The sequence below is a fragment of the Lissotriton helveticus genome, chromosome 8 (genome assembly GCF_964261635.1).
Source record: "Lissotriton helveticus chromosome 8, aLisHel1.1, whole genome shotgun sequence".
NCBI lineage: Eukaryota > Metazoa > Chordata > Amphibia > Caudata > Salamandridae > Lissotriton > Lissotriton helveticus.
The window spans coordinates 667990123-668062211 of record NC_136069.1 but is presented as its reverse complement, the minus strand read 5'-3'; positions in this window follow the sequence as shown (position 1 = coordinate 668062211).

Genomic DNA, 72089 nt, shown 5'->3' with positions numbered 1-72089 from the left:
ACATGACTTCGAGTACGATCATATGAGTTTTGAAATTGATAATCAGGAGTATGAAATACATGATGAAATTATTTTAGAAGCTCTATTCAGTTAAGAGATGTTATAATCTTCAGTGTTCAAATCACTTTATTCGATTAAGAAAAATCATAAAAGTATAAATACAAAACATGAGACAATCCAATACATATAGGCGATATAAACTGTAGATCATTAGTACTCAGATATATAAAAAAAAAAAAAATAATAATTTAAAACTAGAAATATATATCAATTAAAAGAAATGCATGGTTTTTAAAAAATCAGGAGGAATACACAGTTCAATCATCAGTGGGGATCTTTGTTTCCTCAGGGGAACAGCAGCAACAAGAAAACTAGCAATGTTAAAAATGTTTCGAGGTGTTGTATAACAATTGAAGGTACATTAGTGCTGGGCAAACCTGAAGAAAGCCCTTGCCCCGCAAAAGCAGAATGAAAGTCTTCTTCCTAATTTCAGTATAAAAATCACAGAACATTATAAAGTGCATAGTGTTTTGATTTGAGAAACTATCACAGTTACACAGGGCAGAGTCTTCCGGTTTACAGCATCCTGAAAAATGTTGCAATGAAAAATGAGTCAGTTTGAAGCATAACTTGGTCAAAAGCCAATGATGGAGGGGCTTTGTCACCATTCTTAGATAGGGTTCTAGTGATGGTGTTAAGATTAATAAGTAGTGAATCCTAACCAGTGGTTTTTTTATTTTGTCAACCTCCTGTTCCAGCCGCAGTAAACTTAAATAGTGTGATTTAATTCATTTTAGGTTAGTTTTCTTAATTCCTTCTGGAACTTGGTAAATATCTGGATGCCCGAGTTTAAAAAAAACTTAGTCGTGACATACGACAGCCACTCAATGTTGCTAAAGTTTGTCCAGGGCAAAGCAATGTGTTAAGATCTGGTGGTTCAATGTGAGTTTAGGGTTAAGCCAAGTTTTTATCCAGCAAACGAAAGGAGCAAAACTCACTAGGTCGGTCACATATCCCATCCCTACTTTCTGGTGGATAGCAAATGTTGGAGTGGATTGGGGGATGGATACAAGGGAGCAAAAAACTCTACTGGTTGTTTGTATCCCCAAATAGCTGCGCCATAAGTGACAATAGACAGGTATTTCGAGCGATAGATGGTGAGAATAGTCTTACAGGGCTTGGCTCTCAATTGTTGTGCAAAGCTTAGTAGTGCTGATAACGATCTCAGCACAGCATATTTTTTGGCTTTAAGCTGGGGGGCCCCAAGAGCATCTGTCTTCAAACAGTATACCCAATTATGTGAAAACTTTTACTGTAGTGAGCTCCGCCCCGTTACAGTAAAAAGTTTTAATTGTATTCTTATGTTGTCGCATGGTCAAGGGATGGGATTTTGAGATATTTACCAACAAATCCAGGGAATTTATAAAGGTCCCAAATGTTTCCAAGAGTCTCTGAAAACCTAAAGATGTTTGAGTAAGTAACACAGCGTCATCTGCGTATAGGAGGACAGGAATGGTTCTATTTCCTACACGCGTTATAAGAATACATATATCACAAAAACTAATTTCACCTGACTGAGAACATCTTTCTTTTCTATTAACAGATCTTATATGTTACAGGTGGAAAATGTCACTTGCACAGTAAGTATTTCTTTTGGCATGTAGTGCTGTAGATCTAGATGTTTTTTATAGTGTTGTGTTTGGCTGAGGTAGTAGCTATAATAAAAAGGCTCTATAAAGGGCATTTACTTTGAATCAAAATATGAAATTCAGGAATAATTGATACCTCCAGTCAAAAAAGGCAGCATGTATGTGTGTATATTTGTGGATGATGTGTTGATTGAGTGGACGATGAAAAAGGTGAAAATTAAGAAAGGCAGCAGACGTTGAAACTATGCACTGGCTTGTAAAAGAAGTGGGTGTTTTGTTTTTCAGGCTATTATAGACTGTGAGTCGGATTCCGTAGTGGGAGCCTGAGAAACTGTCACTAGATCTAAGGAGGGAAGCAATTGCATAAATTACATACACTGTGTGGTTGAAAAGGCGCAATAAAGGACGTAAGTGTGCAAATTATGCACTGCTATTCACGGGAAGTCTTGCCAGATTTTCTTACTCCTAGGTATGCCATTGACAAGAATAACTAAATTTTCATCCTATACATTTTCTACACTAATTGTCTGTGTTTTAAGTAAATCAAGATTGTATTGAATGGTTTCTGTAGTGCTAGTGCTATTGATATGTAGTTGTGAACTGTACTGAGTGGAGAATTGATTGAAAGCACTTCTCACGACACATAGTGAAGAGTTGAAAGTTGAATTCAAAATGTGAAACCAGCTGTCTGTAATGTAGATCGAAGGTACTAATCGATTTTTTGTACAGTTAACAGAATCTGAGAACAGAGTACAGTTGTCATTGACTTAAATAAAGCAAAGCTGAAAACAATGGTGTCCTTAATGTAGAAGGAAAACTGAATTGGAGTTGTGAACCCAGCTGTCCTCAGTGTATATTGAAGGCAGTTGTGCACACAAAGATTGAATAATGCTATTCAGTCACAGATAACAGAACCTGAGGACACACTATAATTGTCTCTGCCTTACGGAAAGCAAGGCTGAATACAATGCTGTCCTTAATGTAGAAGGAAAGCTGAATTGAAGTTGTGAATCCGGCTGTCCGCAGTGTAAATTTAATGGTGGACTGTATCATCTGTAATCACGATTGAAATTAAAGATAGAACATGTATGGATTGCATTGTCAAAATATGTATGTTTCAGGGACATAATAGTTCAAATTGTGACCTGTGTTGTCTGTAGTGTAGAGTGTCATTCAGTGTTCCTTTGAACTTGCAAGACGAATTTTGTTATTGTACTAAACCTATTACAGATATACAACAAGTTCATGAAATTCAAGAATAAGGGATAACCCTGCCCAAGTAAGGCAGCAAGTGTGCAAATTTTTAACTGCGTTTCGCCGCGGTAGTTCTTACAAAAAAAAGCTTGATAAATGTGTAGTGACTGATGTTGAGGACAGCGAGGCTCCTGTTTCTTGTTTTTGATGAGGTTGATAGACTATTTGAGTTAACAGAAAAGTTCATCGCAATAAATGCATAGAAATTTAAGTTTACCAAAATCAAGATCAATATGTGAGTATGGACTGCTTGCCGAAGATGCTGTTGCAGCAGTTGATGTGCTTGATGCAGCAGCAAGTGGATTGTCCTGCAATCTATGTGTTGCAGCTCAAGCGAAGTTGTTGGGGTGCTAGTTTTTACATGTCGCACCATAGTTGGTGTGCCAAAGGAGTATTTTTTTGAATGGATCATCCCTTGAAAGAGTTGTTTGTTAAATTTTACAGATTAGTTTTGGAGTATTAACCTTCTTCTGGGGTAGTAGAAATGAGAAAAAGGTTCGATAAAGGGTGTTGATGTTCATTCAGAATTTGAAATTGAGGAATAATTGATAAAAAATAATAAAAATAATTGCATAAAAAAATTAATAGATTCTCGACTTACAGTATAAATACTACTACAATTGCAAGAATTCACTGGAGTTTTAGGACGTCTCCCTAAAAAATCCTCAGCTATCACGCATTTCTAGGAACAATTTTGTCTTTCCCAATAGCACAACCATTTCCAACTTCATAGGCATGACTACTAGTGTCATCTGCATGCAACAAATCATTACTCTGAAGATAACTCTTATCATTAATAAAAGGCTCAGAACTTGAACTATGGGTCCATTCATCCAAAAAAAACTCAGAAAAATTACTTCTGTTAGTTTCTCTTTTCCACTTCCTTTTGACCTTCATTAAAGGGATTAGTTTATCTAATGATCAAATTGTGTTGATTACTAAAGCAAATTTAAAAAAAAATAATTTGAAAGCCTTCTCAAGTAGATTTTCTAGTTTTCTTTTTCATATAATATGCGTTTTAAAAAAAAACGTGAACAAATAGTAGAATTGTGTATGCATTAAATAAATGAAGGCTGAATTTTCTAGTGTTCAAAGTTTAACCCCTTCCATGCTCATGACGAGCTCAGCTCGTCATGCAGTACAGTGCTCCTGTGCTCATGACGAGCTGAGCTCATCATGACCACACCCATTTTTATTGCTGTCCAGCACAGCAGAGGAATATGTGCAGCAGCCATGTGGTTAAGAAAATCTGAGGACATTGTGCAATTGTGACTGTTTTAAGTAAATCAAGATTGTATTGAATGTTTTCTGTAGTGCTGGCTCTCTTGGTATCTAGTTGTGAAGTCTACTGAGCGCAGAATTGATTGAATTGAAGGCACTTCTCAGCACACATAGAGAGGAGAAATGTACATGGAAAACTGAATTGAAGTTGTGAAGCCTGCTGTCTGTAATGTAGATCGAAGGTAGTAATCAACACAAACATTGATGTATGCTATTTTGTACAGTTAACAGAATCTGATGACATAGTACAATTGTCTCTGCCTTAAGGAAAGCAAAGCTGAAACCAATGCTGTCCTTAATGTAGAAGGAAACCTGAATTTATGTTGAGAACCCAGCTGTCCGCACTGTAGATTGAGGGCAGTTGTTCACACAAAGTTTGAAGAATGCTATTTAGTTACAGATAACAGAATCTGAGGAAACAGTATAATTGTCTCTGTCTTAAGGAAAAAAGGCTGAATACAATGCTGTTCTTAATGTAGAAGGAAAGCTGAATTGAAGTTGTGAATCCGGCTGTCCGCAGTGTAGATTGAAGGCTCTAGTAAGCACAGTTATAGATGAATGCTATGTTACAAATGTGCAAATTTTCCACTACCTTTGGACGGCGGAGTTTTTACAACAAAAAAGTTTGATAAATGTCTAATAACTAATGTTAAGGACATTGACGCTTCTGTTTTTTTGTTTTGATGAGGTTGATAGACTGTTTCACGTAACACAAAAGTTATTCGCAATAAATGCATAGAAATTTAAGTTTACCAAATTGAAGATCAATATGTGAGTATGGACTGTTTGCTGAAGATGCTGTTGCAGTAGTTAATGTGCTTGATGCAGCAGGAAGTGGGTTGTTCTGCAATCTCTGTGTTGCAGTGAAGCAAAGTTTTTGGGGTGCAAGTTGTTTAAGTGTTGCACTATATTTGCTGTGCCAAAGGAGGATTGTTTGGATTAATCGCACCTTGAAAGAGTTGTTTGGTAAATTTAACAGGTTACTAATGGTTGGTATGTTTCAGTTAGTATGTGTCTGGACTTTTCTGGAATCTTTAAGGGACACATTGGAGCTTTCATAATGCAGAAACACTTTGTACTTAGTGACGTCCAATTCTATTTTGTGAAGAACGGTTGAATTCTACATCCGCCTTTAGAACTAGTGGGAGGGTAGCATTTTAAAGTGTTTGATAGGTTACACTACATGTGTGCATGCAGCTAAAGAAAACTGGATTGTAAAAGCTTGACATAGGAGTGACTGATGACTTTATATATGTCAGTGACAAAAGAAAAACAAGAACGATTGTTTTACATTACAGATATACAGACCTGAAAGACTATGCATGTGAATCCATGAAATCGTTTTTGAAGGTATGGAGGGAAGCAGTGAAAGGGTGTTTAGAAGCAACACTATCCAGCATAAAAAGTGCATAAGTATGTTTTTAAGGGGAAACATCCTTTACAACAAAACTTTTACCACGCAGTGCTGTTACAACGCAAGTATTACAACGAAAACCTTTACAACGCATTACACTGGGGGGGCGCTCTAGGATAGGGAATAGTTTTAATTTACTATTCAACACCTTACCTAGTGTTCACGGGGACTGGAGTTGGAATAGTAAAATAAACTATTCACTATCCAGCACCCCCAAGTGTAATACGTTGTAAAGGTTTGCGTTGTAATACTTGCATTGTAACAGCATGCGTGGTAAAAGCATGCGTTGTAACCTCATACATACGTTTTTAAGTAACATATGATCACATGGAAGATATCTAATTAGATATTTGACAATCCTGCAGTCTAGTCTTGTGTCCAAATTATCTTAAAAAGTAATGTTGAGACACTTTTTTCACCTGTTACGATTTGCAAAATAGTTTTAGAGTTGGACCAGAGTTCCTCTAACGTTCGTACTTAATTTTCTTTTTTAAATTGAGCAATTTATTTTGTTTAACTGTTGAAATATACATTTAAATCTTCCTCATTGAAGGTCAAGAAGCAACACCGCTCCACTACACAATATTGTTCAATGGTAGTCTAAAAAGTAGTGGTAATTTCACTGTCACCAAGGTAGATATCTGACAATAGAAGGAATGATATTTTTACACCACTATTTCATAGTCCTAATGCAAAAGGTGTGTTTAGACTTAACAAAATGATGTTTTGTTTACATATATAGGCAGTAACAGGTAAGTATGATTTACATTTGCTTTTATGGATTGAAGGTGGAGTCATCTGTTGCATTCAAAACTTTGGGCCTGTTGAAAAGAAAGTGAAAAGTAAGTTGTAATTAATATTGCATGGTTTAAAGGTGAATAGCTTGTTGAAATAAAAACTTTATATGTATTTACATGGTAAACATAGTTCCAGGGTCAGAATATGCGGTTTCATAAGCAGGATATCGGCACACAAAGTAGTTTTGTTCAGTACCAGTAACTACTGTGGAAGTTTGTGCTTTTTAAAACCAAAATTATTTTTGGGTTTTGCCAAAGTTTGTTATTATTATTATGGTGAGAGCCCAGCAGCTTCCACTGCAATAACGTTTTACAAACACAATGCCAAAACAAGTCACGCAATGACAAAACTAAAAAGCTGACCATCAGTTTCAGACCTACTGCCTTTGCCAATGCATGTTTAATTTTGTTTTCCATAATCTATTTGAAACTAGTTACAGAGATTGTCCATAATGACTATTTTTGAGAAATAATAGTATGGATCAACACGTTACTAAATGATTCTGAAAAAAACATGGTAAGTGAAATTTTATAGTAGTTTAGCCAAATGTTTTTTTACCTGCTTTCTCTTTTTTATGAACATTTTAGTTTGAAAGCAAAGAATCATCAATCTTGCTTTTAAGCTTGTGCAATCATTTGCATCCAATCGCAGAGAATTCTGGGAGCAGTATACATAGTGGTAAACTTTGCAAATGTGTGTACACATTTTTTACTAGAAAAACTGTCAGTAGTGTAGTCTCAGCTTACAACATTTATTTTGAACACTCACTCTAATAAAAATGAGTTTGCATCAATGTTGTGGTAGTTGGAAGGTGACACAAAATTTTACCTCAGCAGCAGACAGTTCCCATTCCTGCTCCATAACGTTTTATTGAAAATTGGCAGCTGAAGGATTTGTGCTGCAGGGGCTGGGACTACTTGTTCCAAGGACAAAGTAAATGTGAATTTTTGATAGCCCTGGCCCCAATAAATATATCATGGTGATCATTGAGAGGTGCAAGAGTTCCTGATAAGTATACATGGGTCAGACGTGTTTCAGAGCTGTATGCTTTTGTATACTGCAGCCACTGACAGTAGTGCAGTGAGAGCTTACAACATTTACTTAGAGTGTGCAGCCGAATAATAAAGGCATTCAATTAATGAAGCATAAATACAGGTTTGAAAAGCATTAACATATGGGCAAACATATTACCTTAACTGCAGACAGTGCCCTTCCCTGACCCATTATGTGGTACTGCTAACTGGTATCCAAAGGGTTTGTGCTGCTGGGAGTTGGGCCTACTTGTTCCAAGGATATAATACTTATGAAAACCTGTTGCCCTTGATCCAAAACAATATGTCCTGTGCGTCGGGCTATAGGAAGTCCACATCCCTGACAGTGCATAGCCAGCTTTCGAACATAGTGGAGGCAACTTAGAAAAGATCCTTACTATAAAGTTTTCTGTATAAATTTCTGAAACTTTTTGGTTGTAGACAGCACAATGCTGTTCAACTGACTGTAAATGTAAAAAAGATGTATATAAGCGCATCATAATAGCAATGCTAACCATTGGAAAGTTAATTTGCAAATTATTGTAGATGTTGCAAGTGTTTTGAAATCAAAGCAATGGGACTGTGGCAACTATTCAAAACAACAATAATTGTTTGTATTGGGGTTGAAAAACAATCATAGGTTTCATAGCAACTGTGATAGGACCATAGTAGTGGTGAGACAAAATGATATGCAAATAGCAATATGCTTCCGACGGGCACTATAGATTCGTTTGGTAGACGTTCATAAATGTTATCCTTGAAAACCCTCTTTGCTATTTACGAGTATTTTAAAGAAGTAAATACTTCAATTGTTGTAGGGAAACCCTTTAGAGAGATAAGAATGGTTATGTTTAATAGTTTGCTTTTTCTAATTTCATAAAGAGAAATTATATTGGCAATTTTATATTTGTGCAATATAATAAATAATTAAGAGATAAAGAACATTTTTTGTAGGGAAAAGTTACCTTCAATTTAATAATAACTCTTTATAGGTCTGAAGTTTTCTAACTCCGTGAATCATGACCGATTGTCTTTGTTAAAGGTTTGGAAGTGTATAGAAAATATTAAAGAAATATGATTTTTAGTATGGAGAGTTAACATTTTGCGGTACAGATGTCTACATTAGATACATTACAAAATTATTTAAAAAGATTACCCTTTAAATTATTTGATAAAAAAATTTAGATAGTTTAAACTATTACAACCAGTTATATTTTCCAAGAATAACTTTGAAAACGGACTAACAAATATTGAAAAACTTGCACTTACCAGAAGTATCCAATGACAGGCAGTCTTTGTCGGACTAAGAAGAATGTCCATTTTCTCAAAAGGTACCTGTAGAGTTAAAATGCAATCATTAATAGCTTTACATTACAACCCAATTACATTTGTTTAGACTAATAAGTATTCAAAAAAGTGAATATTAATGAATATATTTTCAAAATAAACAATATTCCATTGAAACAGCTTTAAAAAACGTCTTACATTTGTCATAGTCTTCTAAACGTTACTCGATTCTACTCTTAAACATTAATTCAAATAGAGGTCTGAGAGGGCCATATGAGGCAGCAGTAACTATTACAACCATGTACGCATCATTTTATAGAATACAGGCTTGGGAGTGTCACTTGACGCAGTAATACATATTAAAACTAATGGGAGAATTAGTAGGGGGCAAATACGATGAACCAGAAATAAAGCAAAACAGAGCTGGGAGGGCCACGTGACGGATTAAAAAAAATAATACTCTTATGAACGCACAATTTATATGAATACAGGCTAAAGCACGTGACAGTTTAAAAATACGAAACCGAAATTTATGCACGAAGAATTTTTAAAAATAGAGGTGTGGAGGACCTCGTGACAGAGAAAGAAACATTTAGACTATGTACATACAATTTAATACCATTGAGGGATAGGAGGGCCACGTGATGGAGGAAAGAATACCATCATGAATGTACAATAAAAAGAACAGATTCCAAAGCACGTGACACTGTTCAAAAATATGACACAAATTCATGCAATTTATATAAAAAGAGTCCTGGGAGTGCTCCGTGACACAGAAGGAAATATTAGGATCAACAAAGGAAGATCAATAAGAATACAGGCCTGGGACGGCCTCGTGACGCAGAAAAAAAATACCATCATGCACGCACAATTAATAATATAGGCCTAAGCACGTGGCGTAGTAAAGAAATACGAAAAAGAAATTCATGCATGCTGAATTTATAAAAAAAAGAGCCTGGAGGACTTCGTGACGTAGAAAGAAAAATTCCCATTATGTATGCACAATTTAAAACCATTGAGGGGTGGGAGGGCCACGTTATGCAGAAAAAAATACCATCATGCACATTTAATTTATAACAGAGCCGAAAGCACGTGACACACTTCAAAAATACGGCACAAATTCATGCACGCTCAATTTAAATAAAAAGAGGCTTGGGAGTGTTCCGTGACACCAAAGTAAAAATAGTACTATCATGAACGGAAGATGAATATGAATAGAGGCATGAGAGGGTCTCGTGACGCAGAAATATATAATATCAAGCACGCACAATTGACAATAGAGGCCTAAGCACATGGCGTTGTACACAAATACGACACAGAAATGTATGCATGCACAATTTATAACAATTAGAGGTGTATAGGACCTCGTGACTTATAAAGAAACATTTAGATTATGTAAGCACACTTTACAACCATTGAGGGGTAGGAGGGTCACGTGATGCAGAAAAGAATACCATCATGTACATACAATAAAAAGAACAGATTCCAACGCACGAGACACTTTTCAAAAATACGACACAGAAATTCATGCACGCTCAATTTATAAAAAAAGAGGCCTGGGAGTGTTCTGTGACACAGAAGAAAATATTAGGATCAACAAAGGAAGATCAATAAGAATACAGGCCTGGGGCGGTCTCATGACGTAGAAAAAAAATACCATCATGCACGTACAATTAATAATTGAGGCCTGAGCATGTGGCGTACTACAGAAATACTACACAGAAATTCATGCACGAACAATTTATAAAAATAGAAGTGTGGAGCAAATCGTGACGCGGAAAGAAACTTTTAAAGTATGTGCATACAATTTAAAACCATTGAGTGGTAGGAAAGCCATATGAAGGAGGAAAAAATAGCTTCATGAATATACAATTTACAGTGGAGGCTGATGTTGTGACGTCTTCTCTTTCCTTTGCTTCTGTCGTCTTTTGTCATGTCTTCAAAGGCAGTGGTTTCGCTGAGTCTGGGGTGTTTTGGGTGTGGGCGCTGCCGCCTCCGTGCCTATGGTATTGTGGCTGGACGGCAGTAGCAGTGACACCATGTCGAGTGTCAGGAGTCCTCCTCCGCTTGAGCAATCAGTTTGTTGTAAAATCGATGATGACACTCTGTTTGTCACCGCAGCACAGGCAGGCAAAAGAGAGCGTGCTCACGTCAGTGCCCGCATTATATGGGAACCGCTGGGGCTGACCAAACTAAGCCCAGGGCCGTCATTGGTAGCGTTTTTGCGGTCTGCAAGAATGACGGCCCTGGGGGACATCCCATTGGCTAATGTATTCGTTTCCAGGCTTAGTGATAGCAAGCATGCTAGGTGGTGGCATGTGGAGAGTGTGGGCGGGCGTGCACCGCACATGTGCAAGTATGAGCGTCTGCACTAACAATTAACAACAGAGAGAGATAGGGGCGTGTTAAAATGTATGCAGAGGCAGGCCCAGAATCGGATCTGCAATGAGTGAACACTTCTATTCATTCTCCTTAGCCCGCTCTGAGCTCTGCTTTGTCAGTGAGAGGGTGATTGCACCATACTTTGTACTGCTAATCATACTCAGCACGTACCCGCGCATACGTTACGAATATGCTTTGATGTTACGCGTCGCATTAAAGCTTCCATGTGACGTCATTTACGGCGTTCTGTACGCGAAAGGCGGCAGTGTTTCTACTTGGTTTAAAACATGTATTTATTAATGTAATGTACATACTAAGGGCAGACATTTGGGATAATTATGAATCTTTTCTAATACTTTTAACAATCACATTACTTTTAAATACAATTACACAAATTGCGGTAGAACATCATGCGTACTCGTATCGAAAGTCCTGCGTAAGCGCATCATAAGCGTACGCAAAGGCATGTGACTTTAAAAGTAGAGATTTGATTGGTTCATAACTTTTCCTATTGCGACTGTTGAAAGTTCCGTCCCATTATAATCATTCGACTTTGACTTTCTAAGAAGAAGCATTTCTTCTGGGAATCTTCTCAAATAGAAGGAAGATCACCATATTAAGAGCAATGGACTCATCTTCCAGCAGTTATTTAGAGGGAGATTTCATTCCTGAACAACCTCCAAAGAAGAGGAAAGAATCTTTAATTTGGAAGTTTTTCACTTTTCCAGAAGGACAAAAAAAGGTTAATGCTCCAAAAGTACCCTGTAAAGTTTGCCTAGAGGTGATCCTTGTAAAAAACTACTCCTTTGGCACAGCAAATATGGTGCGACACGTGAAGAACTTGCACCACAACAACTTTGCTCGAGCTGAAAGGCGCAAGTTGCACGAGAACCCACCTGCTACTGCACCAAGCACATCAAATTGCGGCAGCAGCATTTTCAGCAAGCAGTCCACACCCACAAATTAATACTGACTTTGCTAAAGTTAAAATTCCATGCATTTTTTGCGATAAACTTTTGTGTTATGCGGAACAGTCTATGGACCTGATGAAACGCAGGATGCAGGATCATTGGTGTCCTAGACATTAGTTGTTGTTTTTTTTCATTCTTTTCTTCCGCTTGGAATTTGTTGAGAAAACACAAAAAAAAATACAAAACAAAAAAACAAAAAAAAACTGTTCTTTTCACAACTACCTTCACTAGTCAAAGAAAGAAATATATTTCTATGTTAGTGTGTAAAGGTTTGTCAGAATGAATGTGTAGTTGATAAATGAATGAATGAATATATTACTAGTGTATGGAGAATGTGAGAGTGCAGAGCTATAAGGAAGTGCTACAGCATAAATCTATAAGGTGTTTACCTATAGTATACTGTAGTATGTCTGAAGCACTTGAATGTAACATATGTGCATAAATATGTTACAAGTCTATGCTTCAATTTGCGCTGCTGGTGAAACTGCCTCAGTGAATTTGTATGTGTTAGGGCGGATTTACAATCCCCTTGTGCCTGTTTTACACAGCCGTTGCGTCACTTTTGTGACACAGCGGTGGTGCAAAAGATGTGCCATGGTGTGTGCTATTAACAATCTGATGCATCTGGAGGGTGCATTACATTGTAAAGCCCTGCACCAGAAGAGGCTTTCCTGTGCAGAAGTGGGTGCAGCAACGCCTCCTAAAAGTGACTGAGTGAAATGTATAACATTTCATTCAGTCACTTTTGAGCTTATGCTGCGTCAAAACCTTGCACTTGCTTGAAGCAGGTGTAAGGATTGATACAGCATTGTGAGCATAGGGACCCAAGAGAATTGCTGGAGCTGTGTTATACTTGCAACCAAAGTCAAGCTATCATTAATCCAAAAATTACTTTGCAATTTAGTTTTGTTATTATTTTATAATAAGAATATGAAATATAATCTAAAAAATAAAATAAATATAAATATTTATATTAAAAATATAAGAAATTAGTATAAAAAGAAAGACATAATAATTAATACATTTATAAATTATCATTTACAAAACCTTTGAAATTCACTGAAAAAAACATAGGTTTCACACATGTTATAGTTAGGAATTAGCATTTAAAAAACCTTGCAAATTCATTGAAAAAACCATAGGTTTCACACACGTTATAGTTAGCTGAACATTTCTCTCATGCAAAACCTTTGAAACTCCTCTCTTATAGTTAGCTCAGCTAACTATAACTTGCACACCGGCAATGCACTGCTGATGATGTCACATATTACATCACTCATGACATGGTCAGTGACATCACTCATGACATCACTGATGACATCTCAAAAGACATACCTGATGACATCACTGATGACATCATCCTTGTGGCAGACCTCCTCTCACTGTAATATAACCTTTGATACACACGATCCAAAATAGAAACTAACATTTTCAAAAAAATGGAGATACCAATTCCAGTTAGAACAACCTATTCAGTAATTCCAAAATCTACATACACATCCACTCATTCACCAACAGTTCTATATAGTCACTAATACATGTACTCACTCATCATATGTACTCATACACCTATACATCCTGTTATACACCGACACTCATCTATAGTGTTACTCCCACACATACTCACACATGCAAATACACTATTAAATATCCATTTACTTCCATATACAGCTATACACCCACCAGTACACTAACTTCTACAGAATTGTACACATACTTACTCTCTTAAACAATCACTTATAGAAACACATACTTATTTATACAGGAAGTCTTAGAATCTCTCGCTCTCACATATACTCACTTATATACATCAATACTCACATATACTAGTTTAAAATATATGTAGTTACTGATAAAGATACTATTGAGACAGTCATTCACTCACTAACACACCCATACACACACTCATCCACCCATACAGTCCTGCACACATGCTGTCTTCAAAACACATACAAACAGTGAGTCAGTCATTCATGCATCTGTGCGCTAAGTAATACTCCCCACTGAACCATACAGACACTCTTTTTGGTACTCAAAAAACCAACTAATAATCCATATACACACTCATGTAGCTACTCACCAACCCATGCAGCCACTTACATACAAAGTGAGACACTGATACAGATATTTAAATATTTAAAGATTACTCGCTGATACACCTATTCACTAAGATATACTTAATAAGTCAGTTATACAATCAATTTTACAAAAAAAAACATCAATTTAGACACTTATTTACCCATTTATTTTTCCATAGATCTTTAGATATACATATATAAAAAATATTTATTTTTCAGAAAGACACACATTCACTGGATGATGTCATCAGTGATGTCATCAGGGATGTCATTTGAGATGTCATCAGTGATGTCATGCGTGATGTCACTGACCATGTCAAGAGTGATGCAATATGTGATGTCATCAGCAGTGCATTGCGGGTCCCCAACCCCTTAAATTTAAAGGAGGGGCTCCATCGACAGCTGTACAGGGGAAGCTGGAAGAAGAGTCCAGTGCTCCTGCTGTTGTGAGACCTACCCGTCCGTCTCAGTGTCGATGGAGCCCCTCCTTTAAATTTAAGGGGTTGGGGAGGAGTACCCAGAACAAGGGTACCCATCAGCACTCACCTTGAAGAATAAGGTATTACAGGTCCATGGGCTCTATGCCCAGTACCTGTCACTCTAGTTAATTAGTTACTACTTTAGTAATACTCACTTAGATTTCTGGTCCTGACGAAGCGCCTATGGATCCGTTAGGGACCACTAGGAAGCGCGAAACATGTAGACCGAAAAATATTATTTTCACTTTTTCACCAGAGCACGTGTCCCGTGAGTAGTGGCTAGTTGGACAACCACTCCTCTTATTTGTTTAGAGAGGTTTCCTCCAGGACCCACTCCCTTTTTAATTGATCATACGGACCCTAGAATAAACTGGTTCCGGGTACTGGTAGATCATTTTAACAAACCACAATTGTATTCCCCAAGGCCCCCACACCCACATGCACAACTGCGGCATCTCCTTTAAAAGATATCCATCAAAGACCCCTCTTGCAGGGCCCGTGAGGGACTGCAGCGCCACCCACACGAGGAACAACGCCCTATGATGATATTTGCCACTCGCAAGGGTGTCTGAGGGCACTTGAGACAACAGGAGAAATTCTCTCAGTACACCATATTCCAACCTCCCAAGAGCGTGACAAACAAGCCCCCCCTTTTTTGCTTTTTACCTTTTACACTATTCCCTTCCTCGGTACACCATTTACCTTGAGTTGACCTTTCTTTAATTTTGAGGAACTTTAGCCATCCAAGTGCAGACACGTATACCTATGGGAGCTTTGGCACTGGACCTCACTTTCATAATTTGCTCCGTGTCCCCCCTCTATTTATGTGAGAATACTTTATTTACATGTCATCAATGCTATTGTTGTTTACTTGTTTTTTATAAAAAGTGTAATGTAGTGCCTTAATGTGGTTTGAAGCAAGATTTGTGCGGTGGTGTTTTTGCAGACAAAATAAAAAAAAATAAGAATATGTAAATAATACATTAACAAAGTATTTTTTACACATTTAAATATTTAAGAATTTACATATGTAATAAATGTTAATGTTTAAAATAATGCATACTAAACATCATAAGACTCTATATAATATTTTTTTTTAATTTATATATATTAAAAACAAGTGTTCCGACCTTGCCATAATAGAAGAACCAGATATCATCAAAAAATTCAGATTGAGTAGGGAAACATTTATGTCATGAGCTACAAATCTTCTGTCTCACAATAATAATCCCCAACGAATGTATGACGATACCACGCGATCATGTTGATCGCGGTATCTTACAATGCGGGTTTTACAACGCAAGTCGTTTCAACGACTTGGGCTGGAGGACACTGGAATTAGGGACAGTACGATTTACTATTCCAACACCAGTCTACGTACAGTAGGAAAGGTGTTGGAATAGTAAATCGTACTAATCCTTAGCTTACAGCGCCCTCCAGCGCAAGTAATTGAAACGACTTGCGTTGTAAAACCCGCGTTGTAAACCTACCGCGGTGAAAATCCCGCGTAGTAAAGGTCGTCTCCCATCCCCAAACAATAACACCAATATTCATAATAATGGCAGTACTCCATTTTGTTGCCACAGGATCATTCCAATACACTGTGGCAGTATCTGGTGGAATAGCACAACTAACTTTCAGTGGTGTGCTACAAGACATTCTTTATTCAATGATGAGACACGCCAATGGCTTCATTCAGTTTCCTACAAACCAGGATTTGGGCAATGTGAAGGGTGATTTTTATGCCTTGGGCTGCCTACCATATGTGATTGGAGCAATTGATGGCACACATATTGCTTCAGTGCCATCACACGCCAGAGAATAAATGTACCCCAGTTAAAAGAACTTCCACTCTATCACTGTGCATGCTTTCCGCTTAGCAGATTTCTACAGCACGAGAGTGAGTGTGTGTTTCCTAGATCAACCCATGATTCCTTTGTACTAAGGAACAGCAGAATACCCTTTATAATTTTGTTACATTTTTAGCTAATTTTGTTCCCATCCCATTTAGGAGACTCAACTTTTCCTAACCGACCATGTTTTTTAGCAAAGCTGAAGAATCCAACAACACTAGGGGAAGTCAGCTTCAATGGTGCTCATGTAAGAACACAATGGCCATCACCCGGGGCCTGTGCAAAACTAAATGGGGAGGGGGGCTGTGTGCCCCCCAAGCCCAGGCTGATTTTGCCCCCGGAGACCTCATCCTCCAGACTCTGTCTTTTCATGCTGGGCACCCTGGTGCCCACCCAGGGCACCAAGTGTGCAACATTGAGGACCGTGGGGAAAGCCTCAATGCCCCCAGGGTCCCTGCCAGCTACCCGCCTCCAGCGGGAGCCGGCATTGCTCCCACACTAAGGGAGCCACCAAAAAGTCTGCTCCCTGTTTGTGGAAGGAATCCTTTTGATCTGTTTTCCTGCCCACATGACAGTGGTTAGGAAAATAAATGCTCCCAGAGAGCTAGAACAGTTTTTCTGCTGGGAGCAGACTTACAGTTTACTCTCATTTGGAGGTAGCTGTGCCAAATGAAAGCAAACTGCTATATCCAAGGGTTGGGCACCTCCACAGAAAGGGAACCGGCCCTGGGTGGAGGCAAAGCTACAGAGCAAGATTAGGCTCCCACTGCAGACCATGAAATCGAAGTTTTATTTTTTATGAATTGCAGGTTTTGTAGTCTTTCTCTTAGGAAATGTGTTGTACAAAATGTACCACTTGGATCAAATTGTTCATTTTTTTTTTTAAGGCACAGAACCTTCCAGATCGTCCGTAGGAAGGACGGACTTGCTTATGTGCAAATCATTGTACACAAGGCAAGGAATGATATCTTACACTTAAAGACTGAACTCAGACCAATTTGTTTGCATAAAAAATATTATTTCGTTGTATTTTATTTTCTAGAACCAAGCCAGGCCTGGTACGGGTAAGTGTAATTGTACTCTTCAAGAATAATGCAGTGAAATACAGTTTGAATGCAGTTGAATGCAATTGGAATAGTTACAGGTAAATCCTTTGTTTATCAAATAGTTTATATTACTTTTCAGTTAATTTTCAAGTTATTTTTCAGATTATTTTTCAGATTACTTTTTAAATTACTTTTTCTACTCAGTTTAATATGCCTATATATCACGCTAGGACATTTCCTAGACAAAAGACAAGAAAATCAGTTTTTTGTATGTATGCAGTTTCTTATGGTTTCATACAAACAAACTCCACACATAGGGCCTAATTATGATGGCGGTGAACCCGCCACAGGTAGGCTGCCGGTGGCGTTTTTCACTGCCATTGTGCGGTCAATTACCCCCCACCAGATTAGGATGGTAGGCGGTGTGCCTGGCAGGCAGAAAGCCCATCTGCCACGAGTCTGACAGAGGCAATCGTTGAGATTGCCTGTCAGACCCACCCTACATCCTCAATATGGTGGCACCATCCGCCAGATTAAGATGCTGGATCCATGCCAGACTTTCCATGGTAGTTCATCTGCCATGAAAAGGCTGGCAGGGATGGACTTTGGAGGCCCCTTGCGGGCCCCCTTGACCAGGGGCGCTTTGTATTGCACTTGGGTTGTGCCTATGGAGCACCCCTACATTTCCCTGCACCATGTGGCAGGCACCGCAAAGTGCCTGCCACGTAGTACAGGAAAATGCAAAACCTGCATTTTTTCCATTGCAGCACCCCACGCAATGGAAAGTATGTAGAATGCGACTGCCACAGTGGTGATCGCATTGTAATTGGGTATGTGGGACCCCCGACACAATGTTGAGTGGTCCCCATCTCCATTAGGGTGGCGGGCAGACAAGAGTCCGCCCACCATCCTAAACAGGCCCATAATTTTCACAAGAGAGCAGTCAATGCAGTCAGTCCTATGGGAGAAAAAAACAATGTTATTGACTTAACTGTAAGTATTTAGGTTTAGGATTTGGTTTTTTGGGGTTAGAAGCAGGGTTCCCCCAGGGTCAAGGATGCACTCTCAAAGCACCCTCAGTGGCACTAGGGGGCCGGGTGCAGAGTGCTGTGGCCCAATGCTATCCAATGGGGGATCGGGAGCCTCCTGTTGGTGGCTGCTCACGAGCAGGCCACAAGGTTGTGGGAGCAACGTTCCTGGCTTGAACTCACATGATGGGGATTCAAGTTAGCACACAAAGTGCACCCGCACTGGCACAGGGGTGGCGGGGGGTAGGGTGCTGTTTTGGCATTGGATGCCCTGTTGTTTTCAATAGGAGTTGCAGTTTTGGGATTTTGGCTGCAGGCTCAGTCCAGCAAGTCTTCTGGGAGGAATTAACAGCAGTGCAGGTAAGTTGGAGGGCTGGGTACCAAGAAGCACCTCAGGTCCTCTTCTCCAGGGCATAGGACAGCTGGATGCAGTTGTGTCTTTTGAAGTCAGATTTCACTTTTAGGGGCCACTCGCGGTAGGGGTTCTCTGTGCAGAGGCTGCAGGTGATGTCAGGGACTCCTGGAGGGGTCAATCCATGGTGGACTCAGACCCTAGAGTGCTGGGGGGCATTGCTGGGACAGGTGGGCCTCTCTGACTCGGGCCCTAGGTGTCAGATGCCAAGGTGGTTAAAATTGCAAAAAACACAGTTGATGGACAGAATGTAGAACAATGTCATACATTCACCCCAGTACAAGGATCTGGGCCTAAATCCATCGTTTTTTTGCACTCCACACCACCCTGGGTTAGACACTGGCTATATGCAAATCAGCTCTGAGCCTGTGCCTCATGGGAACAGTCCAGTCCGAACTACCAAGCCATGTCTTTCCCAGACCGGAATCAAGCATCCAAGGACCGGTTTCTGGCTATAAGCCTTCATTCAGCCTGGATAGCTTGACTCCAGTGGTGTGGAGAGTCTGGGACTCATGTCTGAGCATACCCAGCCCACTCGGGTGAAAATTGCAAAAAACACAGTCGATGGACAGAATGTAGAACAATGTCATACATTCACCCCAGTACAAGGATCTGGGCCTAAATCCATCGTTTTTTTGCACTCCACACCACCCTGGCTTAGACACTGGCTATATGCAAATCAGCTCTGACCCTGTGCCTCATGGGAACAGTCCAGTCCGAACTACCAAGCCATGTCTTTCCCAGACCGGAATCAAGCATCCAAGGACCGGTTTCTGGCTATCAGCCTTCATTCAGCCTGGATAGCTTGACTCCAGTGGTGTGGAGAGCCTGGGACTCACGTCTGAGCATACCCAGCCCACTCGGGGTGAAAATTGCAAAAAACACAGTTGATGGACAGAATGTAGAACAATGTCATACATTCACCCCAGTACAAGGATCTGGGCCTAAATCCATTGTTTTTTTGCACTCCACACCACCCTGGGTTAGACACTGGCTATATGCAAATCAGCTCTGACCCTGTGCCTCATGGGAACAGTCCAGTCCGAACTACCAAGCCATGTCTTTCCCAGACCGGAATCAAGCATCCAAGGACCGGTTTCTGGCTATCAGCCGTCATTCAGCCTGGATAGCTTGACTCCAGTGGTGTGGAGAGCCTGGGACTCACGTCTGAGCATACCCAGCCCACTCGGGGTGAAAATTGCAAAAAACACAGTTGATGGACAGAATGTAGAACAATGTCATACATACACCCCAGTACAAGGATCTGGGCCTAAATCCATCGTTTTTTTGCACTCCACACCACGCTGGGTTAGACACTGGCTATATGCAAATCAGCTCTGACCCTGTGCCTCATGGGAACAGTCCAGTCCGAACTACCAAGCCATGTCTTTCCCAGACCGGAATCAAGCATCCAAGGACCGGTTTCTGGCTATCAGCCTTCATTCAGCCTAGATAGCTTGACTCCAGTGGTGTGGAGAGCCTGGGACTCACGTCGGAGCATAACCAGCCCACTCGGGGTGAAAATTGCAAAAAACACAGTTGATGGACAGAATGTAGAACAATGTCATACATTCACCCCAGTACAAGGATCTGGGCCTAAATCCATCGTTTTTTTGCACTCCACACCACCCTGGGTTAGACACTGGCTATATGCAAATCAGCTCTGACCCTGTGCCTCTTGGGAACAGTCCAGTCCGAACTACCAAGCCATGTCTTTCCCAGACCGGAATCAAGCATCCAAGGACCGGTTTCTGGCTATCAGCCTTCATTCAGCCTGGATAGGTGGTTAAAGGCATTGGGTTTCTTTGTCCTCCACAGGCTCGGAGTCTTTCTTTGGTGTTTCTTTTAAACAGAGCTGCTGTTCACAGATGATCTAGTCTTTGTTGAAGGCAGTCAGTCCTCCCAGGGGTTCTGGACGTCACTGACTGCAGGACAAGGTGACGTTTGGTACAGGATATCTTGGAACTGCAGATGGGTCAGTAGTTCTGGGGCCAAGTCAATTCTTCCCTGCAGTCTTCCCTGCTGGGCATTTTCTTTCATCCTTCTTCTTCATAGCTTTCAGGAATCTGACTTATTGGCTCAGGGCTGCCCCATAAATACTGTATTTGGGGGGTTTCAGGGGTCTTGAGGTCAGTAGCCAATTGGCTACTGAACTTAGGATGACTACACTGTTGGTGTGCTCACCCCACATGGGGGAGTGGGCACAATCCCTAATCCTGATTGGAGAGTGCCTACCATCTGCAAAATGGTGGGCACTGAACAGTGGACTCCACTTCGCCACCCCTACTTGAGGGGTGCAGTTGGCAGAGGTGGGCACACCTTCTGGCTGCCCTAATTTTTCACGCCTGTCTTCACGCAAAAAAGAGGGGAAACAGGAAAGGGTCCTGTTCCTGATAGCAGGAACAGGACCCTTTCAATGGAGGTGAGACTGGGGGTCATGTTACAAAGGTGGCAAGGCCTGTGAAGCTCCCTTGTTCACCCACACTACCTCAAATTGAGAATAAGGTATTAACTACTTTTCCCTATGCCTACCTTTAAGTGTCCACTGGACTCTGTGCTCACTAAACCCTACTTTGGTATAGTATATCCAGAGCAAGCTTCCTAAATTGTTGGCAGTAGTGGGATGACCCCTCCAGGACTCTCCGATGTCGCCAACAGCCTCTGCAGGGAGACCCCCCACTGTGAGTGGCCCAGTAAGGTGAAATCCGACCTCAAAAGGCACCCCTGCATCTAGCCGCCAGGTGCCCTGGAGCAAAGAACCCGAGGTGCACCTACTTCCCTGAGCCCTCCAACTTACCTTCCCGGGTGTTGGTTCCTCCCGGACGTCTTCCTGGACCGAGCCTGCAGCCAAAATTCAAAACCAAAAAACTCCCATTGAAAACAACAGGGCACCCGATGTCTAATCAGCACTTTGCACCCGGCCGCCCCTGCGCCACTGTGTATGCAACTTGTGTGCTAACTCGGATCCAACTTTGCCCTGAGCCTAACACCAGTAGCTTTGCTCCCACAACCTTGTGGCCTGCGCATGAGCAGCCACCAACCGGAGGCCCTTTATCCCCCATTGTATAACATCAGGCCTCAGCACTCTCCACCTGGCTGCCCCAGTCCCGCAAAGGGTGCTCTGAAAGTGCATCCTTGACCCTGGGGGAACCCTTGTTCTAACCCTTGAGAACCTACTCCAAAACCAATTTACTTACTGTTAAACTGATAACACTGTTTTTACCATAGGACTGTATTGACTGCTTTTCTGTGAAAAATCTTTTAAGTGTGGAGTTGATTTGTATGAAAACCTAACAAACTGCAAATGTACACAAAGTAAATTACTTACCTTTTCCATATGAAGTGTCCCAGTTTGATATCTAGGCATATCACACTCAGTAGAAAAAGTAACTTAAAACATAATCTAAAAAGTAACGTACAATGTAATCTGAGAAGTAATTCTAACTGTTTTATGAACAAATGACTTACCTGAAACCAATCAAATTGCATTCAACAGTATTTAAGCTGTATATGACTGCATTCTTCTTGCAAAGTATTATTATACTGGCTTAGTTCTACAAAATAACATCTAACAAAATAATATTTTTTATACAAACAAATTAGTCTTAGTTCAGTCTTTGAGTGTGCGACAGCATTCCTTTTGTGAGTGTGCACAATTAATACTGAATAATACCGTCGGCTAAAGTCTTACTGCTCGCCCATACTACCACAAACAGAGAGGAAGGTATTATCTGTATTTACCTCTGCCTACCTTTGGGGTTCCACTGGACTCTGTTCACACTATACCTTATTAGAACATTGGAATGTTGGGAGCTCCATTGAAAACAATGGAGTCCTCCGGGCTTATAATTGCTGGTATAAGCCTGGAGCTCCAACATTCCAATCTTTCTTTGTTCACAGCTCTGGCTGTGAACAAAGGCTTCAGGGAGCCTGAGGGGATTCCAACCCCCTCACGCTGCCTCTAGGCTTTGTTCTTCTTTGTTAGAACATTCTGTCCTCTAGTGGCAGAATGTTCTAATAGCCTTATAGCCTTTCGTAGCTGGGCTATACCGGCTATTAAAGTCCCTCTCCCTTGTTTAACCCCTTCCATGCTCATGACGAGCTGAGCTAGTCATGAGTTGCGCCGCTCGCATGCTCATGACGAGCTCAGCTCGTCATGTAACGCGGCTTTTTGTAAATTGCCGCACAGCGCAAAAATAACCGCCGCACGCATGCGGTTAAGGCCCGAGCCGAAAAAACGCTGGAGATGGCCTTTAATCGTCGGTATAGCCCTCTACCATGTGCACATCTAAGTTCAATACTGGTCCAAAAATTGCTCTGATAATAGGGCCATATAGCTTTAAAGGATAGAGTGAAATATGGCCTGAACCTTACGGGTAACGTAAAGACAGACTCATTATTGATCAAAGAGCTTTATTATCTTTTTTAGACCACATTTTATCGTCTACAACCCATCGCTTCACGAGTTAATATGTGTCGAACAGTGTCACTGACAAAAAACCCGCATTAATGCCATAGTCTCATTTATAAATGCATTAAGGTTACAGGTAGGATATTTTCATTATCAACAGCTTTCTTTGCCAAAGGGCATATTTATTCTCACACAATGCAGACTTCACATTTGAACTCTTTACTTATATATTTGTAGGTTAAATCAAACTAGAACATATTTCAATACAAGGGTATACGTCATCTAGATCTAAAGACACAGGAAAAGCACACATTAATCAGATAAGAAAAGTTGAAATAATGTTACCCATCACTATTATTTTTATACGAGCCTGCCAAATAAAAGACTCAGTTTCACGGGTTGCCTTGACCGGACTCTCTGTATAAGTACCTGCGCTTCAGAGTTGGATACACAAATTATCCCTCACTGTTCTTCTTTTATTCGGATAATGGCACATCGCACAGTATGAAATCTTGTAACTAAGTGAACTTGACCTTTTTCTTTCGAGGCTGAATGCTCCAGGGCAATGCACCGTCATCAGAAAATGTATAGGCTGGAAGCTGAATATGCTGAAACCTCTGAAAAGAGGTTAGGATTGAAGACGCGCATTGTCCTATATCACTGGTAAAAATAGCTTTTATTCTTTAGAAAAATATATCTCTGCATAGGATTGAAAAAAAGGTTAAAATGTGATGCGGATATATCCCACAGTGCTACGTTCAAGTTTAGAGTTTAGAGCTGCTTCAACAGGCAACACAAGTATGGTATATGTGCTTACGATTGATTACTCTTTTTTTTATATTCACATTTTATTGAATTTAGAACATGCACAAAAATCAGCAAAATCACGGATCGGATGGCAGATATTCACATGGTCAGCGACTAGCTGCCGCCTCCCCCCCAAACCGGCACCCAACACCCAGAAACGTGGACACGAGACTTCTTTACTCTTTGGAAGGCGGGCGCTAGTCGCCCGGCCGTATTTATTAAGATATGAAATTAAAAAAGGTTTTAATTGCATGATCAACAATTTATACAAAAATCAGCAGGACATTAGGTACAAAATTATTGTCAACAAGTTTGAGAGCCTGACCTTAACAAAACTCTAATACATGTTGTTTCCTAACCGAGACTAACATCCTCATCTTGATTTTTGTACATTTCTGGCCATATGGCAAGGTCACTACCGGTGTCAGGTCCTACAAGCTGCGCCTCCCCTAGAGACGTGCGCATGCGCAGTGTTACCCCGGGAATTGCCCGGTCTACGCCCTGAACTCCATTTATCCACTAAAGGAGGGCCCTTACTCTGCGCCGGTGGCGTCATGAGTCCACGCGCGCGGGGTGGCTACCAGCCTAAGGAAAGCGTGAACTACTCCTACCCGCGCTCCTTTGCTTTGCAGCATCCATTACCTTGCCCCTGGAGTTCTGGGAGTGGCCCGCAGGCCCCTCCCCCTGGGCAGGAACCTCCATAGGATGATGCCCGCCCCCTCAGACCTCAAATATGTGCTCACCGATAATGACCTTACCGCATGCCCCATACCTAATAAATACGACGACCTATGGAAAAAATTCTAAAGGACAGCTACACTGGCTAATAAATAACAGCATTACCGTACAGCTACAAAGGGAAAAAAGGCCTAAAGACACTTGGCATCCAAGAAAAAGTACTTTACACATAATTCGCGAAAAAAGGGGAAAAAATTCCTAAACATACATCATCATCAAAATATACCGACAGATCCATTACTATTACCATGTAATACATGTGGACAGTACCTTCGCAAACTTACCATTAAACCGGACATAATGAATGCCACAAAACTTTGTTCTAAGGGATGGTGGGTGGGAAAACAAAGAAGCCCCGAGCGCGGGGCACACGGTGCTGTGGGAGAGCGTCCAGGGACAAGGGGGTCTCCTGGGCGCTCCCCACCTCTTTATTCTCCAGGGGCCAGGCAGGGGGGGGCACGCCCCCCCCGGCCCGCCCCTCCTATAGCCCGCCCCCCCTGACCCGGACCTTTTACCTGGTATCCGGGTCAGGGAGGCCGCCGGCCAATCGGTGGTGGGTCGCGCCCCCCAGGGCCCGCCCCCACCACCGAGGGCCCCCCCTTTTCACATGGTCAGCGACTAGCTGCCGCCTCCCACCCAAACCGGCACCCAACACCCAGAAACGTGGACACGAGACTTCTTTACTCTTTGGAAGGCGGGCGCTAGTCGCCCGGCCGTATTTATTAAGATATGAAATTAAAAAAGGTTTTAATTGCATGATCAACAATTTATACAAAAATCAGCAGGACATTAGGTACAAAATTATTGTCAACAAGTTTGAGAGCCTGACCTTAACAAAACTCTAATACATGTTGTTTCCTAACCGAGACTAACATCCTCATCTTGATTTTTGTACATTTCTGGCCATATGGCAAGGTCACTACCGGTGTCAGGTCCTACAAGCTGCGCCTCCCCTAGAGACGTGCGCATGCGCAGTGTTACCCCGGGAATTGCCCGGTCTACGCCCTGAACTCCATTTACCCACTAAAGGAGGGCCCTTACTCTGCGCCGGTGGCGTCATGAGTCCACGCGCGCGGGGTGGCTACCAGCCTAAGGAAAGCGTGAACTACTCCTACCCGCGCTCCTTTGCTTTGCAGCATCCATTACCTTGCCCCTGGAGTTCTGGGAGTGGCCCACAGGCCCCTCCCCCTGGGCAGGAACCTCCATAGGATGATGCCCGCCCCCTCAGACCTCAAATATGTGCTCACCGATAATGACCTTACCGCCACAGGCCTGCATTGTTAACCGACGATCTGGCCTCCCCTGCCTAGACCTACCCTAGAAAGTTCTCACTTTAGCCAAAACCTTCCCACCAGGCCCTGACATCAACAGACCACAGGCCCCTTCCTTCCTCCGTCAAATGGACTCCCCTCACCAGGTAGGACAAATACACCCATGTTGGATCATCTGGAACCGAGGGGGGCTTGAAATAATTTGTCCCACTGTGCGTTGATCCTCTTTATCGAGTGATTCAACGCACTGACCGGGTCCTTGCCACCACGGGATAAGTTGAGACCCTACTACTGTGCCACCCGGGCAAGTCCTGAAGACCCACCCACAGTGGAGATGAACCCATCAATGAGTATTCGCCTCCCCAGTTTGGCCAATTCAGTCCCCCCTAGGTGAAGTATCACCACTGACAGGGGGTCGGGCTGCTGAGCTAAAAGTCCCTGAAAGAAGTTCCCGAACTGACCATGGCACAGACCCTCAAACCAACTCTTCCCTGTCCTGGGTCCAGCCTGTTGCTTGTGCTGGCACATTATAGCTCCTCAACTTCTGGTGATGAGTTCCTCCCCTGCGTGGCAGGTTTGAGAAACTGCAAGAACCAGGAAAAGACCAAGAAAACCTGGGTGACAAATTCCCACCTCCACCTTAGGGGATGGGTAGCACTTACACCTGCCCGCAATACTTGGGCCCTTGGTGTCCTCTTCCTCGACGTATGCTTCCCTTTTGACGTCCACCCGCTGCTGATGTTGCGGTGTGGAGCACTCCTCAGATATCCGCCATGGACCCAGCCGTGACTGACGTAAGCATCCCTTGTGCCATCCACCAGCTGCAGCTGTTGTGATGTGGAGCACCACTCCAGGTATCCACCATGGACCCGGTCATACATAAATTGGAAAGATAGAGACACACCATTAGTGTTTCCGGCAATAACTGTTGTACACGCGTTAGACTTACATTACCATCAGTCGCTAAGTTTTCGATAATCTTAGTGCCAGATTACTACCCATAAACACGTCGACAGTAAATGATAAGCATAGCCTCAGTTTGTCTGTTTGCTAGTGCAGCATCTATGTCGTTAAGCATAGGATCAGCGCCGCCCTAACCCTGTTAGGCTGTAAAATTGGCTTCCTATTTTCACAACCATTGTTACACAAGAAAGTTGTGCTGCAGGCGAGAACATCGCCTCTTAATCCTGGTTTTCTACCCACGTCTTTATGCCTAGGCTCTATGTGTAAGAAACAAGACAGTCTACTGAACAGTGCAGCATCACAGTCTTTAGCTAAAAGAATTAGCACCGCCCTAACTCCGCCATACGCTGGCCCAAGGACCTTTTCCGCTCGCCACTTTGGCTTCTGGGAAATATCATCCCAGCCAACCGGACATGATCACATGCATCCCCAGAACTATGTGATGCCGCAACTATGCTCTTGGGCACCTTTTAGGTGTGACATCAGGGTGTGTAACATTATCAGGACCCCGAGTAGTCTTTCTACAGGCTCTAGGCCCTTTCTCTATGCCATTCGTGGTTCCCCCACCATATTTTTAGTATATGGCTTTGGTACACCCCTAGAGCTCAACGTATACGGTGCTAGATTACTGTGTGCCATAAAAGTTTTCACACTGTAATTATTCGCCTCAAATCTCATCATAGGCTCAACGTATATTGTGCCAATTTACTTGTGTGTTAAATAAGTTTACTGACCGTAATTTCTTGCTTTTAGCCTTGGAAAGGAACTAAAGGGGTGTGTTTAGAACAAATACATATATTTGTTGTTATACACCTGTTCTTTCTTCATTTACTCATTCATGAGATTAAAGACTGGTAAAACAAGCTGCTCTATATTCCTTCAAGACGTAGCCTGAAGGCTGCACGCAATACAGCTAACCCTAGGATAGCTTACTAATGATGTTGACTTTAACCTATCATCCATGAAAGGTCGTTTCGACAGGTGCAATGTTTGGACTGGTGCAATTTCCCCCCTGGAATAGTGGACAGCACCTCATGTGGTGATTACCTCCCCAATGAAATAAGTCCATTGTTTGGCTTTCTGCTTTGGCTTGCAAAGGAAAGTGGGACCTGGGAAACTGGCTTTCTCAGTCTCGTCAAGCCCTACCCCTAGATGTCGTTCATCCCCAGGATGACCCCAAGAGAAGGTGGTATACCCTATTCGTGAATGGTTCCCTGATTGTTCTAACTATCACCTAGCAGATACCAATGATAGTCGTTCTAGAGTGTCAAAATTTGACTTATGTCAATGGCTGTTCCTTGCGTAAGAGAAATAAGCAGCAACCATGGCTTGGATAAAGTATTGCAAGTGCTTAGAGGACATCAATAAAGCAGCCCAGGAAAGTCAACCTCCATGCTATTCTCCAGGTGGAATTTAATGTCATCCATGTAGCGTTAGCTCTGATATAGACAATGAGTTTTCCAAAAACTGAACTCATCAACTGAATGACCTGAGGTCTTGAGTGCCGACAGAGCATCTTCTGGGTAACTCACAACCCATGGTGGGGACCCGTCCCATCAGGGGGCTGCGTCTGCCTTGTGAATTCTACCCAAGTACAACCCGAGCATTTTAAAACGCCCAAGCTCCATATTGATGAGTCCCCCCCAGCACGTGGATGCGATCCAGTTGATAGGCATCGGTGACTTTGTGTTCACCGGGTCACATTGAATACAGTGAATACTGCCAGTGCTAATTTAAGATAGAGTAAGTGCCACAGTTTTGGGCTGACTGGACTCTTAAATGCTTGAAGAGCTGGAGAAGTGTTACTTTACCACATTTGCGTTGAACTGGTTACTGGTGAAAGAAACTTTAAGGTACAAGTCTAATTTCGGCTAGAAAGGCAGCAGCATGCCCCCCCAATAACCTTAATGTAAACAATATAACACAATAATATACACAAAGTAATATAACAAGAAAATTTAAATTTTAACAGGGCACAACATCACGAAATAGTCAAAACTGAATCCAACCCAACAGTTATAGCCCAGCGCAGTATTTTGCAATAATGAAGTACAAACACTGCCACACAAACAATAGCAGAACACATCCCCTCCACCTTAAAATGTCACACAATTTGGTAACAACAAACCCTGCCTCAATTTACTACGAAGGACATAACAATGCTCTGTGATCTGGGACATTCTGGTGTGTGTTTAAAAATTACTTTACGCTGTTTAACAGCTTTATCTTAAAAGAAGGGCATTTACATGTGCTTCAGTCTCTCGCAGTGCGTATTTCTTCCTGATCTTCCTAGGCTCCTAGGATCTTCCTAGGCTCATTAGCTGGTAATTTCACCCCGGATTGTAATATAGAGCGTTTTATGCTCAATAATAATAAAATTGCGTGTAAACTTTACTCTTTATTAATAACATTATATGCTTCTGTCTGGGGGAAAACCGTAATGAATTCCTCGCTCCTCAGTTTATCGGGATTGCTTACGCTGTAAAACGCATACCGCGTCGGCTATTGGCTGCGTTTTCTCTACCCAAAATTATGAAACCATACAGAATTTAAGTGAAATTGACATGCTAATTTCTCTGGTAGCAAGCAGACTGTAGAAGTAAAAATTCACCGAGGTCAGCGGTATGGGAACCCGCCTTTCATATTTTCCATTTAACTAAGGCACAAAAACAAGCCGCAGAGTGCATCCACCTTCAGGGAAAGAAACTTCTGCCAACGTATTCTACTCTTTCTACCCATGCTAATGAGACTTGCCCAGGAGCAGGAAGGCACAGGGTGACACTATTTGGCTTCGAGAGGCGAGGACAGATGCCTTCCTCCCAGAAGGGATCTTCACCCCTCAGACACTTGCAGCTGTCGCTCCAATGGAGTGATGGGAGTGAATAGCCATTTACGGCATTAGACAAGCAAACACCCATTTAAACTAAAGCGCTTGTGAAATACGTTCCCTTGTATTGTGTTTCTAGTGAGATACATTTCGCTTTTGAATTGAAACAGTTCACAAAAGCCAATGGACGATGGAGCGCGTGTGACATTTTAAAAATTAGGAAGCGTCACTTTTGTATATCCTTTGGCAGTGTGTCACGCCAAGCTGGCAATCGTGTCATACGCTCATTCACTAGGCCTGTTCTGGAGGTTCCAACCACGTGGGTCAGAGGACGGACGCACGTGGGTCAGCGGCGGGACGCAAGGGGGGGTTCTCGCGCTGCTATCAAAATAAACACAAGCGGCCGTGCCAACATTCAGATAAGCTGACACGCTAATAAAGCAAAAACTATTTGTGAAGCAAAAGGGGGACCGGTTGGCAGAGCTAGAATACTTATCTGTTATTACGGTTACCGGTGAAATATCAGAATGCAGCGTAATAGCAATGGCAACGGCAGTGGCAAACAACGACCACCTAATGCATCAAAGAAATTTAATTTTCTTTCTGTCAATAGCAAAGCCTGTCGTCTGGCTAATGATTCATCAACATGGCCTTTCTAGTCTGATCTTATCCTTTACTTTGAATAAGTAAATCATGATGGTAAACTTGAGATGGACGAAGCAAACCGGCCCCAGCGGCCCCAGCATCTCTCATGCATCTTTATTTGAACACTGTACTTATCTACTCCCTCAGAAAACAGAACCAGGAAGCGGGAAAGAAAAACACGTGTGTGCTAATCATTGATGTTGCAACTTTCTACTATTAAGTTTACAAAAAAGCTGCAAACTGTTCTTCTCTGTAGTTCTGAGGGCGAGTAAAAGAGATCCCCAGATTAAACAATTATTTTGCCACGAGCAAGCCTGGAAAATCCCTTTACAGGGGCCCTCAAATAGAAACGAGGAGAGACGTATCCGTGTTTTACCCTAGTGAGGCAAACAAGCACAAAGAGGGGGATTACGTGATGTAACAGGCGGAAGTGAGTGCGAACCCTGGTAGAGGTCAACCCACATACAAGCATTAAATACGCGTTCTTTTAACCATTTAGGGAAGAACATGAGCACACTGGGAAATATGCAAATATATCAGAGGCTAGTGTAAAATAGGAACATTCCAGTACAATCAGGAAGTAAGTGATGGTGAGTGTAAGGGCCAACACGGTATAAGCGAGTCAAAGGGCGCAGGAATTGAAGTTTTTAATCCAACTCAATTCAGGGTTTCGTCCTCCTAGGGCAGAAATTAAAAGGGTGAAACATTACTTTGTCAAACCTGTGTTGCATTGCTTCTATGACATCCAAGAAAGGTCATTGTATCATGCCCGTGATACGAAAAAGGTAAAACATATCAGCTGTAATTTTTAAAATTGTAGCCCAAACTCCAGGCGTTCTTAAGGGAGTCGCTCGACGAAGACACAAATTACAAAGGCAGCTACCACCCGGGACTCGAACCCATGTAGTCCTTCTGAACTCCGGCTTGTGTGCCACCCCCCAGACGACCCCAGATCTAGCGCACAGCAAACCCTTCTGGAGCGGCCCCTCGGGGCAGAACGGCCAATGGCTCACCTTGCTTGCCTGAGCCCACGACCTGCCCCCACTCGACATCTGTGCCGGTGTAGCTTCGCCTCGAAAACGCCAAACCGCTCCTGGCCTCATCTGGGCTCTCCCCCTGACATCGTGGTCCTGTTCTTGCCGCGTCGCCTATCACCACCGGACTCCAGCATCCGCCGCGACGACCTGCAGAGGGAAGAAATGAAGAGTAAACAAAGAAGCCCCGAGCGCGGGGCACACGGTGCTGTGGGAGAGCGTCCAGGGACAAGGGGGTCTCCTGGGCGCTCCCCACCTCTTTATTCTCCAGGGGCCAGGCGGGGGGGGGCCCGCCCCCCCCGGCCCGCCCCTCCTATAGCCCGCCCCCCCTGACCCGGACCTTTTACCTGGTATCCGGGTCAGGGAGGCCGCCGGCCAATCGGTGGTGGGTCGCGCCCCCCAGGGCCCGCCCCCACCACCGAGAGACAACAAAGGAGAATGGGGGGGAGACGGTCGCCGCGCCGCCATGCGTGCGGGGGGGCCGAGGGCCCCCCCTTTTCATTTACATCGTCAATATCCGTGTAACCCTCAATTCCGAACCCCACGGGATGTATGTCCCCAACAAGGATTAGCAAATCATTCAATTTGCTCGAAAGTGCCCAGCCATTTACCCCACACCCTCTGGTATTTTTTACGATTGATTATTCTTAACAAAGATTGTCATATGGTAGAACCAAAGTTACCTCAATAAAGAAACTCATCTTAAAATGATACTTAAAATATTGTGCAGTGGTAGCAGTGGCATTAAAAAACCGTAGTGAGGTCCCCTGCGATAAACCTTTGGGGGAGGGGGTTGCTGTAGTACCCACGCCACATGCCCTGCGGATGCATTTCACCGGGCAACGGAGGTGCAAAACATCTGCAGGAATTTCAGTGATGTGTTAGCTGTGGACGGATGAATGTTGGATGGATGGGTAATGGGTGCTGAGAGATAGATGCAAACAGTAAGTCACGATGAACACTGAAAATAAGAACTAAAGAAGAAAGAATACATTGAGAGAAATTGGGTGAGTTATGCTGAAAAGGGAGAATGATTGAGAATAGTGTCAGAAAAAGAGAAATGGAAAGCACAGAGAGAAAAAATCTACCTTGCTGCTGCAGACACAGGGAGTGACCGGTAACTTTGCTGCTATTACCGCCATTGCCGCTGCTGTCGAGTTTGGACCACACTGCCCGGCAGCACTTGGGGGGCGCACGTCGCCAGTGCCGGCAGAAAGCGCCAGGAGGCGCTTATAAGGAGTGAAGGGCCCCCGCGTCGCGGGATGCGCGCGGGCAGCGCCGGGCCAAGGGCGGGTCCGTCTGAGCCCGTCGGAGACCGGACGAGGCCTGGCTGGGCCCTCCCTCCAAATCCGCCAACCTAGTAAGAGAAAGTGCCACGATTTAGGAATCTTTCGGGTGAAGCTGCGGAACCAGGCTGTTTTTATCTAAAGTGATGTGACTGAAGACAACACCTGGTAGTTACCTGCATCAGGAAGGACTCTAGTGGAAGTATTGGCAGTTTTGAAACTTACACAGTATTGGCTCAGTGTGAATCTAAGGCTCCATCTTGACATTCTAGGATCTACTCCGGGTAGTGGGTGAATAAATTATAATCCCTTAAGAATTGACCTTGAGGGTGTAGCTAGTGTCTACTTTCGTTAGTTACATAGGCATTGGAGATTTTTAATGTGCTTGAGTGTTTTGAAGAAGTGCTGGTTGTTAAGTAATTTGTTTATAGCATAAATTTTAGTCAGGAGGAATTTCTTATTATCGTGGTTTAAATAGAGTCATGCACTCACTATTACTTTCTTAATGCACATGCTGATTATATTGTAATTGTTATTGCTAAACAGCAGGGAGCATTTACTGAAAGTTATTTATTTGGTTAAGAATGAGTAGGCGTAAAATTATTCCAGGAAAAAGCGCGGTAGGAACGCTTGATGCCGTCTTAACGAGGGCTGAATCAGTTCTCAACAATGAAATTCTGATGACAGAACGTAGGTTATCCTTGGAGCCTCTTGTAGGGCAAGGTAGGCTCTTTCTTACCCCCGCGCTTCCCGTAGTCTCACCGACCACGAATCAGGCTCTACAGCAAGATCAGTTAAGCCAATCCTCTGTTGGAACTTTTGTATCACCAAATATTCCTGTTTCACCCATGCTTGTAGAGCAGGAATCCAGTCCAAATAAAACTAAAGTGAGAACGAGAGGGCAGAAAGCTAGGAGGAAAACTAATCGCCCAAATACCTCACCTGAGGTAGTGAGGAAAACTCGGGGTGTTTCGAAAATAAATAAACCTGTGACAAAACCTTAAAAGAGAACTAAGGATGTAGACCCTTCATTAGGTATTAGTCTTGAGGGTAATACTTCTATTATACATCAAGAAAAGGTAGGGCTAGCACCGGGAACTAGATTAGAGAGTGATTTCTGGGGTAAGTTTGAATCTATGTTACATATAATAATAGATCCCATCATGCAGAAAATAAGCTCTGTTGAGAACAGTTTGTGTAGTCTAGAGAAGATGGTGGTATCTGCCCCCCCCCCGATGTAATCAAGGGCAATCTCGAACATGCCTACAGCTTTAGCTTTTACGGAAGGGGGAAAAGCAGGACAAGACAGGGATGGAGGAAATTTTGATGCTGGGCCATCTGCTACTAGTAGGGCTCCAGCAGTGAATGACCCCACTAACCAAAAGTCCGTTAGTACAGACCCTGTAGTTCCTAGACAGCTCCCATCTACAACAACGCGGCCCCCTACCAAGCAGAGAGATCATACACAAGAAGATAAGCCTCTACATGTGGCAGCCCTCCCTACTATCGACCTTCCACCAGAATCAACCCGTATGTAGTGATTCTGGGAAATGTCCCTGCTTTACCATCGGGGAAGAGGGAAGATTATCACCAGCTCCTGAATAAAATAAACCACTGGTTCACACAAAATACCACTATTGGCCCCCGTATACTTAATAACATACTTATGGCACGCAGGGTTAATTGGATAGGGGGCTCAAGTAAACAAGGGATGGGTGATTTCATTACAGGAGGCTACATTATGCATTAATCCTTTTAATGCAGCTCACACAGCCGCCTACATCACAAAGGTTTAGAGTAAGAACAAAGTGACATCACAGTATCCATAAAAGGCGTGTGCCAGGAGAGATCAGCCTCTTTTAAATGCGGCTCACAACAGATAAGTAGCCTCTCTACTCTCTCCTTTATTTTGTATGATTATTGAATTATTGAATTTGTTCATATATTGTATGATTTATTGAATTATTGAATTTGTTCACTGTTATCTGATAGCATCTGCCTTATGATTTTTCATGACTAAAGTTTTCCCCATGTACTACCTTTATGACAGCTCTCACCCTGTCCTTTCACCCCTTCTCGTTCCCTGACTTCCAATGTATGGTTGTCGCTTTCTCCCCCCCTCCCCTCTCCTCACCCTCTGACTCCACGGTGAGTCCGTGGGATGTTATTCAATCGCGATCTCGGCCTTAGCGCCTCGTTCTCGATCTCGACGGCCTCAGCGCCTCTCCATTCTCTACTCCTCCCGCTTTACCCCGTCACGACTCTCCCCGTAATACGTATCCATTTGATTCCCCATCTCTGATATAGACCCCCTTTCCCAGCGCGAGCCGCTCCGGAGCCGCTCCGATCCTCCGACGCGGTGCAGAGGAATGCACCCTGGCAACGGCGACGCAACGCGGTATGCTTCCTAGGGTGCTTTCCTCCCTCTCCGCCCATCAGCTGCTCGAGCGCGTCAGTTACCTTGCCGGTTGCGCTACGATCTCCCTGGGATATTTAACTGAGAGTCCTTGAGCCCCTCCGTTTTGAAAATACGATAAATAGGCTTAATTCCACACTGGCTTTCAGATTATAAGGTTCTAATTATAAAAAAAAAATAAAAAAAATAGGGAGGAATAAGTATTTTGAAGGCATTGTGTACCTACCCTACTTCAACCTGCCTATAGCTCATATGTAAACGCTTCCTTTAGCCTAACTAAGCCTCATACAAATATATTTAAAACATATCTGCCTATAGGTTTAATACTAATTTAACTTACCCCCACTTACCTACTATGTCTGACTTAGAATCAGACGATGCAGTGGCTAGCTCCCCTAACCACAATAGCGACGCCTTTAAAGCCTTCCTACAGAGGGAGATGAGGACCTGTATGCTGGATACATTCAGGGAGGTCATATCCAATAAAAGATCACTTTTGCTTGACCCTCCATGTGATTCTAATTACTCTAAGCCCCAAAAGAAATCCAGACACTGCCCTAGCACTGATGGAGGTCGTGACACCTCGCACGTCATGGGAGGTCCAAGCACCTCACAAGGTTTGGGAGGCCCTAGCGCCTCAAAAGGCAAGGTTGCCCCTCGCGGCACACTTGGGTTGGGTGTCCCTAGCGGCACAATTTTGACAGGTGTCCCAAGCGGCACATATACTGACAGTGCTCGTGTGGATCCTAGTTCTGATGAAGACGAGTTCTTCAACGAACCAGACGATGAGTTCGTGCTCGACCTCAATGAGGGAGACTTGGACGACTTGGATCTCAACACATTTTCAGAGGCAGACTCCTCACCCTCTTCAAAGGACGCGGTCCTTGACCCCCTAGGTGGAGAAATGTTCTCCCCAACCAACATATCTCACCCCAACAGCTCCAGATGGTATCCACATGACCATGTCGCAAAGTTCGTGACTAAATGGCTCAGAAACTCTCTCGAGTTACACTCTCGCAACACCATGAGGTCTGAATGCCCCAGGCCTTACATTGAGGATAAGGTATGCCAAACCCCCAACTTAGACCCTGACCTTATAAAGTTCCTATTCAAATTAGGTAAGGACCCCAGGAGGGGCCTTGAAAGAGCTCTTAAAGCCTGCCAGGATCGCCTCCTCGACCTTTTAGGCCCCCTTACTAGAATCCTCGACCTAGCTGAAGAATCCCACATTTCCAACACTCCCCTGGATACTAACCTAATCAGGGGATGGAGCCAAAGGGCAATTGTACTCCTTGGTAACGCAAATTCCTCACTTAACATCGAAAGAAGGAGGACCGTCCTCAATAGAATAAACCCCAAACTCGGCGATCTCGCAGAGAAGGAGCCTTCCTCTAAGCCTAATGGCCTCCTCTTTGGAGAGGACATGATTAAAACGCTGGGTAAATATGTCGCGACCTTTACCGCTCTGGACAGAGCACAAACTAATATGAAAAGGGTTTTCCCTACAAACCTTTTTGGCCGGGCCGGAAGAAGGGGCCGCTCTTCCGGCCGTGGAAATTTTCGGCCCTTCTCATCTGGAAGAGGAAGGGGTTCGAGCGGCAGAGGCTTCTACCCCTCCAACAATAGGCAATACTACCCGCCTAGAGGAAGAGGTTCGCGAGGAAGAGGCTTCCCCCCCCGTGGTGCCTCCAACAACGCTACTCAAGGTAAGTGCTCCTCTTCCTTCTTCCCCTCCCAAGGTCGGGGGCAGGCTCAGACATTTCCTTCACGTTTGGGAGTCCTTAACGCAAGACCCCTGGGTTCTAGAAACAGTTCAAGGGTTCAAAATAGAATTCCTAGAGATCCCATATCAATACGTCACTCCGAACCCTCTGGTTCTTCCTCCAGAACACCTGCAAATCGTCAAAGAAGAGGTCTCTTCTATGTTAAAGAAGGGTGCCATAATAGAGGTACCTTGGTCTCAGAAAAACTTCGTAAGCACCCTCTTCCTCGTCGAGAAGAAGGACAAGGGTTGGCGCCCAGTGATAAACCTTCGGGAGGTAAACAAATACCTCGTCTATCGACATTTCAAGATGGAGGGCATCCATCTTCTCAGGGATCTCCTCCTTCAAGGAGACTGGTTAGTCAAATTGGACTTAAAGGATGCCTATTTCACCATACCCATGGCTGCAGAACATCAACCCTTTCTCCAATTCATCTGGGACAATCGCCTTTTTCAGTTCCAGGCCCTTCCTTTCGGCCTTTCATCCGCACCTTGGTGTTTCACCAAGGTCATGAGAACGATCGTCTCCACCCTGAGAACCAGAGGTATCCGTCTCATTATTTACTTAGACGACATCCTCATCATGTCCCAATCCCATTCGCAGTTACTAAAAGATCTCCAGACCTCCAGGAATCTCATAGAGGACCTCGGATTCATTATAAACAGGGAAAAGTCCATTCTTTCACCCTCCACTTCTCTGGAGTTCCTAGGCTTCACTGTGGACACCTCCAGCTGTCTCCTCCTACTCCCAAAAAAGAAGATTGCCAAAATCCGCAAGGAAATCAGATTCGTCCTGAGACAACAATCTCTCTCCCTCCGAGAATTGGCCAGACTTCTTGGTCTCCTCTCTTCCTCGATCCAAGCTATCTTCCCAGGCCCGCTGAACTACCGTGCCCTTCAGAGAGTGAAAGCCAATGCTCTCAGATCCGGCCTCTGGTACGGAGACCATGTCTCCCTGGACGAACAAGCCAGACTAGAACTTTCTTGGTGGCTGGACAATTTGGATGCGTGGAACGGAAGGGCTATCTTCGGTTCAACTCCGGATTTCGTTCTAGAGTCAGACGCCAGCCTTCACGGCTGGGGAGCACGCCTCCTCGACCAGGACACCGGTGGTGTCTGGACCCCCTCAGAATCTTCTCACCATATAAATTTCTTAGAGCTGACAGCTGGACTCTACGCTCTGATGAGTTTCAGACACTCTCTCCAGGGCAGATCCGTTCTCCTGAAAATGGACAACATCTCTGCAGTCTCTTATATCAATCGTCTCGGTGGCACGAGGTCTGCCGACCTATCAGACCTGGCCAAGAAACTTTGGATGTTCTGCCTAGAACACAAAATCTCCCTGAGGGCAGAATATCTCCCAGGGAAATCCAATATTTCAGCAGACTGGAACTCGAGATTCCTTCTAGACTTCAGCGATTGGAAACTCGATACCTCTGTTTTCAACTCCCTTTTCCACTTCTGGGGTCCCTTCGACGTGGACCTCTTCGCAAGCCGGTTGACCTTTCAACTCCCCCAATACTTCAGCTGGATGCCAGACCCGGGTGCTCTGGCTGTGAACGCTTTCCTCCAGCCCTGGGCTCCCCTCTGCCCTTACACCTTTCCCCCCTTTGCGATGATCCAAAGGGTTCTGCAGAAGGTGAGACAGGAACAATGCTCCTTGGTCCTGATAACCCCCTTCTGGCCGTCTCAAGCATGGTTCCCCACTGCTCTGGAACTTTCTTGCGACGTTCCCTTCCTGATTCCGGCTACTCAGGGACTCCTCCTAAACGCAAACGGAGAAGATCACCACCTGGTTCTCTCAGGGAACCTGAACCTTCTTGCCTGGAAAGTGTCAGGCAATCTAACCAATTGTCTGGACTTTCGTCTTCGGCTCTCACCCTCCTTGGAGAATCTTGGGCACCTGGAACACACTACAGATATAATAACATCTGGAAAAAATGGTCTAGTTGGTGCTTGGAAAGGGACTTGGATCCCGTGGAAGCTCCTATCGCCAGTATAGTCAATTTTCTGGTGGAACTCTTCGACAGTGGTCTCTCCTATAGATCTATTAACTGTTTTAGATCTGCAATTTCAGCTGGACACTCTCTCGTCAATCATAGGACGGTAGGTAAAAATGTTATTATTTGTAGAGTTCTCAAAAGTATCAGACTTAAGAGACCTCCTAGACCTAAATATCAATCTGTTTGGGATGTCAAACTTTTGCTTGACCTTTTTTGCTCCTGGCCTGATAACTCCTTTCTTAATAGGAAATGTCTTTCAATTAAACTTGCCTCTCTTTTGTGCCTGATTTCTTGTTGCAGGGTTTCTGATGTCAAAGCCTTGGATGTTTCTTATAGATGTTATGACATGTTTGGTGTTAAATTTGAGATTCATAGGAGAACCAAGACTATGTCCGATTCCATTTTCTATCCTCGTTTTGATTTCTGCAAAAAACTTTGCGTTGTTAATTGTATGAAAGAATATGACTCAAGAATGAAGGACCTTCGTCCACCTGATACGAATCAGCTCCTTATCTCTTATGTCAAACCTTTTAAACCCATTTCATCTTGCTCCATTGCTAGATGGGTTAAGTTGGCTATGAGCCTTGCTGGTATCGACCTTTCTAAATTACAATTCTCCTATTAACATGACCAGAGAATCTGGATTTCATTAAAGACACGGAGGCTAACATTATCCCTCCCGTCCCTCCCTTGAGGGATATGGAGAATTGACTTGTTTTATATCGTCTTTAATGATTCATACCTTCTAACCTTATGCTTTTCTCGTTGCTTCTTCTGAAGGTTACCTTGTGCCTTTTTTGACTCCCTCTATTTCCTTTCAGACAATTCTAATTGATGAATCTCCAAGGATTCTCCAGGTCTCTCCAAGGATCTTCCAAGTTTCTTCATTACCTCCTTCAAGTTTCAAGATGCATTCTTCGTTCCTCCTGTCGTTCAAGGCATTTAAAAGAGGCTGATCTCTCCTGGCACACGCCTTTTATGGATACTGTGATGTCACTTTGTTCTTACTCTAAACCTTTGTGATGTAGGCGGCTGTGTGAGCTGCATTAAAAGGATTAATGCATAATGTTAGCCTCCGTGTCTTTAATGAAATCCAGATTCTCTGGTCATGTTAATAGGAGAATCGCAATTGTATTATTATAAACTTTGATAATCCCCATATAGCCGGAGGCTACTTGCCAGGGATTTCAGTTTGACCCCCCTGGTGGGCTCTGTCATCAAGATACTACCCCTGGGCTTTTTCTATAGGCCGCCCATTAGCAGGGATGAGACAATGGTTGACAGGGAGGAATCAATAGTAAGGGGTGGCTGTGTAAGACCATATCACTGGTTACATTCTATTCCCCAGACTTACCCACTGATACCTGTAGATAGGCCGTTTGATACTAATCGCAGTATAGTTGTACGGAATAGGTTTGATACCCTGTCCGGCATGAAAGAATGTGATTGACTGGGGGGTCGTAATTTAAAAGGGCCAGAGCAGGTGGTATCGACCCAGGATCAAGGGGATGTAACCTCAAGACCGTCAAGGAAGCCCCCTAAAAACTTCCTATCGCGGAATATAGCGGGGTTAGCAGCGAAACTACAGGATCCCAGATGGGTAGCTTTTATGAAACAATTTCAGGTAATCTGCCTACAGGAAACATGGTCGCTTGATGATGATCTACTCCTGGATGGTTATAAGGCCTTCTTTGTTCCAGCTAGACCATCCAGGAGTGGGAGACATAGAGGCGGATTGGTTACATTTATTACTGTGGCTAATAACTGTAAATTACAGCTGATGCCTATCTCTCATCCTGATATTCAGGTGATAATGGCCCGTAAAGGAGGTATGATTTGGGGAATTGTTATTTTTTATAATTCTTTCTTTCCCTCAACAGAGTGTAGTAATCTATCTGCACTGGGAGATGCTATGAAACAATCACTGAGTGCCAGTCTCCACAGTCTCCTGGTAGCCGGCGATTTAAATGTACACCCATGGGCGAGCGTCTCACGGTTTGTATGTCGGAATTAGGTTGCCCACGAATACACGGGTTTCACTTTGAGCATTCTGCTCAAGGTGAGAAGCTAAATGATATGATCAATGAATTAGATCTGACGGCCACATTGTCTTTAACCGACCCTTGCACTAATTTCACTGTGCCCACATTTAAGGGCCAGGGAAAAGAATCTTTTATAGATTATATCTTAATCTCGTCTTCATTACAGTCATTTGTGAAGAATTTTAAAATCTCAGGGAGTAAATTTAGCGACCATAATCCCCTAACGCTGTATTTGTCAGGTTTACTGGCAGATAAATGTGCGGAGGAAGTGAATACTACGTCCAATTGATGGTAGGCATAGATTAAAATGGTCTCAAGTAACTCCAGAAATATTTTACAATGAGGTTAAATCAGTATGTAGCAATTAACTGTCTCTCTGTTTAGAGGCGCGATCTACGCCAATAGAGATCTTAAATGCTTATAATATCATTTCACATAAGGTGTCCATGCTTCTATCTACCCCAGTGAAAGGAAACGCTAGGTCGGGACCTAGATGGTTTAACCCCCACTGCTCCAAAGCTGCAAAAAGGTTGAGGGAGGCCTTGTAAAAAAAAAACAGAAATTAAACTGACGTTTTAAATTGTTGTATGGGGTATAAAGCGGCACTCACCACTCGAAAGAAAGTACTAAAATATGAAGCATGGAGGGAATTGCTAGAATCTAGCACCCTCAGAAATAGTTCGAAGTTTTGGGGGATTGTGAACAGGCAAGGGGGGGAGGGCCTTGAATCCTACATAACCGGGAAGGAGTGGGTAACACACTTTTAATCTATGTTTGATATGAGGAATGGGCATAGTGACAGGGAGCTCCGTGCCACACATGAGGCAGGAATAAAATTTGAGATGTGTGAAATTCTGGAAGGTATAATGGGATTAACAGTGGGTAAAGCACCCGGGCAGGATGGGATTCCCCCAGATCTTTTTAAGTCAGACCCTTCCTTTTGGGCCCCGATATTAGAACATGTATTCAATGCGGCAGCACAGTATGGCTGTCCTAAGTCATGGGCAACATCTACAATAGTTCCTGTTTTTAAAAAAGGTGACAGAAATAGTACACTGTGTTATAGACCTATTTCTTTAATTGATTCTGTGGCAAAGGTGGTAGGGCGATCCTTCTTTAGAGATTGACATCGTGGGATGAGGCACATATGATTTTGTCAGAAGTCTAATACGGTTTTGTACGTGGTCGGTCTACTATAGCTCAATGTCTTAATTTAAAGTACACCGTTGCACGCTCTGGGACCATCCATCTGGCCTTCATGGATCTGTCATCAGCTTTCGACTGTGTCAACCGGAGAATGCTATGGCAGTCCATGAGGGCTATAGGAGTGGATAATGATATTGTTAACTTCCTGGACGACATGCACAAGTCCACCGAAGCCAATGTTGCGTTTTCCCAGGGTTTGCGGGTCATGAGGGATTTTAACATCAAAAAGGGAGTCCGGCAAGGCTGTATACGGCCCCCTTTTTATTTAACTTTTATATTAACGACCTGGATAACGTTATAAGGGCTACTGGTGCAGATTACCTGAGTGTAGGACGACGCGGGATTCCTGTCCTGCTATAGGCGGATGACGCCGTTCTTATATCCAGGACTGAAAAAGGGCTACAAACACTTTTTTCTGCTTTTGCAAGTTTTATGTTAGACAGGGATCTGTTGATTAACAATTCTAAATCGTATGTCATGCAGGTGGGGCAGAGGGTTAAGAAGAATTATCAATTTCGAGTGGGAGACTCAAAGATTCCATGTACCAATGTGTTCTCTTATCTAGGTGTCCTTTTTGACGACAAGATAAACTGGGGCCCTCCATTGCAGAAAACAAAAGGGAACATGGTGAGGGCGAATTTGGCAATCTTCAATTTCGCATCTAAAATAAGGAAGATGCCTACTGGGGCCTTGTTGCAAGTGTATAAGGCAAAAAGTCTGCCCATAGCCTCATATGGCAGCAAATTATGGGGTTATAATGCTGGACAGACCCTCCAAATACCGGAAAATGACTTTTTGAAGCGCTTATTATGTGTTCCTCGGGGTACCTCTAATATGGTGGCTCATGAGGAATTAGGGGTCCCTTACTTAAATGATGTACTATCTCTTCGACCCCTTACCTGCTGGTTAAATAGTTGGTTGAATACAGATATCCCTCTTACCCACTTGATTTTAAGAGATTGTATGGCCCTTGATAACTCAACTTGTATCCCGTGGCTGAGCTATGTGAAGAGAAGTCTAGAAAGGTTGGGTCGGGGGGATCTATTTATTAATCCTGACTGCATTGTAAAGAGGGATGTGGAAGCAATTAAGGTAGCCTTTTTGTTAGAGAGAAATATGGAAAGGGAAGCCAAGGAGGTTGAGAAATCTAGTGTGCATACACATATTATGCTTAAAACAACTCCTAGGACAGAGCAATACGTCCCTGTCTACGCATGACATATTCCTGCTAACCAGGTTTCGGTTGAACCTCTTTCACCTCCTACTTGCCAGACCCAAATGTTTTACTAGAGGCATGGTGGCAGCTCCCTGCGGCTGCGATGATCAGTCTCCGCAGGACATGCTGCATTTTATGTTTTTATGTAATTTTTATGCTTTCCCTCAAAAACAATTCCTGGTCCCAATTTTAAAAGGAATGAATTTTAACCAGGCTTGGCCCGCAATTATGTATTTGCAATTATTAAAAGATGACTGCTTACCTTTTATACTGGGTTTTTTAAAAGGTTGTGTTAATTACAGGAAGTATATGGATCGATAATGTATGCTTTCCTTAGGTCTTTTTTTAAAATTATTTATTATTTTCATTGTAATTATGGCGCTCTTCTATTGATCAAGCACGGATTTTTTTAAATTGTATTACTGATGTGCAACTTTTATGGTTTTATTATTAAACCGAATAAAGTTTATGAAATGAAAAATGAGTCAAAGAGCAGCGTTTAAAGAGCTTTATATCCTGAAGCTGCTGTTAATGATATTTTTACCATGAAATTTCATCTTAAAACAGCAGATCACCCTGAAGTTCCCCCCATGGGAGGGGGAAATCTGGGCCCTCGGGGACTGTGGGGCCTTGTGTTACGCTCCCGGATGGGCAAGTGTAATGTATTCTATTGATATTCCTGGCTTTTTATGGAATTCGAGGAGTAAGCCATGCATTTTCCTGACTTACTGCTGAAATGCACATGCCATTGAGGCAAACCACAAGAGAAAATCAGAGTAACATGTTTGTGAATCGGTTTTGGAAAGTCTTGGTAAGTACAATCACTGCAAACGTTATACTTTGTTAGATTTTGTTACCATTTTGTCCAATAAGTAAGTAAGTAACATATTTATTGTACAGTTAGTTAAAATCTTCACAAAAACGACCATCTCTTATAAAACTGTAAAACTTCAATTTAAAAGGCTAGTAGCCACAATTAAGCGCACAGTAAAAATCGCAAAGAGAGAGCGTCCCCCAGCCTTGGTTGGACATAGTCCAGATTCTTCATTTTTTGTAAGGGAGATTTAGCAGCAGTTCTGAATGTAAGATAACCTCCCTAGGTCAGAGTCTTAGCGGCAAAATGAGGGAGACCATTGAATACAGGTTAAAGTGCTTAGTGAAGCATTGACTTTTATGGCTCAGTACAAAGTGGCCGAGATTAGCCCGCTAATGTTTTTCTTCAAGGCTTGGATGTGCAAGAGTGCTTAGTACTTGGTGTAATAAAGGCGTTGTCAGAGACTTTCGCTTAGTGGGTCAGGGGGGCGATTCCAACCCAGCTCCAATGCCACTTCTCAGGTAATCTGTTTGTATCTTTTTTAGTCTGTGATCAGCAGCAGTTAAGATTTTTACCAGGCAACAGCTTAGTTGAATATCTTTGCCAGAGAAACTTGCTAGCACTGATGGCGCGCAGGATTACCAGCTCAATTTACCGTACTCACCTTGGCCCATAAACATTCACACTTTGTACTAGTAATCCTGCTTCTACTTACACCCTATCTGTTCTTAATTCCTTTAGGGCTTATACCTGTACACCATTACTTACCAATCCTTGTCACCTTTGTTATAAGTCCTAGGAATCGAAAAGGGAGTTAGCATAATAGATCACGAAATAGTCAAAACTGAATCCAACCCAACAGTTATAGCCCAGCGCAGTATTTTGCAATAATGAAGTACAAACACTGCCACACAAACAATAGCAGAACACATCCCCTCCACCTTAAAATGTCACACAATTTGGTAACAACAAACCCTGCCTCAATTTACTACGAAGGACATAACAATGCTCTGTGATCTGGGACATTCTGGTGTGTGTTTAAAAATTACTTTACGCTGTTTAACAGCTTTATCTTAAACGAAGGGCATTTACATGTGCTTCAGTCTCTCGCAGTGCGTATTTCTTCCTGATCTTCCTAGGCTCCTAGGATCTTCCTAGGCTCATTAGCTGGTAATTTCACCCCGGATTGTAATATAGAGCGTTTTATGCTCAATAATAATAAAATTGCGTGTAAACTTTACTCTTTATTAATAACATTATATGCTTCTGTCTGGGGGAAAACCGTAATGAATTCCTCGCTCCTCAGTTTATCGGGATTGCTTACGCTGTAAAACGCATACCGCGTCGGCTATTGGCTGCGTTTTCTCTACCCAAAATTATGAAACCATACAGAATTTAAGTGAAATTGACATGCTAATTTCTCTGGTAGCAAGCAGACTGTAGAAGTAAAAATTCACCGAGGTCAGCGGTATGGGAACCCGCCTTTCATATTTTCCATTTAACTAAGGCACAAAAACAAGCCGCAGAGTGCATCCACCTTCAGGGAAAGAAACTTCTGCCAACGTATTCTACTCTTTCTACCCATGCTAATGAGACTTGCCCAGGAGCAGGAAGGCACAGGGTGACACTATTTGGCTTCGAGAGGCGAGGACAGATGCCTTCCTCCCAGAAGGGATCTTCACCCCTCAGACACTTGCAGCTGTCGCTCCAATGGAGTGATGGGAGTGAATAGCCATTTACGGCATTAGACAAGCAAACACCCATTTAAACTAAAGCGCTTGTGAAATACGTTCCCTTGTATTGTGTTTCTAGTGAGATACATTTCGCTTTTGAATTGAAACAGTTCACAAAAGCCAATGGACGATGGAGCGCGTGTGACATTTTAAAAATTAGGAAGCGTCACTTTTGTATATCCTTTGGCAGTGTGTCACGCCAAGCTGGCAATCGTGTCATACGCTCATTCACTAGGCCTGTTCTGGAGGTTCCAACCACGTGGGTCAGAGGACGGACGCACGTGGGTCAGCGGCGGGACGCAAGGGGGGGTTCTCGCGCTGCTATCAAAATAAACACAAGCGGCCGTGCCAACATTCAGATAAGCTGACACGCTAATAAAGCAAAAACTATTTGTGAAGCAAAATGGGGACCGGTTGGCAGAGCTAGAATACTTATCTGTTATTACGGTTACCGGTGAAATATCAGAATGCAGCGTAATAGCAATGGCAACGGCAGTGGCAAACAACGACCACCTAATGCATCAAAGAAATTTAATTTTCTTTCTGTCAATAGCAAAGCCTGTCGTCTGGCTAATGATTCATCAACATGGCCTTTCTAGTCTGATCTTATCCTTTACTTTGAATAAGTAAATCATGATGGTAAACTTGAGATGGACGAAGCAAACCGGCCCCAGTGGCCCCAGCATCTCTCATGCATCTTTATTTGAACACTGTACTTATCTACTCCCTCAGAAAACAGAACCAGGAAGCGGGAAAGAAAAACACGCGTGTGCTAATCATTGACGTTGCAACTTTCTACTATTAAGTTTACAAAAAAGCTGCAAACTGTTCTTCTCTGTAGTTCTGAGGGCGAGTAAAAGAGATCCCCAGATTAAACAATTCTTTTGCCACGAGCAAGCCTGGAAAATCCCTTTACAGGGGCCCTCAAATAGAAACGAGGAGAGACGTATCCGTGTTTTACCCTAGTGAGGCAAACAAGCACAAAGAGGGGGATTACGTGATGTAACAGGCGGAAGTGAGTGCGAACCCTGGTAGAGGTCAACCCACATACAAGCATTAAATACGCGTTCTTTTAACCATTTAGGGAAGAACATGAGCACACTGGGAAATATGCAAATATATCAGAGGCTAGTGTAAAATAGGAACATTCCAGTACAATCAGGAAGTAAGTGATGGTGAGTGTAAGGGCCAACACGGTATAAGCGAGTCAAAGGGCGCAGGAATTGAAGTTTTTAATCCAACTCAATTCAGGGTTTCGTCCTCCTAGGGCAGAAATTAAAAGGGTGAAACATTACTTTGTCGAACCTGTGTTGCATTGCTTCTATGACATCCAAGAAAGGTCATTGTATCATGCCCGTGATACGAAAAAGGTAAAACATATCAGCTGTAATTTTTAAAATTGTAGCCCAAACTCCAGGCGTTCTTAAGGGAGTCGCTCGACGAAGACACAAATTACAAAGGCAGCTACCACCCGGGACTCGAACCCATGTAGTCCTTCTGAACTCCGGCTTGTGTGCCACCCCCCAGACGACCCCAGATCTAGCGCACAGCAAACCCTTCTGGAGCGGCCCCTCGGGGCAGAACGGCCAATGGCTCACCTTGCTTGCCTGAGCCCACGACCTGCCCCCACTCGACATCTGTGCCGGTGTAGCTTCGCCTCGAAAACGCCAAACCGCTCCTGGCCTCATCTGGGCTCTCCCCCTGACATCGTGGTCCTGTTCTTGCCGCGTCGCCTATCACCACCGGACTCCAGCATCCGCCGCGACGACCTGCAGAGGGAAGAAATGAAGAGTAAACAAAGAAGCCCCGAGCGCGGGGCACACGGTGCTGTGGGAGAGCGTCCAGGGACAAGGGGGTCTCCTGGGCGCTCCCCACCTCTTTATTCTCCAGGGGCCAGGCGGGGGGGGGGGCACGCCCCCCCCCGGCCCGCCCCTCCTATAGCCCGCCCCCCCTGACCCGGACCTTTTACCTGGTATCCGGGTCAGGGAGGCCGCCGGCCAATCGGTGGTGGGTCGCGCCCCCCAGGGCCCGCCCCCACCACCGAGAGACAACAAAGGAGAATGGGGGGGAGACGGTCGCCGCGCCGCCATGCGTGCGGGGGGGCCGAGGGCCCCCCCTTTTCATTTACATCGTCAATATCCGTGTAACCCTCAATTCCGAACCCCACGGGATGTATGTCCCCAACAAGGATTAGCAAATCATTCAATTTGCTCGAAAGTGCCCAGCCATTTACCCCACACCCTCCGGTATTTTTTACGATTGATTATTCTTAACAAAGATTGTCATATGGTAGAACCAAAGTTACCTCAATAAAGAAACTCATCTTAAAATGATACTTAAAATATTGTGCAGTGGTAGCAGTGGCATTAAAAAACCGTAGTGAGGTCCCCTGCGATAAACCTTTGGGGGAGGGGGTTGCTGTAGTACCCACGCCACATGCCCTGCGGATGCATTTCACCGGGCAACGGAGGTGCAAAACATCTGCAGGAATTTCAGTGATGTGTTAGCTGTGGACGGATGAATGTTGGATGGATGGGTAATGGGTGCTGAGAGATAGATGCAAACAGTAAGTCACGATGAACACTGAAAATAAGAACTAAAGAAGAAAGAATACATTGAGAGAAATTGGGTGAGTTCTGCTGAAAAGGGAGAATGATTGAGAATAGTGTCAGAAAAAGAGAAATGGAAAGCACAGAGAGAAAAAATCTACCTTGCTGCTGCAGACACAGGGAGTGACCGGTAACTTTGCTGCTATTACCGCCATTGCCGCTGCTGTCGAGTTTGGACCACACTGCCCGGCAGCACTTGGGGGGCGCACGTCGCCAGCGCCGGGAGAAAGCGCCAGGAGGCGCTTATAAGGAGTGAAGGGCCCCCGCGTCGCGGGATGCGCGCGGGCAGCGCCGGGCCAAGGGCGGGTCCGTCTGAGCCCGTCGGAGACCGGACGAGGCCGGGCTGGGCCCTCCCTCCAAATCCGCCAACCTAGTAAGAGAAAGTGCCACGATTTAGGAATCTTTCGGGTGAAGCTGCGGAACCAGGCTGTTTTTATCTAAAGTGATGTGACTGAAGACAACACCTGGTAGTTACCTGCATCAGGAAGGACTCTAGTGGAAGTATTGGCAGTTTTGAAACTTACACAGTATTGGCTCAGTGTGAATCTAAGGCTCCATCTTGACATTCTAGGATCTACTCCGGGTAGTGGGTGAATAAATTATAATCCCTTAAGAATTGACCTTGAGGGTGTAGCTAGTGTCTACTTTCGTTAGTTACATAGGCATTGGAGATTTTTAATGTGCTTGAGTGTTTTGAAGAAGTGCTGGTTATTAAGTAATTTGTTTATAGCATAAATTTTAGTCAGGTGGAATTTCTTATTATCGTGGTTTAAATAGAGTCATGCACTCACTATTACTTTCTTAATGCACATGCTGATTATATTGTAATTGTTATTGCTAAACAGCAGGGAGCATTTACTGAAAGTTATTTATTTGGTTAAGAATGAGTAGGCGTAAAATTATTCCAGGAAAAAGCGCGGTAGGAACGCTTGATGCCGTCTTAACGAGGGCTGAATCAGTTCTCAACAATGAAATTCTGATGACAGAACGTAGGTTATCCTTGGAGCCTCTTGTAGGGCAAGGTAGGCTCTTTCTCACCCCCGCGCTTCCCGTAGTCTCACCGACCACGAATCAGGCTCTACAGCAAGATCAGTTAAGCCAATCCTCTGTTGGAACTTTTGTATCACCAAATATTCCTGTTTCACCCATGCTTGTAGAGCAGGAATCCAGTCCAAATAAAACTAAAGTGAGAACGAGAGGGCAGAAAGCTAGGAGGAAAACTAATCGCCCAAATACCTCACCTGAGGTAGTGAGGAAAACTCGGGGTGTTTCGAAAATAAATAAACCTGTGACAAAACCTTAAAAGAGAACTAAGGATGTAGACCCTTCATTAGGTATTAGTCTTGAGGGTAATACTTCTATTATACATCAAGAAAAGGTAGGGCTAGCACCGGGAACTAGATTAGAGAGTGATTTCTGGGGTAAGTTTGAATCTATGTTACATATAATAATAGATCCCATCATGCAGAAAATAAGCTCTGTTGAGAACAGTTTGTGTAGTCTAGAGAAGATGGTGGTATCTGCCCCCCCCCCGATGTAATCAAGGGCAATCTCGAACATGCCTACAGCTTTAGCTTTTACGGAAGGGGGAAAAGCAGGACAAGACAGGGATGGAGGAAATTTTGATGCTGGGCCATCTGCTACTAGTAGGGCTCCAGCAGTGAATGACCCCACTAACCAAAAGTCCGTTAGTACAGACCCTGTAGTTCCTAGACAGCTCCCATCTACAACAACGCGGCCCCCTACCATTCAGAGAGATCAGACACAAGAAGATAAGCCTCTACATGTGGCAGCCCTCCCTACTATCGACCTTCCACCAGAATCAACCCGTATGTAGTGATTCTGGGAAATGTCCCTGCTTTACCATCGGGGAAGAGGGAAGATTATCACCAGCTCCTGAATAAAATAAACCACTGGTTCACACAAAATACCACTATTGGCCCCCGTATACCTAATAACATACTTATGGCACGCAGGGTTAATTGGATAGGGGGCTCAAGTAAACAAGGGATGGGTGATTTCATTACAGGAGGCTACATTATGCATTAATCCTTTTAATGCAGCTCACACAGCCGCCTACATCACAAAGGTTTAGAGTAAGAACAAAGTGACATCACAGTATCCATAAAAGGCGTGTGCCAGGAGAGATCAGCCTCTTTTAAATGCGGCTCACAACAGATAAGTAGCCTCTCTACTCTCTCCTTTATTTTGTATGATTATTGAATTATTGAATTTGTTCATATATTGTATGATTTATTGAATTATTGAATTTGTTCACTGTTATCTGATAGCATCTGCCTTATGATTTTTCATGACTAAAGTTTTCCCCATGTACTACCTTTATGACAGCTCTCACCCTGTCCTTTCACCCCTTCTCGTTCCCTGAATTCCAATGTATGGTTGTCGCTTTCTCCCCCCCTCCCCTCTCCTCACCCTCTGACTCCACGGTGAGTCCGTGGGATGTTATTCAATCGCGATCTCGGCCTTAGCGCCTCGTTCTCGATCTCGACGGCCTCAGCGCCTCTCCATTCTCTACTCCTCCCGCTTTACCCCGTCACGACTCTCCCCGTAATACGTATCCATTTGATTCCCCATCTCTGATATAGACCCCCTTTCCCAGCGCGAGCCGCTCCGGAGCCGCTCCGATCCTCCGACGCGGTGCAGAGGAATGCACCCTGGCAACGGCGACGCAACGCGGTATGCGTCCTAGGGTGCTTTCCTCCCTCTCCGCCCATCAGCTGCTCGAGCGCGTCAGTTACCTTGCCGGTTGCGCTACGATCTCCCTGGGATATTTAACTGAGAGTCCTTGAGCCCCTCCGTTTTGAAAATACGATAAATAGGCTTAATTCCACACTGGCTTTCAGATTATAAGGTTCTAATTATTAAAAAAAAAAAAAAAAAAGGGAGGAATAAGTATTTTGAAGGCATTGTGTACCTACCCTACTTCAACCTGCCTATAGCTCATATGTAAACGCTTCCTTTAGCCTAACTAAGCCTCATACAAATATATTTAAAACATATCTGCCTATAGGTTTAATACGAATTTAACTTACCCCCACTTACCTACTATGTCTGACTTAGAATCAGACGATGCAGTGGCTAGCTCCCCTAACCACAATAGCGACGCCTTTAAAGCCTTCCTACAGAGGGAGATGAGGACCTGTATGCTGGATACATTCAGGGAGGTCATATCCAATAAAAGATCACTTTTGCTTGACCCTCCATGTGATTCTAATTACTCTAAGCCCCAAAAGAAATCCAGACACTGCTCCTAGCACTGATGGAGGTCGTGACACCTGGCACGTCATGGGAGGTCCAAGCACCTCACAAGGTTTGGGAGGCCCTAGCGCCTCAAAAGGCAAGGTTGCCCCTCGCGGCACACTTGGGTTGGGTGTCCCTAGCGGCACAATTTTGACAGGTGTCCCAAGCGGCACATATACTGACAGTGCTCGTGTGGATCCTAGTTCTGATGAAGACGAGTTCTTCAACGAACCAGACGATGAGTTCGTGCTCGACCTCGATGAGGGAGACTTGGACGACTTGGATCTCAACACATTTTCAGAGGCAGACTCCTCACCCTCTTCAAAGGACGCGGTCCTTGACCCCCTAGGTGGAGAAATGTTCTCCCCAACCAACATATCTCACCCCAACAGCTCCAGATGGTATCCACATGACCATGTCGCAAAGTTCGTGACTAAATGGCTCAGAAACTCTCTCGAGTTACACTCTCGCAACACCATGAGGTCTGAATGCCCCAGGCCTTACATTGAGGATAAGGTATGCCAAACCCCCAACTTAGACCCTGACCTTATAAAGTTCCTATTCAAATTAGGTAAGGACCCCAGGAGGGGCCTTGAAAGAGCTCTTAAAGCCTGCCAGGATCGCCTCCTCGACCTTTTAGGCCCCCTTACTAGAATCCTCGACCTAGCTGAAGAATCCCACATTTCCAACACTCCCCTGGATACTAACCTAATCAGGGGATGGAGCCAAAGGGCAATTGTACTCCTTGGTAACGCAAATTCCTCACTTAACATCGAAAGAAGGAGGACCGTCCTCAATAGAATAAACCCCAAACTCGGCGATCTCGCAGAGAAGGAGCCTTCCTCTAAGCCTAATGGCCTCCTCTTTGGAGAGGACATGATTAAAACGCTGGGTAAATATGTCGCGACCTTTACCGCTCTGGACAGAGCACAAACTAATATGAAAAGGGTTTTCCCTACAAACCTTTTTGGCCGGGCCGGAAGAAGGGGCCGCTCTTCCGGCCGTGGAAATTTTCGGCCCTTCTCATCTGGAAGAGGAAGGGGTTCGAGCGGCAGAGGCTTCTACCCCTCCAACAATAGGCAATACTACCCGCCTAGAGGAAGAGGTTCGCGAGGAAGAGGCTTCCCCCCCCCCCGTGGTGCCTCCAACAACGCTACTCAAGGTAAGTGCTCCTCTTCCTTCTTCCCCTCCCAAGGTCGGGGGCAGGCTCAGACATTTCCTTCACGTTTGGGAGTCCTTAACGCAAGACCCCTGGGTTCTAGAAACAGTTCAAGGGTTCAAAATAGAATTCCTAGAGATCCCATATCAATACGTCACTCCGAACCCTCTGGTTCTTCCTCCAGAACACCTGCAAATCGTCAAAGAAGAGGTCTCTTCTATGTTAAAGAAGGGTGCCATAATAGAGGTACCTTGGTCTCAGAAAAACTTCGTAAGCACCCTCTTCCTCGTCGAGAAGAAGGACAAGGGTTGGCGCCCAGTGATAAACCTTTGGGAGGTAAACAAATACCTCGTCTATCGACATTTCAAGATGGAGGGCATCCATCTTCTCAGGGATCTCCTCCTTCAAGGAGACTGGTTAGTCAAATTGGACTTAAAGGATGCCTATTTCACCATACCCATGGCTGCAGAACATCAACCCTTTCTCCAATTCATCTGGGACAATCGCCTTTTTCAGTTCCAGGCCCTTCCTTTCGGCCTTTCATCCGCACCTTGGTGTTTCACCAAGGTCATGAGAACGATCGTCTCCACCCTGAGAACCAGAGGTATCCGTCTCATTATTTACATAGACGACATCCTCATCATGTCCCAATCCCATTCGCAGTTACTAAAAGATCTCCAGACCTCCAGGAATCTCATAGAGGACCTCGGATTCATTATAAACAGGGAAAAGTCCATTCTTTCACCCTCCACTTCTCTGGAGTTCCTAGGCTTCACTGTGGACACCTCCAGCTGTCTCCTCCTACTCCCAAAAAAGAAGATTGCCAAAATCCGCAAGGAAATCAGATTCGTCCTGAGACAACAATCTCTCTCCCTCCGAGAACTGGCCAGACTTCTTGGTCTCCTCTCTTCCTCGATCCAAGCTATCTTCCCAGGCCCGCTGAACTACCGTGCCCTTCAGAGAGTGAAAGCCAATGCTCTCAGATCCGGCCTCTGGTACGGAGACCATGTCTCCCTGGACGAACAAGCCAGACTAGAACTTTCTTGGTGGCTGGACAATTTGGATGCGTGGAACGGAAGGGCTATCTTCGGTTCAACTCCGGATTTCGTTCTAGAGTCAGACGCCAGCCTTCACGGCTGGGGAGCACGCCTCCTCGACCAGGACACCGGTGGTGTCTGGACCCCCTCAGAATCTTCTCACCATATAAATTTCTTAGAGCTGACAGCTGGACTCTACGCTCTGATGAGTTTCAGACACTCTCTCCAGGGCAGATCCGTTCTCCTGAAAATGGACAACATCTCTGCAGTCTCTTATATCAATCGTCTCGGTGGCACGAGGTCTGCCGACCTATCAGACCTGGCCAAGAAACTTTGGATGTTCTGCCTAGAACACAAAATCTCCCTGAGGGCAGAATATCTCCCAGGGAAATCCAATATTTCAGCAGACTGGAACTCGAGATTCCTTCTAGACTTCAGCGATTGGAAACTCGATACCTCTGTTTTCAACTCCCTTTTCCACTTCTGGGGTCCCTTCGACGTGGACCTCTTCGCAAGCCGGTTGACCTTTCAACTCCCCCAATACTTCAGCTGGATGCCAGACCCGGGTGCTCTGGCTGTGAACGCTTTCCTCCAGCCCTGGGCTCCCCTCTGCCCTTACGCCTTTCCCCCCTTTGCGATGATCCAAAGGGTTCTGCAGAAGGTGAGACAGGAACAATGCTCCTTGGTCCTGATAACCCCCTTCTGGCCGTCTCAAGCATGGTTCCCCACTGCTCTGGAACTTTCTTGCGACGTTCCCTTCCTGATTGCGGCTACTCAGGGACTCCTCCTAAACGCAAACGGAGAAGATCACCACCTGGTTCTCTCAGGGAACCTGAACCTTCTTGCCTGGAAAGTGTCAGGCAATCTAACCAATTGTCTGGACTTTCGTCTTCGGCTCTCACCCTCCTTGGAGAATCTTGGGCACCTGGAACACACTACAGATATAATAACATCTGGAAAAAATGGTCTAGTTGGTGCTTGGAAAGGGACTTGGATCCCGTGGAAGCTCCTATCGCCAGTATAGTCAATTTTCTGGTGGAACTCTTCGACAGTGGTCTCTCCTATAGATCTATTAACTGTTTTAGATCTGCAATTTCAGCTGGACACTCTCTCGTCAATCATAAGACGGTAGGTAAAAATGTTATTATTTGTAGAGTTCTCAAAAGTATCAGACTTAAGAGACCTCCTAGACCTAAATATCAATCTGTTTGGGATGTCAAACTTTTGCTTGACCTTTTTTGCTCCTGGCCTGATAACTCCTTTCTTAATAGGAAATGTCTTTCAATTAAACTTGCCTCTCTTTTGTGCCTGATTTCTTGTCGCAGGGTTTCCGATGTCAAAGCCTTGGATGTTTCTTATAGATGCTATGACATGTTTGGTGTTAAATTTGAGATTCATAGGAGAACCAAGACTATGTCCGATTCCATTTTCTATCCTCGTTTTGATTTCTGCAAAAAACTTTGCGTTGTTAATTGTATGAAAGAATATGACTCAAGAATGAAGGACCTTCGTCCACCTGATGCGAATCAGCTCCTTATCTCTTATGTCAAACCTTTTAAACCCATTTCATCTTGCTCCATTGCTAGATGGGTTAAGTTGGCTATGAGCCTTGCTGGTATCGACCTTTCTAAATTCCAATTCTCCTATTAACATGACCAGAGAATCTGGATTTCATTAAAGACACGGAGGCTAACATTATCCCTCCCGTCCCTCCCTTGAGGGATATGGAGAATTGACTTGTTTTATATCGTCTTTAATGATTCATACCTTCTAACCTTATGCTTTTCTCGTTGCTTCTTCTGAAGGTTACCTTGTGCCTTTTTTGACTCCCTCTATTTCCTTTCAGACAATTCTAATTGATGAATCTCCAAGGATTCTCCAGGTCTCTCCAAGGATCTTCCAAGTTTCTTCATTACCTCCTTCAAGTTTCAAGATGCATTCTTCGTTCCTCCTGTCGTTCAAGGCATTTAAAAGAGGCTGATCTCTCCTGGCACACGCCTTTTATGGATACTGTGATGTCACTTTGTTCTTACTCTAAACCTTTGTGATGTAGGCGGCTGTGTGAGCTGCATTAAAAGGATTAATGCATAATGTTAGCCTCCGTGTCTTTAATGAAATCCAGATTCTCTGGTCATGTTAATAGGAGAATCGCAATTGTATTATTATAAACTTTGATAATCCCCATATAGCCGGAGGCTACTTGCCAGGGATTTCAGTTTGACCCCCCTGGTGGGCTCTGTCATCAAGATACTACCCCTGGGCTTTTTCTATAGGCCGCCCATTAGCAGGGATGAGACAATGGTTGACAGGGAGGAATCAATAGTAAGGGGTGGCTGTGTAAGACCATATCACTGGTTACATTCTATTCCCCAGACTTACCCACTGATACCTGTAGATAGGCCGTTTGATACTAATCGCAGTATAGTTGTACGGAATAGGTTTGATACCCTGTCCGGCATGAAAGAATGTGATTGACTGGGGGGTCGTAATTTAAAAGGGCCAGAGCAGGTGGTATCGACCCAGGATCAAGGGGATGTAACCTCAAGACCGTCAAGGAAGCCCCCTAAAAACTTCCTATCGCGGAATATAGCGGGGTTAGCAGCGAAACTACAGGATCCCAGATGGGTAGCTTTTATGAAACAATTTCAGGTAATCTGCCTACAGGAAACATGGTCGCTTGATGATGATCTACTCCTGGATGGTTATAAGGCCTTCTTTGTTCCAGCTAGACCATCCAGGAGTGGGAGACATAGAGGCGGATTGGTTACATTTATTACTGTGGCTAATAACTGTAAATTACAGCTGATGCCTATCTCTCATCCTGATATTCAGGTGATAATGGCCCGTAAAGGAGGTATGATTTGGGGAATTGTTATTTTTTATAATTCTTTCTTTCCCTCAACAGAGTGTAGTAATCTATCTGCACTGGGAGATGCTATGAAACAATCACTGAGTGCCAGTCTCCACAGTCTCCTGGTAGCCGGCGATTTAAATGTACACCCATGGGCGAGCGTCTCACGGTTTGTATGTCGGAATTAGGTTGCCCACGAATACACGGGTTTCACTTTGAGCATTCTGCTCAAGGTGAGAAGCTAAATGATATGATCAATGAATTAGATCTGACGGCCACATTGTCTTTAACCGACCCTTGCACTAATTTCACTGTGCCCACATTTAAGGGCCAGGGAAAAGAATCTTTTATAGATTATATCTTAATCTCGTCTTCATTACAGTCATTTGTGAAGAATTTTAAAATCTCAGGGAGAAATTTTAGCGACCATAATCCCCTAACGCTGTATTTGTCAGGTTTACTGGCAGATAAATGTGCGGAGGAAGTGAATACTACGTCCAATTGATGGTAGGCATAGATTAAAATGGTCTCAAGTAACTCCAGAAATATTTTACAATGAGGTTAAATCAGTATGTAGCAATTAACTGTCTCTCTGTTTAGAGGCGCGATCTACGCCAATAGAGATCTTAAATGCTTATAATATCATTTCACATAAGGTGTCCATGCTTCTATCTACCCCAGTGAAAGGAAACGCTAGGTCGGGACCTAGATGGTTTAACCCCCACTGCTCCAAAGCTGCAAAAAGGTTGAGGGAGGCCTTGTAAAAAAAAAACAGAAATTAAACTGACGTTTTAAATTGTTGTATGGGGTATAAGGCGGCACTCACCACTCGAAAGAAAGTACTAAAATATGAAGCATGGAGGGAATTGCTAGAATCTAGCACCCTCAGAAATAGTTCGAAGTTTTGGGGGATTGTGAACAGGCAAGGGGGGAGGGCCTTGAATCCTACATAACCGGGAAGGAGTGGGTAACACACTTTGAATCTATGTTTGATATGAGGAATGGGCACAGTGACAGGGAGCTCCGTGCCACACATGAGGCAGGAATAAAATTTGAGATGTGTGAAATTCTGGAAGGTATAATGGGATTAACAGTGGGTAAAGCACCCGGGCAGGATGGGATTCCCCCAGATCTTTTTAAGTCAGACCCTTCCTTTTGGGCCCCGATATTAGAACATGTATTCAATGCGGCAGCACAGTATGGCTGTCCTAAGTCATGGGCAACATCTACAATAGTTCCTGTTTTTAAAAAAGGTGACAGAAATAGTACACTGTGTTATAGACCTATTTCTTTAATTGATTCTGTGGCAAAGGTGGTAGGGCGATCCTTCTTTAGAGATTGACATCGTGGGATGAGGCACATATGATTTTGTCAGAAGTCTAATACGGTTTTGTACGTGGTCGGTCTACTATAGCTCAATGTCTTAATTTAAAGTACACCGTTGCACGCTCTGGGACCATCCATCTGGCCTTCATGGATCTGTCATCAGCTTTCGACTGTGTCAACCGGAGGATGCTATGGCAGTCCATGAGGGCTATAGGAGTGGATAATGATATTGTTAACTTCCTGGACGACATGCACAAGTCCACCGAAGCCAATGTTGCGTTTTCCCAGGGTTTGCGGGTCATGAGGGATTTTAACATCAAAAAGGGAGTCCGGCAAGGCTGTATACGGCCCCCTTTTTATTTAACTTTTATATTAACGACCTGGATAACATTATAAGGGCTACTGGTGCAGATTACCTGAGTGTAGGACGACGCGGGATTCCTGCCCTGCTATAGGCGGATGACGCCGTTCTTATATCCAGGACTGAAAAAGGGCTACAAACACTTTTTTCTGCTTTTGCAAGTTTTATGTTAGACAGGGATCTGTTGATTAACAATTCTAAATCGTATGTCATGCAGGTGGGGCAGAGGGTTAAGAAGAATTATCAATTTCGAGTGGGAGACTCAAAGATTCCATGTACCAATGTGTTCTCTTATCTAGGTGTCCTTTTTGACGACAAGATAAACTGGGGCCCTCCATTGCAGAAAACAAAAGGGAACATGGTGAGGGCGAATTCGGCAATCTTCAATTTCGCATCTAAAATAAGGAAGATGCCTACTGGGGCCTTGTTGCAAGTGTATAAGGCAAAAAGTCTGCCCATAGCCTCATATGGCAGCAAATTATGGGGTTATAATGCTGGACAGACCCTCCAAATACCGGAAAATGACTTTTTGAAGCGCTTATTATGTGTTCCTCGGGGTACCTCTAATATGGTGGCTCATGAGGAATTAGGGGTCCCTTACTTAAATGATGTACTATCTCTTCGACCCCTTACCTGCTGGTTAAATAGTTGGTTGAATACAGATATCCCTCTTACCCACTTGATTTTAAGAGATTGTATGGCCCTTGATAACTCAACTTGTATCCCGTGGCTGAGCTATGTGAAGAGAAGTCTAGAAAGGTTGGGTCGGGGGGATCTATTTATTAATCCTGACTGCATTGTAAAGAGGGATGTGGAAGCAATTAAGGTAGCCTTTTTGTTAGAGAGAAATATGGAAAGGGAAGCCAAGGAGGTTGAGAAATCTAGTGTGCATACACATATTATGCTTAAAACAACTCCTAGGACAGAGCAATACGTCCCTGTCTACGCATGACATATTCCTGCTAACCAGGTTTCGGTTGAACCTCTTTCACCTCCTACTTGCCAGACCCAAATGTTTTACTAGAGGCATGGTGGCAGCTCCCTGCGGCTGCGATGATCAGTCTCCGCAGGACATGCTGCATTTTATGTTTTTATGTAATTTTTATGCTTTCCCTCAAAAACAATTCCTGGTCCCAATTTTAAAAGGAATGAATTTTAACCAGGCTTGGCCCGCAATTATGTATTTGCAATTATTAAAAGATGACTGCTTACCTTTTATACTGGGTTTTTTAAAAGGTTGTGTTAATTACAGGAACTATATGGATCGATAATGTATGCTTTCCTTAGGTCTTTTTTTAAAATTATTTATTATTTTCATTGTAATTATGGCGCTCTTCTATTGATCAAGCACGGATTTTTTTAAATTGTATTACTGATGTGCAACTTTTATGGTTTTATTATTAAACCGAATAAAGTTTATGAAATGAAAAATGAGTCAAAGAGCAGCGTTTAAAGAGCTTTATATCCTGAAGCTGCTGTTAATTATATTTTTACCATGAAATTTCATCTTAAAACAGCAGATCACCCTGAAGTTCCCCCCATGGGAGGGGGAAATCTGGGCCCTCGGGGACTGTGGGGCCTTGTGTTACGCTCCCGGATGGGCAAGTGTAATGTATTCTATTGATATTCCTGGCTTTTTATGGAATTCGAGGAGTAAGCCATGCATTTTCCTGACTTACTGCTGAAATGCACATGCCATTGAGGCAAACCACAAGAGAAAATCAGAGTAACATGTTTGTGAATCGGTTTTGGAAAGTCTTGGTAAGTACAATCACTGCAAACGTTATACTTTGTTAGATTTTGTTACCATTTTGTCCAATAAGTAAGTAAGTAACATATTTATTGTACAGTTAGTTAAAATCTTCACAAAAACGACCATCTCTTATAAAACTGTAAAACTTCAATTTAAAAGGCTAGTAGCCACAATTAAGCGCACAGTAAAAATCGCAAAGAGAGAGCGTCCCCCAGCCTTGGTTGGACATAGTCCAGATTCTTCATTTTTTGTAAGGGAGATTTAGCAGCAGTTCTGAATGTAAGATAACCTCCCTAGGTCAGAGTCTTAGCGGCAAAATGAGGGAGACCATTGAATACAGGTTAAAGTGCTTGGTGAAGCATTGACTTTTATGGCTCAGTACAAAGTGGCCGAGATTAGCCCGCTAATGTTTTTCTTCAAGGCTTGGATGTGCAAGAGTGCTTAGTACTTGGTGTAATAAAGGCGTTGTCAGAGACTTTCGCTTAGTGGGTCAGGGGGGCGATTCCAACCCAGCTCCAATGCCACTTCTCAGGTAATCTGTTTGTATCTTTTTTAGTCTGTGATCAGCAGCAGTTAAGATTTTTACCAGGCAACAGCTTAGTTGAATATCTTTGCCAGAGAAACTTGCTAGCACTGATGGCGCGCAGGATTACCAGCTCAATTTACCGTACTCACCTTGGCCCATAAACATTCACACTTTGTACTAGTAATCCTGCTTCTACTTACACCCTATCTGTTCTTAATTCCTTTAGGGCTTATACCTGTACACCATTACTTACCAATCCTTGTCACCTTTGTTATAAGTCCTAGGAATCGAAAAGGGAGTTAGCATAATAGGTAACCTTTAATAATTTACCTTTCCTCTAATAACCAAAGACTCAGGAGAAGTTTTAAACACTTTATCTATGCAAGTTTTGTTCAGTAAGCGGCCACAATACAATGACCAGAAATTTTACAAGTAAGAATATAATTAAGAAGACATAAAGTTTGCAAGAAATCACAGTAACACCTTTAGACATTGGTACCTGGGAAGGGTGAGAAAGGCAAATAGCACAACAGCATACCACATAGATTATATTAACCTAGAATGGTGTGAGGACCAACCCTGGCCACGGGCTGGGGAAAAGTTAGGGCTCCCGACTAATTAGGTGACAAACAGGACAAGACAGGTAGAGAACAGGACAGGTAATTCCACTAGTGCAACGCCAGCGTCACACCCCTCTCTACTGAAAATAGGTAATCAATAATTCTCCCTCACAGGTAAGGTAGGACTCATTCCTTTCTGTAACACGTTTCCAGACTTGACCGACCCGATCAAGTGACTCATAGAAATTTATCTTTCTCCCCCCAGCGCGCCGCACCAGGCGGAATTACAAAGACCAGGACCCCTCCTTTAAACCTTTTTACTCCTAGGAAATTAACAAGGAGTACACTGCGTAGCAACCCACTGGTATGAACTTTATTCTTTGCCCTATAATGGCATCGGGTATTTCTTAAGGTTCTTTTACTCTAAACCCCCTTTTTAATTTACCCATAGCCCGGCTGCACGCCGTAAGCGGAATTCTCTGACGCCTCCTGCGCGCCTCAGACGAAAAACCTCCGTTCTGATGGTGGTTTCTTCATCTATTGACCATAACCTACGTACAGAGGTGGGTCCAAGTGATTACTAGTCCCCTCTACAATCCAATCCGCATTGGAAAACCTCTGCCCATGTAGCGCTAGGAGCACAGTACTCGGCTCACTCACCATATCACAGAGCTTTGTGTGCTATTTGTAAACACTCTTTGCACAAGCCTATCCTTGTCACAATTATCGCACAGCCCAAATCAGTGAATGTCACGATTGTCACTGCGATTCCGAATTTTGTCATAAAAGTGCGTTATGTGATTCATCCACTGTCACTATACACAAAACACTCACTGCGAATCCGGTATGCTTATAAAGATGACAGACATGCGAAGACTGCTCTCCGGGCGATTGTTTAAACTTTTGCATATTTCCTTTTTCTGTCTCCAAACAGGCTACATTATGTTCAGGCAAATCTAACTTTTAGTCCTGATGATGATCCCAACTAATTAACTGAGCTTAAGGGATCGAAACGTCGACACCCATGAGTGGGCATGCATATATTTTATTATAAATGTGAATGTTTGCTCTACTCAAGGTGACACTGTTATTATTCTACAACTTGACTTACAGTGCCCTGTTTTTGCTCTTCTCTCTTGCCTGAAAACACCCTTTCACCTTTTGCTATCTTTTTCTCTCCCCTCTGGTACGGCACAGGCTTGTGTCATGCTACTTCTGTAGGAATATAATGTTCATCTGACATTTGTCTACAAATAAATCCCTTGTCCGGCTGGGCAAGGACTTTTTGCATATAGTATTCCATTGTGGGCTATATTGTATTGTGATGATTCTGAATGAGCTAGGAACCCCTGTCTTTATAACAATAATTCTCCCTCAGCAACACCCCGATTCTTCTGTCAGAGTGCCCTGCCAGCACTTCTGCTCTCGATCTCCTACAGCATACGTTCAGTGACAAGTCAGATAATCGGACAAGTCGGACAATTTCTCTAACTAAGCCTACCTTAGTTATACTATTTCCAGAGCAATGTACCACCCCTGTATGTTGCGGATCTATGTGTTGCCCTTCAGTGATTGGTCAGAAAGACGAGGAGAGGTCATCACACCATACTAAGATGAAATCATTTCAATTTAACTCAGTTGAGCAATAATTTATTTTCCCTTGTCATTTATTCCACCCATCAATATTATTTAATTTAATATACAACATTTCGAGTCCTCTTCCTTTCTCAGTTTATGAATTTGGGGTTCCCATGAGCGTTGCCGGAAAGACAGTCACTGGCACCAGTTCAATGCCACTGCTTGAGGTCTCTCAAAGTTCTCGACTCATGGGCAGAGCGGTTTTCAATATGGCTGTTCATGTCACCCTTAGGCCCAAATACGAGCTATTAAGAAAGTCAAAGAGAAACACATTAGAATACAAAAATGAATGAATGCAATGTATACCACTTATTTCTACTCTAACCCAATTACTTTATTCATACTATAGCATTAATAGTTAAGAAAGACACGCAAGTTTTAGTACAAGCAGGACCATGTGCTTTAGTATGAGTAAGTATGAAGTGGCCATCTTGGCATTAATGTCCAGAAGCAAGAAATTCCCACCAGAAGCAAAAGATGTCACACCACGAAGATGTGGCCGACGCATGCGAAGAAGAGTACCCGCATTTTCGGCTGCCATTTTAGGACACTCGGGTTACTGTTAGTAAAATCACATTAACAAGCTTCCCCTAGATGCTAGAAATGTCGTATAATGCATTTGTTAATAATGCAAAACATGTTGATTAATATGCTAAATGTTATTTCGAGAGGGCTAAGTCCAAGCAAGTTTCTGTACATATGAAACCTTGCTCGATCAGCACCGCTAGCCTACGGGACCATATTTGTTTCTTGTTAAAGAATGGTCTAAGAAGTGACCAGCGCTTCTGCATTAATTTCCGGCATATGGTTATGATGTGCACTAAGTCCTCCTCTCCTTCCCCGCAGAGACAACACATTGCCGGCTTCAATGGGCGTAATCACGGTGGTCAGTGGTATGCAGATGGTAATATGCCTAACCAGAATCTCAGGAATTTCTCTTTTGTGATTTTGGAGAAGTTAGTTTGGAGGTATGCTTGGGGGGTCGCTTTGCTATAGGACTATACAGTGAGCCAGCTGTGTGCGCATTCTGACAAGACGGCTTTGTATTGTATGATAGAATAATTTTTGACAGTGTTATTTACTATTTTTGCTAAGCTTGCCAGGGACCCTAAGGATTCCCAAAGTTGCTGTGTCCCCAGCTGGTCCAGTGCAGTGTCCAAGAAATGTCTAGCTGGGTAGGTCTCTGAGGCTTCTAGTTCCTTCCACAAGTAGGAGTTTAGCCTTTCCAGCTGCCCTTTTTTGATTTTGTACCAGGTTTTAACGAAAGCTCCTTTGCAGGCCAGCTCTTGTCTTTGCATCGCAAATTCAAGCCTCATTTGTGCCTGAGATGTATATCCTGGCAACCAGTAGATCATTCGCAATGCTTTTGCAATGGTGCCGTTCAGTGTTTCAGCATCTCTCCCTCTCATGGCTTCACTTCTATAGGTGATTGATGGAATTAGTTTAGCCTGTATCACCCTGGTCATGGAAAGAAAGCTTGGTCCAGCGGTCTTGTTTTTCTGATTTTTAATGCCACTGCCGTCATTAATCCCCTCTTGTTATTGCCTCACATTGTGCTTTGTAGTTACCTTTGTTATTGATGGTAACCCCCAGGTATTTATAGTCTTGTACGACTTCCAGCTTGAATTTTGCCAGGAACCAGTTGTGTTTTGTTTTTGTCTTCCAGAAGTTTACACACATAACGTTTGTTTTTTCTTTTGCCTGATGTTCTAGTTGTCTCCCCATGTGTACATACACTGTCCTGTTTGGCTGTTTGTTTACCTACTGATTCCATAGGTTCTCTTGTTGATGATGTTATTGAGCCTTGTGTGGCCTTGTTGAGTGCACAGTTGGTCTCTGAGTGTGAATTTGTTGTTGGTGGTGATTTCACTGTTGAGCGGCATCTTCTGTTCTCCGGTTTGTGCTTGGGCTGTCATTTAAGGGTTTATTGGGGGATGTGCACTCTTTCTTTTCTATTGCCTTTTCCTGGGTTAGTCTCTTTCTTCTTTCCTGGCCTGGGTCTGTTGCTTCTTCCTCCCTGCTTGAGGAGTCTCGTCGATCATCCGTTGGCACTTTACCAGGGATATGGGTTGTGCCCCTGCTGTGTAATAAAGCCTGTGTTGGTTTTTGATTTTTGCCCCTTCCTCGTTTGTTTTCTTAGCTGTTTGGAGGATAATTGTACACCTTCAGTCGGAGCATGTATTTCAGGGTATTTGCTTGTGTGTAAGGTGATACTCATTGGAGTGCTGTGGTTCTTTGGCTCGGTGAGCTGTTATTTGTCACTGATGTTGATAGGTCCAAGACCTCCCAAAGCTGCCTTTCATCTGATGTCTGTTTGCGGGGCCTGTGCCTGGGTTCTTCAATTTTTACTTCGATTATTTGTTGATTGCTTACCATTGCTCGTATGAGCCGATCCATTAGCTGGTTTGTCTGTCACTGGCTTTCCTATGTCAGCGAGAAGATTGTCCATTGCTGATGGTAGTGTCACCAGCTTGTCCACAATTGTTATACAGGTGCAGCTAGCCTGAATAAGTTGAGTCTCTGTCTGAGCCCTCTTGATCAGGTTGTTGAGGTCTGCCAGCTTATCGTCTATGTTAGCGATGAGAATGGAGAATGAGTTGAGGCATGACAATTGAAGATCCATCTTGTTCGATTGGTATTGCATTGCGTTCACTGACATTTGCATTGTGTGCAGAATGTGGACCAGATGCCATATTTGTCTTGTGGTTTGTCCTTTTCGATGTTAGGTTTTGGGGAGCTGTTATTTCTTTCTTGTGGCTCACCACCAGGGGAAATGGAATATAAAGCAACCAATTACTCCCATTCTTCTGGGGTGAGGTATGATGACTCTGGTTCAGTGTCTTGAAACATTGGTGTTCGTATTGGTGCCCATTGCGTATTTCTGTTAGTTTGGTCTAGGGCAGTGTCATGACCAAGTTGTGCATAAAGTTGTCTCAAGGATGGTTGAATGAACCATTCTTACACTGACGAATGGGGTTTAGCTAGCGTTTTCCGGCTCCATTTTTTTTGTTATGTTTTGTGAGTCTTTATTGCCCACTTTGCCCGCGTTGGCCACGATTGCCTCCTTGGTCTCCGGTAACTAATTGTTAAGAGTGCCAGAGGAGATAAAATTCTCTTCGTCATTGGGTTTCCCTTTGGTCTCAGGCAGAGTTTTGGGTCGGTGAAGGAATCCAGGCACAGCTATACCTCCGTCTGGAAAGGTGTTTGTCTTGGTATTGGGACAATGCTTGTGTACTTCCAATACTTCCCCCTCTTATCCCATTTGATTCATCCAAGGATCCTTCCTTAGCATGCCTAAGAGAGATATGGTTGTTGGTCATTTTTTTTCCTTCTTTTACTTCCTCTTTGAGTGTCACTGCATGGCTCATGGCCTGTCCAAGAGTGTCATGCCCGTTCCCCTTTGATATGTCAATGTATTTGGGCAAATCTGACTCTGAGTGCCTCCAGGCGTCATGTCTTAGGTGCCCTCTTGCCTCAATTCCTTGAGCCTTTGCCTCTTTGCTTGCATCTGTTGGGCTTGCATCACAGCTTTTGCCAGTGACTGAAGATTCTCCGCAGTCCCCGCAGTCTGGCTTCAGGTGCTGCTGCTGCTGCTGATGTACCATCTGGTGTTCCGTCTAGTGTGCTTTGATTGGTTGAAGTCGATCGGGAAGATTGGTTACTTTGTTGCTATTTAGACACAATACCGGCCCGGCGTCCTTTATAAACAAACATTTTGTGTTTATTTTAGGTTGGTGACTTGGTTTGGGCAAAATAGGCTCATTGCTTGTGCCGCTAGCCATACTGTTTGGCAAGGACTGTGGGCTGGCGATAAGTGGAGAAATCAGATGGAAGTCTTCCTCCTTTATCCTCGCCTGTACTTTGTCACTTCCCTTGTTGAGTGTCTTCTTAGTTGTCCTCCTTGTTCTTTTGGTAGGATTTACTACAGTCTGCTGCCTTCACTTTCCTGAGCGCATTGTTGTGTGCTGACTTAGCTGTTATGGCTGTTATGGGAGCTGTTGTGCATTTCCTAAAATTGTTATCTCTTTTTGTCTCTTTTTATCTCCTTTTGTCACTTTTCATTCCTTTGCCAGCCCTTTACCAGATTTCGGTGATAGATTTTGGTGACAGTTTCTGTCCATGTAGTGCAGGATGCTTGTGTGGTGTTCCCATTTCATCAAAGGCATGACACCTTTGGAAGAGGCACCACCATAGGACCACCACGCCGCCCGCCAGCCAGACCACTTTTAATTTGTAATCTGCCATGCGGGCAGCGGTGAGTTTCGGCAGTTCAAGAGTGTGGTTGCCCGCCCAATACCTCATCACCAACAACTCGTAATCGGCCCCTTAGTATTTTCCTCTTCCGCCATGTGTCTAGCTCAACCGTTGTGCGACCTCGATGGCCTATGGTGGTGAGCTGCGGTCCACATTGTGTGCAGAACTTTCTTGCCTGATTGCCCACCTTCTGTAGGAATGGTGCCCAACCTTAATATTGTTGTAAAAATATTGGGAGTACTTAATATTGTTAATAGTAATTTTATGTAAGTTTTATTTAAATGAGTTTGGGATTTACACACATATTTATTTTACAATCTTTAAACTGTTTAAGTATGCGTTTATATTTTTTCTTAAATTAATGACATTTGTATGCTATAATTATAATTTTTATAATAAAAAAAATGTATTTATATAGTGCTTACTCCCCCTGAGGAGGAATCAAAGCACTGCAGCAAAACAAAATGCATTCACTGACAGCTCGTCAGTAGCCGTACAGGATGATTCCTATAAGCGAATCTGCAGCAGGCTTGACATAAAAGATGAAGCCTAATAAGCCTAATAATAATAATAATTAGAAGAAGAATTGAATTGTTGAAGTTGTTCATTTTTATTGTATTTTTTACTTGAAAATTTCCTTTTTAAAAAAAATTATATTTACTTAAATGTGATATTCTGTTTATTGTTGTTGTATATTGTTATAATTATTTGATATTATTCAAATAATATAAGTTCAATAAATACTACTTGTATATATGTATAATCAGTTTTCCTATTAATTTGTGAAAACATACATTTGTGTTACTGCACATACAGGGGTTTAATGGAATTATTCTATGAATTTATTTAAATAAGTTATTACCATGTTCTTTTGGTTCCTATCTTTATATTCATGATTAACTGTTAATGTATGTTTTTATTGTAATGATATTCATTTTTCTAAATTGAATTTTGCATTGTATTTAAAATTTTATATTTTGAGTTTTAGAATTGAAGTATTTTAAGTTATAATAAATATTTTTTATATTTAGGATTGTGTTTTGTTATAGGTAGGATTTCTGTGAATTTGTATTCTATTTATATTTTCAATATTTGATTACAATTGTTTTAGTATTAGTGTATTTTTATTTTTAAATGTACACCACATGAATCTACAGAAAATGTACAGATTTTACAAGTCAGCTATAAAAAAATCTAGGGTAAGATACTATTCAGACAAAATTCAAAATGCTAAATGTGCAAATAAAGAATTCTTTACAATTCTCAATTAATTTCATAAACCATATTGCCTAGAAGGAGCTCATCTTGTTACTCAAGATTTCACAGACAAACAGGTAAATCATAACACTGCCAAAGCAGATACGTTGGACTCATACTTAGAAACAAAGACAAAGCACTAGGACTGACCATTTTTCAAAACAACAATCCAAGAATACTCAAACCCAGCATCTCCGTTCCTTACAACACATTTCAGATAATGAATTTATGGACCTGGTCAAAGCAAGCAGGCTTGTTGGTAACCCTCCTGACCTGTGTCCACCGCAAACCTTCAAGACAATTCTTCTTACAACCTCTGATGCCACGCCAGTAAGAAGAATCATCAACAATTCCTTAACTACCGGAATATTTCCAAGGCCATACATACACCCATTACTAAAAAAAACGTGGACCCACTGAACCTTGACAACTTCAGACTGATTATAAATGGACCTTTCCTGGGCACACTAATAGAAGGAGCAGCATTCACCCAGATATCACAAGTAATCGAACATATTGCCATACTTTCAGACTTCCGAATGGGATTCCATCCAGGAAGAGGCACAGAATCTGCCCCTTGCCATCTGGGATGAACTGAAGAACACAGTTGACCACAACAGGGTTGCTGCTATACTTCTCCTGGACCTCCCAGCTGCCTTTGACATGGTTGACCATGACTCTACGAAGCTGGCAAAGAGGGGACTACTGTAGACTGGATCATTTCCTACCTTCGCAACAGAACTAATGTCATACATGCCCCCCCCTTTCTCGTCCAAACCATACTTCACAAAAGCAAGGGTCCCTCAAGGCTTTATCATCTCGTCCATGCTTTTCAACATGTACATGAAGTCATTACCTGTACTGATCAACCAATTTCACCTTGCATCCTATAACTATGCAGAGGACAAGCAAATATTCATTCAAATAGAATTCCCCAAAGAAATTAGAAACTTGCCACTTTTCAGATGTCTGAGAGACGTGGATCAATGAATGTGGAGCCATCTCAAAATTAATGCTTCCAAAATGTGTGGTGATCGGAAACAATATGACCCGATCACCACGTGGCCTGATGATCTTGGAACACCACCTAACGTATGGAAGGAAGTAAGAAACCTCAGAATGACCATGGACTCCAAGCTATCAATGAATGCGCAAGTTGACAAACTAGCAAGATCAAGCTTTGTTATTATAAAAACGTTGTGACAAATCTTCCCCCATTTGGGATTTCCACACAAGGTTCAGTTTACCACCCCCCCTTGTTCTTTCCAAACTCAATTACGGTAATAGCCTCTACCACAGCTCACCTTTACCTACTATGAAAAGACTACAACTGATTAACAACTCAGCTGCCAGACAAATCTTACATATAAAACCTGCAAGACCACATCTCCGCTACCAGAAGATCCACTTACAAGCTTCTATGTATCACCCACAAAGCAATATTTGGAACAGGACCCCTCTTCATCAGGAATAAAATCACCAAACACATTCCACAAAGGAATCTCCCCTCAAGAGGGGCACCTTGCCTCAAAATCCCAACGTACAAGAAAAAAAACACAGGTAGCACATCCTTCACTGTTCAAGCAGCTAAACTATAGAACTCTTCACCCCAACATAAGATCAGCAGATAACCACCTTATCTTCAGAAACATACGCAGTGCCGTAGCAAGGTGGGGGCGGGGGTGCGGTCTGCCTCAGGTGGCATGAGTTTCGGGGCGGCTGCCTCCCCCCTCTCCTACCTGCAGTTTTAGGGGTGGGAAACCCCACAGCATCTGCTCTTCGATCCGCTGCCGAGAAGCGGCAAATGGAAAAGATCTCACCAGCCCCCTCTCCCCCCACTCTTTGATGCGGCCGCAGCGGGTGGCAAACACAGGGACCACCACGGGTGGACAAAGTGCTAGGTATACCACTGAAACTACTTAAGCATATCTCTCTGTATATAAGAATGTATTTGTACTGTCAATATGTACTTATATATGTGTATTGCTTTGTATAAATGTGTAGAGTAATTATGTTTAAAAAATATAGCTAGTCATTAGTTCTGCTAAAGAAATGTACATATTACTGATAGTTACATTATTCTATGTTTTTGACATGTATATAAGTGACTGCATAAATAAGTACATCTTTTGTCATAACTATTTATCTACAATTGCTTAACTATTGAATACAAAAAAATTAAAGTACAACAACACTTGAATGCCGGAGTTTATTTAATGCATTATTAATCTACATACAGTACCTTCCTTTCTTCCTCTATATACCTCCCATGTATTGATGGATCTATATATTTATTACTTTTCTTCTAATTCAGCTTATCCAATGCACTACCCTGTTTTTCACCCTATACCGCTCTCAATATATCCTCTTCCGTCAATTCTCTGACTCATCTTAAACCTCTTTCTACTACTTTTTCAATGCACTTCCCTATTTCTTATCCTATATCTTTATTAATCGATTCTCTAGCTCCACTCTCTCATTCATCTTAAACCCAATATCACTAACTACTATGACCCCCAAAATAACCCTTTCTAGACTCTTCCCTACTCTACCTCTTCTTGCATCATCTCATACCTTTTTTACTATTCCAATCTCCCAAAACAAGCCTTTTGAAATCGTCTCCTTTGACTCCTCCCCTTCTATCTCCCTTTCACTTATCGCAAGCCTCCTCCTACTGCTATGAGCTCAAAAACAAAAAGCTAAAAAAAAATCTAAATCCTTCCCCCTTCTATCCATTCACTATCCTTTTGAATCCAAATAACAGACTGACATGTCCACCACTCAAATTAATTTCATATTTCACTATACTAATTCACCACTAATCCTCTATGGTTTCCTGAGTAGAATGCTAATCACTGAAAAAGCGCTTCAACACCACAACAGGGGTAGCAAGATCTATATAAATGCAAACATTGTTCCTTCTTCTATCCCTCCACTATCCTTCTCAATCCAAATAACTAGCCAACATATCCCCCACTTAAATTACTTTCATATTTCAATATATTAGTTCACCACTAATCCTTTATGAGTTCCGAAGTAGCGTGCTACTCAACGAAAAAGCTATTCAACGCCTCATCAGGGGAAGTAAGCGCTATATAAATGCAATTACAATACAATACAATGCCTCTGCAGCCAAATTTGGAGTAGGAATAGTTCATGTAAAACCCCCAACAAAGGGCAACACTTTCTAAATGTGGCTAATTTTGGAGTGGGTAGTGGGAATAATAAATCTTACCTCCCTGCCCCCAAATTCTAACTGTTTTCTAAATGTGACGAAGTGGAAAAAAAACATATATACATAAACATATGCTTTGATAATTTTGTTCATACAATTTTATATGCAGTATATTTATAACATTT